The sequence below is a fragment of the Coptis chinensis genome, chromosome 4, assembly GCF_015680905.1.
Source record: "Coptis chinensis isolate HL-2020 chromosome 4, ASM1568090v1, whole genome shotgun sequence".
NCBI lineage: Eukaryota > Viridiplantae > Streptophyta > Magnoliopsida > Ranunculales > Ranunculaceae > Coptis > Coptis chinensis.
This window is the reverse complement of record NC_141459.1, coordinates 32,106,980-32,179,068: the sequence shown is the minus strand read 5'-3', so window position 1 is coordinate 32,179,068 and position 72,089 is coordinate 32,106,980. Positions and strand designations below refer to the sequence as shown.

Genomic DNA, 72,089 nt, shown 5'->3' with positions numbered 1-72,089 from the left:
AAAGAGACTATACAGAAGCTATTCTTCTTCTCTTGAAGAATCCATAAAAAATGAACCATCGCCTTACCTATATCCGAAGACTTGGCCGAGCCTAGCAGGTTGTATGCTTTCCACTGAGATACTGCTAGCTAGTTCCTTCGTAGCGAACTCTGGTTAGCGCAGTGAGACTTGGGGTTTTTAACCCCCTCAAGAAGCGTCTCTATCATCATCACATCGATTGTCTTTCTGTCTGGGGACTATTTCGTCTGAACATAAGCTTTCAGAGGAATCCCCATAACTCCACTCACCATCTCCTTGGTGAGCTCCAGCGAGCGGCCATCCTTAACAACCATAATGCGGTCATCCTCCCCTCTATGCATACAGGTATAAAACGAGAGAGTAAGATAGGGAGAATAAACCGCATCTTCCAACAAAACCAAGGGTTCCCATCTTTTTCTTCTGATTTTAGCCCTAAAGTGCACTTCAAACAGATCGGAATAGAAGGTCTTGAAAATTTTGCTCAGGCACGATTTTAAGAACTCAAGCCATTTAGAGTAGGGATTTAAAAAATTGGGGTTTTGAGTTGGAATGGGGGTTGAAAATGGGGAAGGTTGTGAAAAAATTGTATGGTGGTGTGTTGGGGTGAGGTCGCGACTGCGAGTGGAGTAGGGGTGGGCGTGAGTCTTGTGGTGGCTAGGGTTTGGAAATTGTGAGGAAGAAGAAATGAAGGTGGGCAATCGCGGGGGTTTAAGGGTTTGATGGCACATGCCTCTTTTAAGAATTTGAAATTTTTGGCCGAAGCCCAAATAAAATCAGGAAATTCCGATCTTGTCTTCAGTGCCTTGCCAACTTCAAGTTCTGATCCGTGCTTCGTTACTCATCCGATCTTAACTCGTGAGGTACTAAAACGACTAGCATAAAAAATGCAACGTAACGGTACAGGGAAACTCACATCCAACGATGGATGAAAAACAGATGATGGAAAGAATTGTATAGGAACTGTAGGGAAATATGTACAGATAACATAAAGAAAATTTTAATTATTATTATTTTTTTTTTAATAAGTTTGACTGGAATTTTAAAAAGGTGGGTCGTTTGAAGTCAGATCTCCAAGACTTTGAAGTTTTTGAAAACTCGAGTCAGTCCCAACCAGATGGCTAGATTACTCTCCTCAGCTATGCTCAATGAGCAGGTGGCTGGCACATGAAAACCGTAAAAACTGAATTGTTATGAGGTTGAAGACTGGGGCAAGTTGATGTTTGACAATTCAAGCACCAGCCTTCTCTCTTAGCTCGTCTCTTACATGCGTATGAACTCTTACCTAAACCAGGAATGATTTTTGGTATATATGTCAATATCTTAAGCTGCAGTTCTCTAGGAAGTGCTTGCACATGATCATTGAAACTGATCCATCTAGTCTTGCTAGGTGGAGGGTTTTTGTTTGCTACAGAAGACATTTTTGAAAAGTTTTTCAGAAACGAGAGAGATTTAAAAGGGGAAAATATTTAAACGAGAGGGGAAAGATTTTTAAGAAAGGAAATTTTTGAAATTTGTGGAAATTTTTTAGTCTTTTAACATCAGATTCTCAAGACAGAATAGAGAGGTGGAGGCAAAAAGATAGAATTAAACAGAGAATAGTATCACTTTGGGTTACTCTATTTGTTTAATTCTTGTTTGGAGACGCCTCATTTTTTTTTAGTTGGTTTTCTTATTCAAAATATATTCCTATCAATATAGACGTTTCGCCAAGAAGATAAAATTATACGTTAATCCAGTATCATTTTGGTTACTCCGGACGTATAACTTTCACTTTTATATCTTCTGGTTTTGAAAACTATGGAGAGATGTTTTAAGAGACTCATACTCAAAAGCAATGATTCTATATGTTACTTACTTTAAAACAAATCATAACAGATAATCTTAGGCAACTTTCGTGTTGGCTCTGTGGCGAACCCAATCTTAGACAGACAGAGCTTCAGCTACGCGAGTTGGGGGATTTATTGCACAAGACATGGAATATCCTGACTCGGGCTAATAGCTCGGTGATATAGGTAACCCTGAATAAGAAAAGTTAATCTCAAACTGCCCCTAGATTACGTTGTTCTAGGGGTTGGTCTATGTAAAATCCATTGCCCGTTTTGAAAAATCACTTAACTATTGATATATCAAGAATCTATCATTAATAGCGCAAGGAAAACAAACATTTTTATTAAAGAAAGAAAGAACAATTTGTTTTTGGCTTTTTGGTTTTTATGTTCCTAAATTACTATGATAGAAAAATATAAACTATAAAACTACTAAGAAAAATCACTATGACAAAAGTGATCCTCCCAATAAAAGGTGCTTGAAATTAAGTGATATATTCTAATTGCGAACAATCCCATAGTTTAGCCTCCCTAGATCTTCCACATCTTGTTTTGCAAGTAGGCAAATCTAGTGAAAAGAACTAGCTCTATTTCTAGATAATATAGTCTCTCCTCTCCTACTCTCTAGTTAGCCCTAGCTAAAGCCATTCTAACCAAAGAGAAAGACGAAGCTCGAAACAATTAGATATCACCCATAGAAGGAAAAGGTTTTCGAAATCAAGGGCTCCAGCTGCTAACCATCCCATGATATGGCATGCCTATATGGAAGACGAGGCATGCTAAACAACCATGAGAGGCAACCGTAAGACACATTCACTCAATCCCCATCACCCTGTGCTTTGTTCCATATCTCTTCTTTATAGAGGAAAGACTACTCAGTGTCAAAGGTGAGATTGAAAGAAAAATGCTTATGTAAAGACAGAAAACGTAAAAATAGAAAGCAGGTAAATGAAAATAAAGACAGGAATAGAAAAGTTATTCTAAAAAGAAGTGTAAAATAAAGAAAAGAAAAATTGTATACTTGCTCCATAGGGGTACACTACTCAAACGACGAGTAAAAGTGCTAACGTGTAATACGTAAGATATACTGTGGACTTAAGGCTCTAGCACTTACAACCACACCCTCCAAGTGGAGAGGTCCGGTTACCTTATTGATGTATCCCCTTAAAGCAAAAGATGGAATGGAATGGGAAAGGAATACATCAGAACAAGTGGAGTCAATCCTCATAAATGGGATGATTAAGAAAGAGTTTTTAGCACTCCAGTTTCGTTCACATCACTTGTTGCTTCAAAGGCTGTGTTTGTTGGTTTAGGATTAGGAATAGCTTGACCTGGGAACACACCTTTCTGGGTTTTATCTTAGGCTAACAAGTTCAGAGATTGTTGCATGGATGCTAGGATTTGGGTTTGTTGTTGCATGACAGATAGCATTATTTCGGTAGCCTTATCTATTTGGACACTAGTTGATGGTGTAACAGGGACTAGGTCTCTTTGGTTGTTGACAAGTGGGTTTTGATAGTTCTAGTTAAACTGGAATAGAACCAATGCTCTGTTCTGATTGTTATATGTACCTTGTCCTTGTTTGAATGTATTTGTTGGTTTGTTGAAACCTAGTGGTGTTTGGTTTTGTGGAATGTTGGTCTATGCGAAGTTTGGATGTTGTATCCATGGTGCATTTGGTACATTGAAAGCACATACTTCTTCTGGCTGAAGTGATGATAGGTTTGTGATCAAGGGACATGTGGCATCTATATGATTTAAGCTTAGACAGAAATTGCATGGTAAGATATTTACGTTAATGACAGGATGAAGAGTTTGGTCTTTTGGTTTGGTTGTGAGGGCATCTATCTTTCTTGTGAGGGTTTATATTAGGGTTGTGATTTCTGGATCTGATTTCACCTCAAAAATACCACTAGCTTTTGATGTACTGGGTTGGGCTGTTCTGGAATTGTTTATGTCGCCCTAATGGGTACTCTTTTCAACTTGGTTTTCAAGAAAGGTTAAAACTTCCGTTGCACCTCTATCCAAAAAATTACCATTACTTATGATGTCGAGGGTTACTTTATGTTATGGGAGAAGGCCTTTGAAGAAACATCAGACAAGAGTGGATTTTTCTAGTTTATGGTGAGGACATAAATGGAGTAGGTCAGAGAATCTATCCCATGCTTTAGAAAATGTCTCACTTGGACTTTATCTGAAGAACTGTATCTTGCTTCTTATCTCTTCTGTTTTCTTCGGCGGAAAGTACTTTTTCGATCATGAAGGAGAACACAACCTTTTCCCATGTATCGAAAGAGTCAGCCTTCTGTGAGAGAAGCCAAGCGTGACTCTTGCCAGCTAGAGTGAAATGAAACATTCGTAGCTTAACTTGATCATTAGTGACGCCCGGATGAAGAAAGGTATTATACTTTATGTATCCAGTGTAGATGCTCGTACGGTAACTCGTGTTCTAACCCATGGAAGATGGGTAGAAGATTGAACACGTTCGTTGGAATCCTAAAATCGCTCGTAAGCGGTTTGAGTCGTATACAAGATGGAGGCCCATCTTGCAACAATGTGTAAAAGTTGGAGAGAGGCTCTTCAACTTGTACTACTTCGTCAACCATCTTAAGAGATGGAGGACTAGAAACAGAAGATTGTCTAGGTTGACGAACTCTCCTACGTGAGTAAGTTTTATTCTTGCTAATACTAGAAGTGCCTGAACGCAGTATCATACACTTTTAGCAAGACCCCAAAACTATCATAACATGCGCAAACGGTGCAATGTATGCTCAAGAAATCAAAATTCGTTTTTGCAAGTATGGATTTTTGAAAACTTTGCTTTTGGTTTATATTTTACTATTCCCTGTTTAGAGGAATAGTTGGGCACGAGACTAAGATAGCTCTACTACACGTCTCAGAAAAGTAGGTAGTCTATAACACCTCGTGTTTTATTTCGTTTATTTTCCTAATAATAATAATAATGTATAATAGAAAAAAATAAAAATAGGATAAGTGTTAGTGGAAATAGGAGACGTGGGTTTATGGGATAAACCTTCTTCCCTATTTCGGGGTTTTGTTTTTTTAAACGGAAAGAAAACAGAATAGAGTTTTCTCACGAGAGTTTCTGGGGGAAAAACACAGCGAGAGTTTTAGACAGAAAAACGGGGATTTTTCTGAAAGAAGAAAAGGAAGTTTTTCTTGTAGCTGGCTGATAATCGGAGAGCGCTGCAGGTGAGTGGATATTTCACGTTTTATTTTTGTTTACCATCGATTTTGTGATACGAGATACTGTTCACATGATGTTTTTTTTTGCCAATACGATATACTGTATAGTGTAAACCCCTTTAATATTGTCGATCGATTTATCACGAATGTCGCAAGATAAAGATATGTAAAAACTCTGTTAATGGTGCCATCTCTATTAGATACCATTACCATTGTTAAGTACTACAGTAAATCCATTCTGACAAGTTGAGAGTTTAAACTATCGAAGTCTGGACAACGGTGGTTGATGGCGTCGCCATCAGCACCAAAGCCCCAAACCGTACTTCCTGTTTTGTGTTTGAAGTATATTCTTTTTTTGATTTGTGGTGATGTTGGAACTGTGAGTGTTCTAATTGGTGTGAGATGGGTGATGGTGGACTGGAGATTGGGTGTTGTGAGAGCTTTGAAGGTTGGTCATGGCTGTTAATGGCGGCGAGAATCGCCCGACCATGAACGAAAATCCTATTGCATTGTTTGAACTATTTTGGTTATTATTGGTTGGTTATTGATTGGTTATGGGTGGTTGGAGGTAGTTAGGTGTGTGTGAGTATTGAAAATGGCGCTTTGAAGCTTTAAAAAAGGTTAATGAATGCGTCGACCTCGATTTTGTCGATTATAACAAAATCGCGTTTTGAGGGTATCGGTGGATTAGGTTTTTAGTGAGGATCAAAACCGCTGGGTTTTTTTCTGTCATGGTGGCCGGTGGTGGCCGTTGTGGTGGTCGGTGGTGGCTGGAGAAGGAAGGAGTGAAGGAGATGAACAGTAGCCAAAAACGATTTTGGGCTTGGGCCAAAATCGTGGGCTTATATCTTTCTTTTTTTGTTTTTTTAAATTTGACTTTTAAGTTAGACTTTGGGCCTTTGACTTTGGGCTTTTGGGTTAGAGGAGTTTGGGGTTGGTTGACTGCTGTTGACCCTTGGCAGGTTGACTTTGACTTTGACCAGAGTTGACTTTGACCAGAGTTGACTTTTGACTATGGTTGACTTTGACCAGTTGACCCAATTTGACCTTTTAACTCGGATTATGATTTGGGTTATTAAGATAGGTCTAGGGCTATTAGCATACTTGACTTTAGGCTAAGACCTCTATATATATGTGTGTTTGGGTATTAACTACTATGTGATTTTGCAGTATTTTATGATACGCAATGCTATGACACTTAGACATCCATAAAACTAATAACGCGTAAACCAAAATTAATTTAATCAAGATACTCATTCGTTCTCTGAAATGATATATAAAATAAATTTCAATAATGTGTAAACAAAATGTACCGCACCCTTTTAGAACTCTCTACGCCTCAAGTTTTGGAAATTGAGTTTTATGACTGTTGATGTCATATGTTAGGTGGGCATTTATTGAATGTGCCATAAATGGCCCGTTAGCGTTATATAGGGGTATTCATTGAATGTGTCATGAATGACCAGATTGTTTGGACTGCCCTAGAGAGGAACTAAGGTATTCGCCTTGCGGGTTAGTTGTATTCTTTGATTATGCGAGTGTTTGGGTTACTTTTGAATACATAGGATATCTACATATGTTATATGCAAGTTCTAACTTTCTTTTGCAGGAGGGTAGGACTTAATAACATTTTGTCTTGAGGGGCCGGTCCTACCCTTATACAGCAATGGATATCGGTACGTTTTAATTCCGGTATTTAGATATTAAAACGAGGTATTAGAATGAGTTAAGATAATATAAGTTTTGCTTGGGAAGAACTATGCCGGTTGAGATGACGGAACTACCTGTCTTCCAAGCTGAGAATGATTAGGTTATGATAGATATAAAGTGATGGTTTGGATAATCAAAGTATGATAATGTGTATATGTGGTTAGTCTACTCATACCAGCAAATTCCATTTTGCTGACCCATGTTTGTTTTGTTTTGGCAACGTGGGTGTGTTCTTGGGAACATAGGTGGAAGGCAGTGGAACCGCGGCGTGTGATTTGGATTCTTGCCTGGAGCCGTCCGGGAGTTTATTCTATTAGGTCTGTTTTTTTGGAAGTATGTAATAACGTAGTTTCCTTTTCATGTGGAATGAGAATACGATGTTGAGGACCTGTTATTCTTAGAATGTTATATTGATGGTTTTTGGATGGAAGATAGACTTTCATAAAGTAATAAAGAGATTTTTGGAGATTTTTGTTGTTAAGTTGATCCTGTTGTGATGTGGGTTTTAGGTTTTGACATGTGTTGTATCCACCCCGTCATAGCCTGGGTTTTTAGACAATTGCATATAGTGATGTTTGAGATATTTATATTTCAAATATTCATTATTTTAATTGTTTAGAAAATCGGGCTGTGACATAGTCACTTCACCAAGTGGTGTGCTATCAAGAATCTCATTCACGATGAATCTGGGGGAGGAGAGTGAGGAAGGTAGTTGGTCCACCGGAATCTGGTAACTGATTACTCTAAATCCCCGTGGCTATATTTTTGTCCTTTTCCGGAGGAGCGTGACTATTTTTGGCTCAAGTTGATTGATTTTAATTAATTTTTTTGGTCTAGGGCTTTCAAGAATCAAACAACGTCTAATTTACCTATATTGGGTAATGACTTTCCAATGGTTGTTATGGCTCGGGTTCAGCCTTATGTGCGAATATAAATTGCAGTGCGAAAAGTAAATTTCAAACAATCACGTAAGCATGCTTGAATACACAAGTATCCTCTTACTTGGGCTTCGAGGAGGGTTAGAATTTACCTCTCAAGCCGTGCTTACATGTTGCTTGAGGAGAATACGACGTCAGTTGGCGCTTGATCTGAGAATCAGGCCCAACCTTTCGAGCTTTACCCTGTTTAAAGTTATAATAAATGCCCAATTAAAACAAGCCCACAAGTTGGATTTTTGACAATATACACAACTTTGCCTTCAAGGGCTCAAACTTAAAACTAAACTAAGATTATACTAATATAATTAACTAGTTTTAGATTAATCACCTAGATTAACTAGAGTCAAATAGATTTAGAGTGTTGATTACCAAGTTGATCCATAGTGTGTGAGTTATGATCCACAATTTGCCTCACACACTTGAACTTCCCAAGGTAATTAAAACTCTAATCCCTTGGTAAGTATAAAACTTAAACCAAGTTTAACTCATGTTCATCATAAGAAATCAATCAAAACCCTTTTTTTTTTTTTTTTTTTTTTTTTTTTTTCCGTTTAACTTTTTATCACTAACTATTACAAACAAGTTATACTGTTTTCTCGTACTCTATTACAAAATCCAGGCTCAGAGTACAAGTACACACTTCAAAACAACCGATACTAGAAAAAATCAGGTACTGATATGCTGACGTGGTTGGACGGTCGCCCGTCCGGTGCCAACAACGTTCGTCGATTTTTTGTCTATGTCTTCAGCTCCTCTCCAAGTTGTTTGTTCCACAGCCTGATTTGCAAGAAAGTGGATCAATACTGTAAAACAATAACAAAAAATAACAAAAAATTGAAAAAAAAAATATAAATGGAGAGATGATAATGATGCTCCCTTTTTAGATTCTCAACCAATCACTTTCACTCCTTTAATCCATGACGGCGGCGCCATTCGAAGCTTTAATATTGTAGTGAGTATACTTCAAAAGAGTTTAGATTAAGAGTTGAGGTTCATCCTAAATTGTTTAGAGTTTGAGTGAGGGAGATATGAAGAAGAAAGGTAGACTCTTGTAGGATTAGAATGGTTCTCAGCTATGAAAACTTGAAAGCTTTGATTGTTATATTGAAATGAATTGAAAACATGAAAGGGAAGATTGATTAAAACATTGAAATGAAAGCAAGAAAACAAGATTGAAGATTGAAACAAAGACAAGTAAATAACAAGTTGATTGAAATATATAACAAGGAAATAACAAGTTGATTGAAAGGAAATAAAACAACAAGAAAAATAAAAACATAAATTGAAAAACAAGACAAGAAATTAAACAAACCAAATGGTTTAGATCCTAAGCCAATGGATGGGTTCTTTCTCCCTTGCTTTTTGCTTATAGATTTGCCCTTCTCCATTACAAACTAAACACCTCACCCTTTCACTTTTGCTTTTGCTTTTTGGTTTCTTCATGACCAAGGTAGGTTTAGGGAGAAAGTCTTCATAATTTGAGATAAGGGCCTCCATCTTTGGTCTTCTAATTTGAGGACTTTGACCGATTGACTTTGACTTTTTCAGCACTTTTCCACAGCAGTTACTAGTCTTCATATTAAGCGTGATTAAGGCTTCTTTTGGTGCTAAGATGTAGCTTTTATGATAAGTGGTCTGAAATACTCCTTAACCTGAAAAAGATAGTAAAAGCTATGAGTTGTCTTTTCATTAAGCATAAGAGGGATTGTAATGCAACAATATACGGGTAATAAAACGCACATTTGGGAGCTGATCGATATAGATTAAGGTTTGGTTATGAATTTGAATATGAATTTGACATTGAATATGAATTTGTCGTTGAATATGAATTTGACGTTTGAATATGAATTTCACGTTGAATTTGAATTTTACGTTTGAATATGAATTTGACGTTGGATATGAATTTCACGTTGAATTTGAATTTCACGTTTGAATATGAATTTCACATTCAATATGAATTTCATGTTCAATATGAATTTCACGTTCAATTTGAATTTCACGTTTGAATATGAATTTGATGTTGAATATTAATTTTGGTTTTATTATTAAGTGTTTTGATGTTGAATTTGAATTTCACGTTTGAATATGAATTTGACGTTTGAATATGAATTTGATGTTGAATATGAAATAAGTACGTTGAATTTGAATTTCACTGAGAATTTGAATTTCACGTTGAATTTGAATTTCACGTTTGAATATGGATTTGACGTTGAATTTTAATTTCACGTTTGAATATGAATTTGACATTCAATTTGAATTTGCACTCTAAACGATCTTGTCAGACCGCTCAGAATCACTCTAAACAACCTCTTCAAACCGCTTCACTTTAAACCTAAATGTGGGGATCGTTATGGCCAGTTTCGTCTGTGAACGATATGTGGGGATCGTTTTCGATGCTGATGTGTGACCTGGGTGGGTCGTTTAAACCAAAATCAAAGCAAATTTACTATTTGATTGAGTTCATTTCATATCCAAACCAAATTCATATACGCACATAACTTCAACTTCATATTCATATACCTTTCATATACATACAACCATATTCAAATTTAAACTCAAATTCACATTCAAAATTATATTCATATACATCAAACCATATTCCAACTCAAACTCAAATTCACGTTCAAATTCATATTCAAATTCAACTTCAAATTCAAACGCACATTTTCATATTCAAATTGATATACATCACTTCAAATTTGAAATTCATATAAAATAACTTCAAACATATAAATTCCAACTTCAAACCCTAATCCAACCAACCCTAATCCAACTTCAGACATGATCACGACGGTAATGCCCACCAATAAACTTGCACCGGGTCAAGTTTTCCTCTTCGTGGAATGATCTCCTTGCTTCCTCGGGAATCGCAGGCCCACCCAATTGCAGACCTTTCTCAAGCATGAGATTAATTAGTTTCATCGAGAACGTTGCTCTGTAAAAAGCAATGCAAACCTAATTTAGCATTGACAGTTTTAAAAGAGTGGAACTACAATTATAAAAGCACAAAACTCACCATTCGAGTTCTTAGGGAACTAGGAAGTGTCTGCAGGGAGAAATGAATAGGAAGATAAGGATTTATCATTCGAATGTGAGTATTTATTTCAGACCATTCCATGTAGCCAAACTCACACTCCAATGGATAACTTGCCGATTTTGGTGATGGATCATGTGATTCTCTTATGTGGTCCAATATGTCAAAGCAAGATTCCATTGGAACTCGTACCCGTCGTCCGTTGGTAGTTCTCGTTGTGACATTTGGTTGTGGAGGATTGGTGAGTATGAGCTGCAGGTGACCCAATTGATGGACCACCCTACAAACAGCATAAAGCTCTACGACACTAAAAAAGCATATAAAGCCCTCAAAATAAACAATATCATCCACCAGGCGTAAAGCTCTAACATTGTTGTAGGGTCACCATTCAACCTGTCATATGAGAAAATAAATCAGTAATCACATACTTCAACCATCAATTAATCAATAAAATATTAAACAAACCCATATACTTACCATTAAACAAGTTGTCTCATCAAGAAATTTTTGAAAACACTGCAATGCATGTTTTATGTTAACATAGTGCGGAGCGGCAATTAAGTGCCTACGACATCGAGGCTGGGTCAACTCATACTCCAGGTTTGGAATTGGCCTGAAGCACGGGAAGTACTCGTAGATCCAAGCCTAGATTTATATACACACACAATTAAAATACTAATAAGATAAGGGGAAGATAAAGGGTAACTTATAAATGAAAATACTAAATATTTATCTGTAGGAGAGTGAAATAGCTTGAAATGTCTTTCACTTTGGCACCTGTGGTATCCCTAAGACCACGGTACAAGTATGCAAGTATTGCTGCACCCCACACATAGTCTTTGATCTCGCTAAACTTTAACTGCAACCTCAAGTAACAAACAGGCACTGCAATCCCAGACTTGTCGGGAAGAGAGTACATCCAAAAAAGAATAACAAATAACCTCTGACAACACGTTGTACCTCTATCAAAGTCGACGCCTTCTTCACACCCCATTTTAGTTTAATCACACTATCATGCACCTTTCCAGCCATATGATGCTTCAGGAATTGTAACCTTACTTTTGATATGAAGTGGCAGGCTTCCAACTCCTCCTTAATTGCTCCCAATGATATATTAAGAACGCGGTTAAGAATGTTCTGAGTATGTTCCAACTTCATATCAATGTTCCCTTGCACGGCTCTTCCTTTTATCGAGACTCCTAGGAGTTGGGAGACATCATCCAAAGTGATAGTCATCTCTCCAAATGGCATATGAAATGTGTTGGTTTATAGATGCCACCTCTCCACAAATGCATAGACCAACACTGAATCATGATGCTCGTATACTCCCATCACAAGATCATACAAACCCATCTTTCTAAGCTCGTTTTCAAATCTTGGAGAGTTTTTAAATTTTGACTCCAGATTCCATTGAGTTAACTTGGTTAGGTACTGACCACACTTCAAAACTCCGCGCTCCTAAAACAACAAAGAGTCAATGAGGAGAAGATTTAATTTCATTAAAAAAAAAAGTACTAATTAATATTAATATTACTTGCCCCTCCCAAACATCGCGAGCCACGTGCACAACATAGTTATACAAAAATTGGTCCTTGTCACGTCCTTGCACTCTAGTCGGGCCACCACCATATGTGCCTATTTGGTACTCCTTGTCTTTCTTTGATTTTCTCACAATATTTTGAACATGACATACCACCGGTGCCTCCATTATTTCCTCCACTGCTTCCTCCTCTTCCTCATTGTCATCCTCTTCCAAATCGTCGTCAACCTCCTCGTCCCCCTCCTCATCGGTGTCACCAGACTCTTCATCATCCTCATCTTCCCCTTCCTCTTCCCCTTCCTCATCACCATCACCATCACCATCATCCTCTTCACTATCACCACCATCTAAATTCTCAGGAAGAACCATATCAACATAAACACCCTCATCCTCATCCTCATCTATATCCTCATCTAAATCTAAATCTAAATCTAAATCTACGTCCTCATATATAATAGATGCCCTTATTTCATTCTCCCTTTTTCTTTTATTTTTTTCTACTACCTCTAAATCACCTACACCTACTACATTACTCGGATCGGTGGCTTGTCGATCCCCTCTACGGGCGGATGCCGAGGTTCCCCTTCCTCTTTTTTTCTCAGGCGGGTCACCACAACCTGAACTACTATTGCCGCCACTAAGCAATTTCTTAGTACCTATGTAGATGGTTTTCGCTACACTCTTCACATTCTTTGATCGAGGAGCCATTATTACTACAAAAAATAGTAATAAACAAGTATTAGTAACCACAAGTTTCAATCTAATAATATGAAATACAAGCTTCATCGACAAAATGAAAATGAAACATAATCAATTAGAGAGAGTTGTACAATCTAATTTAAAAACCAAAACTATAATGCATCAATAATCTCATTTCGCCAAAAAATTGTTACAATAATTAATACAGTGAAAATTATCCAATACAATAAATTTACGACAACAAGAAATCTAGCAACTACTAATCAACTGAATAGATAAAAACGTACAAAGATGGCTATCTAGAAAAGTAAATTGCAATTCCCAGAATACAACTATCAATGTATCTCTCTAGAAAAGTGAACAAGGTAATTGTAAATCTTAAAAAATAGTTGTTGTCTTCGGAAAATGACAACAATTCCTTCTTTGTAGGAATCCAACAGTTATTTTATGAGTTTTCTCATGATATGTATATTCTACCACTAATTCAATTACTAAACAGCTCAAAACCAAAAATAGGATTATTGATCGTCTTTGGCATAAGGAGCTGACTATATAACACAAGGAAACCTCATTTTTCATTCGCAAATTAGTCATGACAATGCAATACAACCACCAACGAAAATCAGGTCATGACAATGCACACACTAAACCAAATTCACAATAGATAGTGTAATCATAACAATCCCATTTCAATATAGATAACATGCATGGATATCAAGTACGTCAGTGTAACTTTATAGTTGTTTTCAATACCTTCATACTAAATCAAAACAAACAAATTTAACACCTAATACTTAGATAGACTTCAAAATTTATAGACAACATTGACAGTAAATAACCCATATGCAATTAGTTTTCAGTTAAACTAGCAATGTTATACACCCACTTCCTAAAACTAAATTTGCATCACCAAAATAACTAAATTAGTAATACCATACACCCACTTCCTAAACCGAAATTTGCATCACCAAAATAACTATTAAAGATGGGGTAAAATTTAAAGAAAAAAGCACAAGACAAAATTACCTGATAAATGGATGAGCACAAAACAAATCAACTAGAGCCCAAATCAAACAGAATAACTGCTAGCAAAAAAATATCCAAAATTCAAAAGACTGAACCCAAAATTAATTGCAATAACTATTAAAACCCCAATGAACTGAACTAAACTGAAAATGGCCTGCAATGGCATATAAGTCTACTGGGAGTTTATTCAAGTACTCAATTGGCCATTTTTAGTACACTGATAGGCCACTGCATGCCATTTTCAGTTCGGACATATTTTTCAATAGCTTAAACAAATCAAATACTAATACAATCAATCATATACAATTTCCTCCCATCCAAACACCAATTCAAATTGTAATAAACTCCCAGTCCAAGTCCAGATTTCAACACTCTCCAAACAATAATAACTTTATCAATGAATGAGTATGATTTACTCTAATATCTAATACATTTACATAATCAAAACAACAAAAACTAGAGCAATGCAGAAAATACAACAAAAATGTCAACATTGCAGAAACCGAATTTTTTTTACTTGCCTGAAGCCTGAAGATAGCAATGCAGCTTGAACTCTATTTGAGAAGTAGAGAATTTGGTTTGAGAAGGTCGGAAGTAGTATCTATTTCAGAAGTTGATAAAATGAAAATATTATAAGATTTTTGGTTTAAGAAGTTTGAGAATTTGGTTTGAGAAGGTCGAAACTTGTTTTCGTTTTAACTGGGTTTGAGGGAATTTGGTTTGGTTTGAGAAGTTTTAACTCATTTTAACGAAGGGTTTTTTTTCTCTATTTTCTTTTATTTCGTTATTTTGTTTTGTTTTAATTTCGGCCCTGAACTCTTGAAATGATCTCGCGAGTTTGAGTGGATGAGATTTGGAGTGGGCTGGGAGTGGGCGTATCCCTCCACTATATCTATCTATCTATATATATGTATTAATTATCAAAAACCGCATCCATAATTCAATTACTTATAAATGAAAATTGAATAACGAAATCATATTTTTATTGAATGAACAAATATGACGGTTAATCCTTCTCCTTTTAGTCATTTATTTTAGGTAGAAAGGATGATAAAATCTTAAAAAAATACGGAAACTTATCTTAAAACAGATTATACATGTCACAAGTTGATGACCCAACCTATTAGACCCGAGAAAAAATTGGGTCTACTAACGGGTTACTCGGGTTAACATATGTGAACCTAACCCAACTCATTTATTTGACGGGTTTGGCGGGTCAACCCCTAAATGATCCAAAAGCCTTTTTTTCTAACCCGAACGGGCAAACCTGCTAATTTTGTGTCGGTTTAGCAGGTCGTGCAAAACTGCCACCCTACTTCAAAGAGTCTGGACTCTATATATACTAGAATTTAAGTCGTGGCTACACCACTATCTCAACTTAAAAATGTCCATAACCATTGTTGAAGAACAATTGGTTACACAAAGACCTCATTACTTTTGCAACTCATGCGCCATGTTGGCGAGTCATTGTTGACTTACTATTTCAATTTAGAATTAATCAATACTATTTTCCAGTAGGTGTTTGCAATCATGTATATATAGAGAGAAGGTGGTTGTTCAGCTCCTACATTTTGGACAAACTAAAATTCATGTTGTTATATATGCAATGAAAATATGAAAATATATTAATTTTACGTTGTCGACAATGCTGCACAGGTTTTTTCTTTGAATGTGCAACTCTTTCTCCCAAGTGGAAACCTTTGTTAGCAATTCGGGATACGATAAAAATACGATACGGGAATAATTCAATAATTGTTCGGTGACTAAAAAAATGGTACGGTCAAAAATTCGTAATACGGTAATTATGCGATGTTTAATTATTACGCATTTTAAATGTTTGGTTGCAAAAATTCGAAAGTAAAAAATTCGTGATATTATGTTAGTAAATAATATTAATAATAGTTGTCACTCTCTATAACATGGGTTTTTCATATGGGTTTTTCATGTCACATTCCCCAATCCCCAAATCCCCAAGGGTGTAAAACGAATATGGGCCTGGTAAATGGGTAGACAAGATCACTAAATTAACCCACATTTGGATTTCATACAAAAAACCCACGAAAACATTTACTTCGTTGGAAATCACGTGCTACTGAGTTGTTGGAAATGGCGATGTCGAGAAGAGCAGCATGTGTTGTTGGATTCTTGGGTCGCCAACGTAATAAGCTGGTAACAACTTTTCCTTCTCTTTTCCATTACAACACTAGTTCTACTACTTCCTCTTTCTCCTATGTTGTACGAGACAGATGTAAGTCAGGAACACTTGGACTTGATGAGGCTTTGGGTCTGTTCGATAAGTTGATTCAGATGAAACACTCGCCTTCCATTTTACCTTTTAACTTTTGTCAAGATGAAACACTTTTCTGTCTCTTTATCTATCTCCAAAAGGATGGATGCCGCTGGTATTCAACCTGATATTTTAACACTTTCTACACTAATCAATTGTTACTCCAATATGGGTCGGGCTGATTTCGGTTTTGCTATTCTCGCTAGTATTCTGAAACGCGGATTTGAACCTAATGCTGTTACTTTCACCACCCTACTCAAAGGGCTGTGTAAAGGGGGTAAAGTTGCCGACGCTATAGATCTTTTTACCCAAATGCTGAATAACGGATATCCATGCAATGAAGTCAGTTATGGGACAGTAATGAATGGGATTTGTAAGTCTGTGAATTCTACTGCTGCTCTTCAATTCATGAGGGCAATGGAAAAGAAACAGTTTCCTCCTACTGTTCAATATACAATATGCTTATCGACACCCTTTGTAAGGAGAATTTGGTGAATGAGGCATGGAATCTATTTCAGGAAATTACCTCCACAAACCTTACACCTGATGTTATCACCTACACCTCTTTGATTCGAGGGCTATGCGGATCTGGTCGATGGAAAGAGTCCATGCATTTATTGGACAAAATGTTGGCGCAGAATGTCACACCGAATGTCATAACCTTTAGCATTTTGGTGGATGCACTTTGTAAAGAAGGCAGGACAAACGACGCTTATGATTTGTTGCAACTGATGTCTCAGAGAGGTTTAAAACCTAATGTTGTCACATTTACCTCTTTAATCAGGCACCTATGCTTTTCAAACCAGTGGGTAGATGCCAAGAGAGTATTCGGTCAGATGTTAACTGAGAATGTCTCACCGGATGTTATAACTTTTAGCATCTTGATGGATGCTCTTTGCAAACAAGGTAGGACAGACGAAGCTTTTGAGGTATTTCAAGTAATGTCTCAAAGAGGAATAAATCCTAATGTTTTCATGTACAATGCTTTAATTGATGGCTTATACACTTCAGGGAAGGGGAAAGTTGCAATAAGATTGTTCAATGAAATGACAAGTAGGGGAATCTTACCAGATGGACACACATATGGTATTATAATAGATGCAGTTTGCAAAGACGGGATGGTCGATGAAGCATTTGAACTATTCCAGACAATGATTGAAAGAGGTGACGAGGCTGACACAGTCACATACAGTAGTTTGATAGATGGATATTGTTTGCAAGGGCGGATGAAGGATGCAAAAAGTGTTTTCGATTTGATGGTCGCTAGAGGTCATGGTCCTAACGTAGTTAGCTATAACATTTTGATCAATGGCTATTGCAAGGCTAAGAGGATGGACAAGGCAGTTCAAGTTTTCAAGGAGATGCAACTTAAGGGATTCAAACCCAACACTATAACCTATAGTACCCTGATAGATGGATTTTGCAAGAGTGGAGAAGTTTCGATTGCAAAAGAGTTTCTGAAAGACATGATAGCTTGTGGGGAAAAACCAAACCAGATCACATATAGTTCATTAATGGATGGCCTCTTCAGAAATGGTTGTTCTGCTGAAGCAATGGAACTGTTCCGTGTGATGGAAAATAATGGAATGAAAGCTGATTTTCTGGTTTACAACATCATCATTGATGGCATGTGCAAAGATGGTAAATAAGTGAGGCCAAGGAAATCTTTCGTACCCTCTCAGCCAGGGATTTGCAGCTTATTAACACTAGGACATATAACGTAATGATTAGTGGATGTTTTAGAGAAGGGAATTCGAAAGAAGCTCAAGATTTGGTTTATGAGATGCAAGAGAATGGTTTTGTTGTAGATGATTTCACATTCAATATCATGGTCCAAGGATTGCTAGAACAAAAAAGGGATACCCACAAGGCAATGCAACTTCTCAATACCATGCTTGACAAGGGTTTCTCACCAGATGCAAAAACTACTTCTCTTCTAGTGGACTTGTTTGCGGAAGGTGGACCAAATTGTAAAGAAATGCTAATGCTTCTCAAGCACCTACCAAAAGGTTAATGTTAAAGGTAATGTGCTCAATTTGATTGTGTCAACTAGTTATTTCTTGAAATAGTGTGGTTATGGTTAACTTCTAGATTACATGCACACGCCATATTTTGAAAAAAATCTGTGTTGGATACGTATCCACGTGTCCGTGTCGGACACACATCGCATGTAATTTATCTCAAATTTTGATATTTTGCCGTGTCCGACAATTCTTATCCGTGTCTGATACGGAGTGTCAATGTAACGTAGGTTAACTTGTATTACTTCTTTACTGTCATTTTTCATCTTATCATATCTGCTAAAAGTTCTTTGATTTTGTTGATGAACTATGCAAGTTGCTTGACTTTGACTACCATCATAAAAGGACAGTCCTCCCAGATTTCCTGGTGTGATTTGTTGGACTTCTCGGAACTATTATATACCTCATACTGTGCATTCATTTTGTACAATTTTTTATTATTCTTATGTTTTCTAATACATGCTTGTCTTGTTTATAGTGTGATGGTAATGAATTTAGTTAAGGGGGATGGTTATATGGATTCCACCTTATAGTGACTTGAAAATGTATTTGGTCACTAAATATGTATGAAAGTTCATTTGGTAGAGCCTATCATGAGAAACAATGCTAGGTTCCTTGTCCCTTTTGTGGCGCTTCGAGGGAGATGTCCCCAGTGGCGGAGCCAGGGGGGGCCCAGGGTACGCCCTGGCTCACCCTCAATTTCTTCCAAAAAAATGACTATTATATATATGAAAATGATTTTGTTACTAAACTCTCACTGTAATTGACCAAAAATAAAAACCCCTTTCCCCTAACTAACATAAGAAAGCTCTCCATTTCTAATTTTATGTATTTTGAGAAATAGCACTTTTGGCAAGTGTTTTTTCTTGTTTAGAAAAACAAAAAAGATTAAAGAGAAAAAAATAGTAATAACATTCTCAAATCTCAGTCCCAATAATTCATATGTATGTTTATTGGTATGTTTTCTAAACCTTAATTCTCCAATCTCTTATTTTTTTAGTTTTTTTATAATAAATTTTATTAGTTATAATACAATTTTGTAATGTGAATGAATTCAATCCATCGACATTTGAGTCCATTACAATTTTAATTTGTTGCATAAAATTGTACTAAATTTACTTTTGAATCTACTTAAAGCATTGATTGGAATTTCGAGATTAAATGAAAACGAAAACGAAAACAATTAAAATAAATACTAAAGTGACCACAAAAAAATGTAATTGGTGTCTAAACATGTACGGTTTAAAACATGGTGGGATCATAAACCATGTTGGTATAACAAGCTAGTTTGAAAATCCAAATTTTGCTTACCCACTATAGATTTTTGAAAGCGTAAACATGAGAATTATATTCCCAATCCAGAATTTGTAAACGCTTTGTAAGTCTCAGAAACACCATTTTTTGTTATTAATATTAATTACCCTTTAGCCAAAAAAAAAAGTCTAAACATTGTATAATATTTTTTATTGTGCCTATGTGTTTATTTTTTTTCCCAATGCCTTTTGGACTATTTTCCTTACAGTTCTAAATAATTCATTGTTTTTTTCATTTGTGGAATTTTAAAGTGGTTTCCATAAGCATATATTTGTAGGCACTTTCTTCTTAAGTTCCTAATTTTCTAAAGCTAAATATCCGTGTAATTTTTTTTTTCTCCTAAATCGATCTATTAAGCAATCTAGTCTTTTGTAATTCCAAAATTTACATATCTTTTGTGATGGGATTCGAATTGTGTTTTTTTCTTTTTTACTTTTAAAAAATATGCAAGGGAAAAAAAAATTCGACAAATTGGGTGTTATCTTATCTTAGTTTTTATATAGTGACTAGTTGTGGCTCACCCTCACCCAATTTCCTGGCTCCGCCACTGGATGTCCCTATGTCTAGTCATTTGGTGTGAAATTACATACATTCTTATTGTATCAGTTCTTTCCTATTGACATACGACTATGTGAGCTTACTGCTTAGATACATGACAGGGAGGTGTCCTGTATCCCCATGCTAAGCATTTCATTCAGTGCAAAATCACATATGTTCTCATTTTAACTGTTCTTCCCTATTGGCATGCAACTATGTGAGCTTTGGTACTTAAGAGTGTACATCTCTGTAAAATATCTTCAAAATCAAAGTTTTAGGGAGCATCATACTACTGCTGTGAAATACTTAAATGTAAATGTGGTTACCCTGATATCTGACACTGCATTTTTAGTATATTACAAATGTTACTGATGTAGGATTATAAACACATTTGACTAGCTAATTATTCCATTACCCTTGTCTAAAATCTGGGATGCATTCTGGCAGATAGTCCTTCTTATTGAACGTACAACATCCCGTACAATCAAGTTGATACTTCCATTGCTTGAACCTTCTCTAGACATGGAAGTTATATCGAGCAATTATGATCAAAGAAAACAGAAACAAGATTCTCTTCTTTTGCTAAAATCAGGTCACCTTTGCACTTATGACGATTCTGTGATTGAAAAGTATCTGATGCAAAACCAATCTAGATTGGCCCCTTCATTGCCAAAGCAGGTAATTGTGAAGTTGCCATTTGCTCATTCTAGCATCACGATTGTAAAATTTGTCACAGATGGTTCAAAATTTATAAGTGGTATGGATGAGGTAGTCCTCAAGATTGACTGTTTAAGTTGTTGTTCTTTTGTTGTTTAAATTATTAAAACTCTTGGTTATTTGCTTCGATTTCATTTTGATCGTGTAGGATTATATGACTTGCTGGTGAAAAATTTCCCAACACTTCTGCCAAGTAAATCAAGAGCAAAAGATGGAAATCAATTGAATTTGGCACGCTTCAGTGGATCTGCAAAGATAACAAACTTCTACATAACTGGGCACAGTGATGGAACTATAACTTTTTGGGACCTATCATCCCCTCCATAACTTCCGATTTCGTCTATACAACAACAGGTAGATTTTTTTAACAAATTTTGGCATGTTTTACAATATAGGAATGCATACCATGTAGATAAATAATCTTTTGATCTTAGCTACATTGACACAAATAGGTGTGTCCGTATCTGACACGGAGACAAAATGTATGACACGGCGAAATATCAAAACTTGAAGTATATCACATACAATGTATCTGATGTGTCCGACACAGACACGTAGATACATATCCCACACGGATTATTTTCAAATAATGGCGTGTTCATGTAAGAAAGCTTTTGATTGACTTTATAAAAAGTACAATTAAGTAAGTAAAAGTATAAACCGAAGTAGATAGCAATCAATGTCATATTTATTCATATAAAATTGAAGAGGTATGATAAAAGGGTAGAACTTGAGCTTGATTTTGTTCCACGTTTGTTAGGAGTTTAAGTGGTAAACACTCTTTTTCTATCCTTTGGGTTTGGTTTTAAGTTGGACGTTAACGTCTTATTTTATCAAGTGAAAACTCAATTTAGTGGTAGAGATAGGAGTATAAATTGCAATGCTACTTAAGATTGTAGAAAATATTCATTTTGTGCTAGAGCTCTTTCCAACTTAGTGCTTTTTAGAATATATGATATAGGTTATGTTAGAGCAGGCTATTGTGTTTGGCCCAAAAGCCCCGTTTACTCTGTCGCACAAGTGTGTTTTCCACGTGTTAATGACATATGGGGGGGAGGGGTTGAGATTTTTTTTATAATCCCACATGGGATGTGTGGAGCCTTGCAATATAGTATAAATATTCCTGGGCTTCTCCACTTATCACCTATGTTACATAGACATGCCGTGTCGGATACCTATCTATGTGTTTGTGTCAGACACGACAAGGGCACATATTGTATGTGATATACCGCAATTTTTGATATTTCGTAGTGTCTTATATGGACACACGTATCCATGTCAATGTAACTTAGCTTATCATCAATTGGATTGGATGCTCATTAATGTTTATACTTTATACAGGACTCTTGTACGCGTTATACTTTTGGAGATGACTTGAAGGCTGGGTTTTTTTTTTTCCGGATATGATCTCCATAGTGAGGAGAACTCATGAGAATTCGGGTTCAAGTTTAAGATTTTTAGCATTTATCTAAAGGTTCAAAATTTTCACTTTTACAACATACTTATACAAATCTTAATGAATTGATATTTTGTGAGAATGATCGTCATATTGAAGAAAACATTGTTGTATTTCCAATTACTCCTGTGTGTTCTCTCTCTCCTTGTGCTTTGTGTGATAGTCCCACATTGGATAGTAAAGACCAACTTGTTTGTGCAACATTAAGTGTGTATTACCTTGTTTTTGCGGTCTAATGAAATCAAAACAGCTGATAGAAATGATTTTTTCCTTATCTTTACCTACACATTTCCTACTTTCATGTACGAAGTGCATCATACTCTGACCACTTTGAAGAGTGATGTAAAATCTCCTTTGAATTTCTTAGGAACCGTACCATTAAAGTTCTAAAAGTATTGAAAGATTTACTTCTAATACAAACATCAATTTTATCTTTTCGTTATCTTGAATGCAATTCAGTGTTTGAGCTCAACATTCTTCTGAACCAAAAGGGCACAGGGTAATGAGTATCCTGACAGTTAAAAGCTCTACTTTGCCACTTTAGTCTAGGCAATACGAGTGTGATTGACTTATACCCTTGGAATTGAGTGCTATGCTACACTCGTCGGGAAGGCGCAATTAATTATGTGGCAGGCAAAGAGGAACTTGATGAGTTCAACAAGCACTGTGAAGGTTCACTCTGTTACTTGATATTGTGTGGACGCTCGTATGATTCTAATGGTGTATCTGTGGTGGTGGGGTGTTGGGGAGACACCACATATATGCGTTCGTCACATATATTTATAACATGGTTGCATTATCCTTTTTTCTCTCTTTCCTACATTTATAGCACGCAAGGGTGGGAGAGTCGTTGTCATGTGAATCCCTTTGTTGGAGTTGGCTTTCGTCAGTTCCTTTTTTTTTTTTTTTTGGGTGTTCATCCAGTAATAAGTCTGCCGCGTGTATTCTTCTTTGTATTTCTGTTTCTTTGGTCTGTTAATTCGTTAGTATATCAACGTAAAACTATAAATTATTGTAGTAACAGACCTTGGCATACAGATGTTGAGATGTATTGATTTAGTCATGGGCTCATGGCACTTCATTTTAAAATCTAGATTTTTGTTCATCTATTTTTGACTATGATCTTTCAATCATCTTTGATTTTTGTTAGGCAAGTCAAAGCTGAATTTTGAAAGAAGGATCACATCAACGTCATTAAAAGCCCTTGAGGACAAGGAAGAGCTTTCTCTGGAGAGCTGATGCAGGATGTGAACTGTGAATTCTAGGACTCAGTGAGGACGACATACTCACATGTATATGTTGGTACCCTTTTCTTTCAATACCTTCATAACTTCTGTTATTTTCCAAGGGATCATCTTAGAATTGGTATGCAACAAAGACACCTATCTACTGTACCATGTTTTCCCCCTCTATTGTAACAGTGATTCAACTTATTAAATATATAATGGAACACATATATTATAGGAAATAGTGGATTGTTCGTGTCACTTCTCTCTAGAATACTGACTACTGAGGGACGTGAATATTGTACATGCTAAACAAGGCACTAGGCAGCGATTCATGTTATGCATAGGTTTGAATAGAGTAGTGGTCCTCTGTAGAGCATGATATGCAAAAGTTTCATTATATTTTACTGTAGTCTCTGAACAACTGCAAAACATTTTAGAAACTTAGAATTTCCACGGTGACTCAAAACTTATTTTGTTCTAGGAATTACATCAGGGACATCAGGGACACAGGGAAATGTCTCCTTCAAACACTTTAGTTGGCATAATTCCTACGTACTTGGATGTGCGAATTTTTATTCACCGACCTGTGTGGATGAATGCCAACTCTGAAGCCATAGTTGATACGTGAATCATTAGAATGTCACAATCCATCTTCGACAGCAATGGACAGTTTGGCGCATCTGCATTCTGTCTGTCAGATATATCCTTGAAAACTTGGCTCTTCTGAATAAATTTCCAGTTCCGAATTACTGAGCTAGAACCCATTGTTGGACCAATAATCAGATGCGCTTCAGCATGTTTTAAATGCTACTAGAGTCGGATACTCGGATCACATGTTAAACTGCTAGCGTAACTAGTACCAATACTGGAGGCCAAGGTATTAATGCAAAATCACTCGAATACTGAAAGTAGATATAGACCACCACCAATTACAAACAACTAGTATACCAGCATACTACCAGCCTCAACTTGAAATTTAATAACAGTCCGAATTGAATTGTAAGGGTTCCAATGGTTGAAATTAAGTAATAGGCTGACTGACACTTTTCATCTTTTTTAGCAATGTTGACATGTTCTTGACTAGTAGGCCCGGTTGATTCAAAATTATATTACCGTTTCATAGACTAGAAAATGTAACTGAAATTTCCAACCTACTATAGGGTTATAGTAGAAAATAACAGTATGGCTGTTTGTTTCTTCTTTTCAATTTTCCAAAGCACAACACACATTATTACTGCAGAATTTTGGAATCAATGTCAGACAAAGAAAACACATACTATAACTTTTCAATCAAAGACTGAAGCAGAAATTGAACTTAACTACGGAATAAGTGATGTTTGATGCACCTGAAACATTAGTAATGTGTGTATGTTTTCTGCATGACTCCCCTAATGCCAACTACAAAGTGTGTCAAACAGTCCTGACAAGCTTCGTAGATGGCATCCAGGGAGCCAGGCAGACATTGGATTCTATTGACTCCCCCGTGTAGTTTGAGCTCCAAAACCTATAGTGTCCACAAGTTATATCACAGCAGCTCATAAAATGCAGCAAGCATTCATGCATGGATCTGTTAGCTCTCCTCTCAAAATCATGTTGAGGAAGTTGAGACACCATTAATTAGCATTCGTGCATGGATCACTCCATCACTCATGTTGATTTATAAAGATGAGTATAAAAGAGTCTTTATGTAGGAGTTGAAGGAGAAGCAGGACAAAAGAAAATCCATGTAGAGGTAAGAGACAGGTGTTGATAAGTCGGCAACAAAGGCCTCAATATATTCTAACGGTTAGTTCCACAGATACAACCAAAAGCAGCCTGGGTTTTGCAGGTATTCATTTTCGGATTTTTCTCTCATTGGAAACGGCGACCAGTGAGTTTCTATTTTACTTGCAAATGCATCTTCAGTTCTGGTTTAGAGTAGGCTCAAAAGGCTTTGGCCAAAGTTACTACATAAGACAAATTAAGTAGGTAGCTAATGAGCTAATCCCATGAGAAAGGACCACATAATGGGTGGATCGGAATAATGGAATTTCTCAGAGTTGTTCTAGCGTCCATCACGGTTTGACAAAAATCCCCCAACGTTCGCTTAATGACATGGGATTAAAGACTTGTTCTACAGTAACAATGATCTTACATCATAAAGATCGTCATATTGAAAAATTAATATTAGTTGAAAATTTCCAATCTCAGTAAAATGCATGCCAATTGCCAAGCAACAATTTTCCGAGAATTCCATTTTCAGTCCAGGCCTTCCATTTTTCTTACGGCGAGATTACAAACTTAGAATGGAACATCGAGCTTCCGAAGATCACAACTCTAATCCATATAATTTTTCCAGGGTAAGCAACAATATTTGCACACACTTTTATGTCATATATTTTAGATACCATAATACCCCATTTCTTTTTCCAGCAGAATGGACACTAGAGACTAGACACACAACAGTAAGTAAAAATAAGCATCCCAAACAACAAATGCTTTCACACAGATGAGTGTCAGAGCGTGTAAGCTTACCTCCCAAATTGTTCTCAGTGTGATGTGCAGCTGGTTACTGTTGTTAGTTACAGGAGTGCAGGAGCTAGAGACAATTAGTAATAGCATACTGCATACCTCATCAGTACCTTAGGCCATGACGAATATCAAGTTTGGTTGGTTTCATAATTTGGCCCAGCTAAGATTTAGCGGCCCCTTCTATCATGGGCTGGGCTGGAGGAAGTCCAGGTACAATTGTATGTGAGTATGCCATGAAGCCTTTGAAGGTGTTACCAACTACCAAGTATATCTTTATATATACTAGCCTCTTTGTACGTGTCTCCGCCTAACAATCTCTCATTTTATTATATTTTTCATTAATTTATGGACATGAAACTACCACTTTATCCTGCAAAAAGACAAAATAAAAAAATAAAACAAAAAATGGCATGAGTTGTAATATTCGTGTTTAGAAAGGGGTAAAATTGGGAAAAAAAATTAATGACGTGATGAAATTCACTGTTGAAGCCCTCGTTTTCTTTAAAGAAATTAGATACTAGCCTCTTTGTACGTGTCTCCGCCACGTTAACAATTCTTGATTTTATTTTATTTTTCATTAATTTATGGACTGTTGAAGCCCTCGTTTTCTTTATAGGAGTTAGATAAAAAGACAAAATAAAAAAAAATAAAACAAAAAATGGCATGAGCTGTAATATTCGTGTTTGGCAAGGGGTAAAATCGGAAAAAAAAAATTAATGGCGTGATGAATTTACTGTTGAAGCCCTCGTTTTCTTTATAGGAGTTAAATAATAGCAGTCCCTTTTCAAGCATTCTAAAGGTGTCCACGTCGACAGGGAGATTACGAGAAATCAGGAGAGAAAAATCAAATTTTATCGCAGACCTCAAAAAATTACACCCTTCAACCCAAAAAAAAACCAATACGGTCGCCAAAAAAAAACCTTTCTTCCCCATCCAAAAGAGAGAAGACAAATGGAGAAGTTGAAAGGAGGTTTGTTTCTCAACTGTTGACGCTTATAGATGGATTGAAATCCCAAGCACATGTTATTGTTATGGGTTTGACGTACATTGATGATTTATTTTTATTTAAACGTGAATTTATAGTTAAAGGGAATAATCAGTAGCTCTATTTGATTCTGCAGCATCGTTAGTGCTTTTGGAGCTGAGGATCATCACTGTTGAGAGATGTGCATCCAAAATCCACATCTCTCATTCTTCCAAACAGGTCTTCTCTGAAGACGATTTTTTCTTCTTTCATTTGCAGCAGTAATCCATCTATAATCTATTATCTTAAATTATTATATAGTTGCCAATAATCTTACGGGTTTGGCTGGGAATGAACTTTTTAGAGAAGTTTTGATCAGTCTTGATGGTAAGGCAGTTGGTGTTATTTATCCTTTTATTATGATCTATACTGGAGGGGTTAATGCTTAATTTGATCTTCCTTCTTACGACATTGATGGAATGGAACATAAGTTTGGATTTGGTGTTACAAATGCTTTGGATGTGTGGTACATTGACGCGAATTTGCATATATGGTTGGACAGTAAGAGCGTGGAAACTAAGGGAAATTTGATCGAATACAAGAGTCCAATTCCTGCGGTGTCTTTGGTTTCAAACTTTAGTGGTCTAGATGGGACTTTCCTGACTAAGGCAAGTAGGTCTATCTATTCAAGTGGATGGGTGGAGTCGTATCATGGAAAGGTTTATGCGGATGGTACACATTCCTTCCAAGAATTCAGTTTCACAAACTTTATGCGGATGGGGGAAAATGGAAGTTTGCAAATTGTGAGTCAAACAATTAACTCTAACTAGAGCATTGATTCCAAACTCTCATCTCATATCTACAAGGCCAGATTATTCCAAAACCTCCCCTTTTATTTGTACAATGAGAATGTGGACCAAGGAAATGGCAGTTACACTTCAATCGCGAATGTCTCCCTGGGCACTCAAGAATGTGCATAATGGACAAGGTTCTATAGTGGTAAAGGGAAACTTGGTGACCAGTGGGCTGGGAAGTACTCAACAAGTATACAACTATGATGGTACTGGAGGTTGCTTCTTTAGGAATGTAAGTAGTTCAAACTACACCATTCTATATGATAAATCAAGAAACCATTGCAGTGGGAGAAAATGACATAGTTTAGGCTATCTGTTTGGAAGAAGGTGACCTTTCCTTGCCATCTGATTTGTCATACAATGAACGTGGTTTATGTCATTTTAGACGGGTTTAATCAAGAAGTTCACCTAATCCTGGATATAAAGGGATATTTTTGGAAAAGCTATGATCCATTGTCGCACCCAACAGGGAAGTAAGTAAGTCTCTTTGGTTTTTATAGGAGTATGCTGGATATCTCACCATCTTTTTGTAATTTGCTTCAATAATATTGCTAATTCAACTATTGCCAATATTCTACAATATTCGACAATTTGTTTTCATTAGGCTGATGATTATAATTAATCTGCAATGTGAACTAATCAGGGATCTGGGACATTGATACACACTTTTAGTTGTCACCGTGTTATATATCTAAGAAGGAGGAGCAACACGAGAATCAGGTATGACTTTTTCTTTGTAATTAACAATTTTCAAACTTTGAACTGCTACATATAGTATTGTATTGTTTATCTTATGTTCTAGACCCTCTGTGGGAGTGAGTTGGATTCATGAGGAGGTGAAAATATTAACACCCTATCTTCTTTATATATATATAATAGAAGTCCCTTTCCGAGCGCTGTGAGGGTGTCCACGTCGACAGGGGGATTACAAGAAAGGGGGAGAAAAAAAACTGCGAAACTAAATAGTCCCACAAAATTTAACCCCACCGAAACTATCTTTTGGGTTTACACCCTCTCTTCCCTTTCATCTCTGAACCCTTATGTTCGTCCGAGATATCTCCGCCAATTCTTATTAATATCTCTCTCTTCATATTAGCAAAACCCACAAAACCTCAAAACACTAACCGCTAACTCCAATTACCCACCCCCATTCGATGATAGTGATGGATTTTTTTTTTTTTCACATAGCCAGCATAATCTTCATAGACTCTCCTAAGCATAGAAGGTTCAAAGAGAGGTGATATAGAATTAATGGACCAAGCCTACCAATTTTTGAGCAAGGTGAACAGATTGAACGGGTATGCTCCATCTCTTCCCTCTGTTGATCTTCTCCGAAACCGAATATCCAATTTGAAAAGACGATGACGCCCCTTTCTGCTTTTTAACTCGATCAATCTCCCACTTTTTTAAGAACTCAATCGAACCATTGTTGAATTGAATAAGACACGGAGATGAAAGTTTCTTTCTTTGGCATTGATTTTGGGGCTTAAAGGTATGATTACTTTTCGTACGCTTTTATCCTCATACTAAAATCTGAGTCACATTAAATTGTCGTCATTGGTTCTCTTATTGCATAAGCTCTTTAGACCATTTCAATATGTAAAGGCAACCAGTATCCATCACTCCTTTTTAACATAAACTGAAGAAAGCATCGTCCATTGAAACATTTGTAATATTACCCTTGCTTAATTTCATTAGAAACAAGAGCCACATTTTTTTTGAATTATTTGTGGACTTTCAGTGCTTTGTTAGGCGGTGGAAGTCATTGGCAAAATATTCCATGTTCTCTCTTTCATCGAGAGAGAAAAAAGATGCAAATGTCATACAAGGTATGCTTTGGTGAATTTAATACATCATTGGATTCCATCCAAAGCTACATAAGAGATGCAAGGACTGGACAGGGACTCCCCACCTTTGTGTGGTGAAAGCGTCAATACCATTGATCAAGGTAAGCTCTTTTTTGGTTTAAATATACTTATCTCATTGTATGCCTACTTCACTATTTTGATGAACACCATTTATTGTTCATTTTGTTGACAAAAGGATTCAGATTGTATGTTCTAACAATAAATGTAATGAGTATATATGACTTAAGATTGACATAGGTACACAAGCTACGAATATTCTGTTGGTTTTAAACTTTAAATATTTGGTTTGATCATGCTCTGATATTTGGGTTTGTATATTGTTTTGGTAGGTTAATGAATTTTCTTTAGCAATTAAAAAAGAAGAACAAGCTTGCGAGATCTCAACGTATGGAGGAAAGGTAAAAGCACCAAAAGTCCTAGCGGATATCGTCGAACCCGTTGCTGCGGCTGTATATGTAGACACCAAAACTTGATTTAAAGTTTATATGGGAGGTAAAAAGTTACTCTGAGTTTTTGAAGATGTTGTTTTTGTTTTTTGTTAGTTATAAAGTTATGTAATGTTTATGGTATGTCTTTAGTCCACTGTTGGAGCCTATCGTTGTGCTTGAAAATCTACAACAACCACTCACAATACTTTATGAGCTTTGTCAGAAACAGGGCAAAAATGTTGATATTAAACATTGGAGGAATGGGGAAAATAATATTACCAATATTTTGGTGGATGGGAAGCTTTTGGCTTCAGCGTGTTCAGAGCAGAAAGAGACATCGAAGCTTAGTGCAGCAAAAGCAGCTTTGGAAAAAATGTTAATTTCCAAGTCTAGCTAATTTTGGCTGACGACAGTTGTGAATTGCTAAATGTAGTGGAATCTTATGGGATCTTATACAAGGAGGATCATATTGTAATGTTTCCTATCAAGTTTGTTTATTATGTAGACAGATTCAAGGTCTTAAGATTCTGAGTCATTCTACTTATTATGTAAATTCGATTTTGAAAATTAACGATATTGGACCATCATAGATAATAAATACAAACATTTTTCATGATCTATTTCATTAATTAAAAAGATAATGGCCTTCATCCTCCTATTCCACTCACAGGTATTTGCATTTTATTTATTTTACTCTGCAGTATGACATACTTCACACATTGCAGTTAAGTTTTCAGAGTTCCTGAAAGCTCTCTTCTGGGGCTTGCAGGATCAAGTGGGAAGAGCGGAACTTGACAAATCTTGCAGCTTCTAAGCTAACAGGCAACTTTCTAAAATGGCTACCCCATCTGCTACAATTTGGGGCTCACAATAGTTACACCAAACTTTCCAAAATTTTCAGTACTGGGAAAAGACGCCCACATGAGAGACAAATAAACTAAGATTTTGGAAACAAAGATACTCACACTTAAGTCTCATTTGAAACACGCATGACAAACATTGATATATGACACCGTTCATAGAATAAGAATGAAGAATGTATAGTTAATGCATCCAGGGTTTGTGGAGATAGCGCATGCTATGCTCACCTATTCTCCTGACTCATTATTATTCTTTATAGGTATTGTTATTTTTAGTCATTAGGCAAGGAAGTAGAGTAAATGCGAGATCAAGAACACTAGTATTGAAGGAAAGATTAAATGAGCAGAACTGAAATCAACAAATATAGATAGCATAATAAAGCTGTTAATGGCAGAGTCTATAACGTGTAAATTGAGCTTTCTGAGTATTTAAGATATTTATGTCCACTCAAAATTTGACATGGCTGATCATCTAGAAGTATTCTTGCCATTAAGGTTGTGCCATGGTCTGCCGTTATAGTACTTGGACCACAACATGACGCCTCCATACTTGCTTGACCCTTTGATAGCCGGAAGCACTTCAGAAGTGAGATCGTTGACAGGAACGAATCCACTGCTAGTTGCCTGAGTAGCAGCAGGTAGTCCTCAGAATATTTGAGCACCAGGGATGGATGTGGTCCATTGCTTCCATGCATCTTCAAGATTGGTAATACTTCCTATGGCATACTGACAAGGGGGATTGTTGAAAAATTGCACCCAAACATAATCTAAAAGGCCTGTTGTCAAGGCACCCCCAACCCAAGCATCAGGAAATGGATATTGTGGTGCAGCAGTCAAATACACCTACTTACCTTTCTTGCTATATCTGGAGAGGTACCTAGCAAGGTCATCCCAATATAGGTTTGAACATCCTTCAATGTTAAAATCTATTCCATCCAAAATAGCATCTCCAATTGGGCGGGATGAGGATTGCCCACCCAAGAAGTTGTTCCATAGGTATGTGGCAACTTGCTTAGCATCATCAGAGGACGCAAGAGAGTAGCTCCCAGAAGCACCTCCTATAGAAAGAATCACTTTAATACCGTTGCTTTGACAAGTTTTAATGTCAAGCACCTGTCAGAATTTTTTTTTTAATAGGGAAGAGTTCTAATTTAGTTTCCTAATCTATACACAATTTGAAGAGTCCTAATTAGTTCCTTCTACAAGTCTTCTTTCAGTGAGAGACTCCTCAAATAAGGAGACTCCTTTATATATTAATATAAAAGAATTAGGAGAAAAAAGTTGCGACCAATTCTTGAACTTTTAAGTGTTATTTATACAAGTCTTCTTTCAATATCTCCCCATTATATAGAAAGCACCATCTCGAGTTCTCTTAGCAACTTCACATTAACAATGAACGACATTATTTCTTTCACACCAACATGATTCTAAGTTCTTACTAGGTAACTATGTTTGCAAGAAAGCGATGGTCACCAACAACGATGCACCTTCACATACTTGAAAGTGCATTTAATCAAAAGAGTTTATATTATACTAAGGAAGAAATCAAACTTTTGACAACTCAGCTGTCAGTACATGGTCAAATTTCGGAAGATAACATAAAGAATTGGTTCAAAAACCGTCGAATCAAATTCAGAAAAGATCAACACGGTTCAAATCATAATGACAATACCTCTATTCAAGACATAGAACGATCTACTATTGAATATCCCATAAGTATAAGTCTTTTCTTTTAAAAAATATTTGTTTAATTATTGCTACATCCACTAAACATCAACTTGATGGTTTTTTTTCCTTCACAGCCTTTTCCTAATGAACTTGGTAAGACATTCTTCATTGTTCATTGTTACTTGGCTTTGATTTGTACTTAACATGTTTTATTCTTATATAGTGGATGGACCGCAGTCAAATAATGAAAAAGCCAAAAATAGCCGATATAAAAGAAGACGTATATTGAGTAATAGAGAAATCCAACCAGTTGAAACTCATGGTTATGTTAATTGTGATGGTGAAACAAGTGATGACAACCATTATGCCCGAAAAAATCACCTATATCAACCAGACGGTGTTGGAGAAAGTGACGATGACTACGATTCTCAAATCAGTGGGAATGATTCAGAAGTAGAAGATGAAAACGATACCAATGACCATATGGAAGTTGAAGTTTCCAATGAGAAACCAAGTGAAGTTTTGCATGGAAGTTAGTATTATATTAGTTATAGTTTTTAATATTATTTTATTTTTTATATTATTAGTTATAGTTTTTAATATTCATTTTAATTTAGGGCGTTGTTTCCAACCGTTGGATTTTGGAGAACCAACATCGGTGTGTCCTTACTGTGATGCCATTGTTTGGTATGAAGAAAGGAATGTCCGAACGAAAAATCCTAAAAATCCAAAGTTTTCTATATGTTGCGGTGGAGGAAAGTTCAAATACCTTTTTGAAAGATACACCTGATTTTTAAATGAGCTTATGGATCGCAATTCGCTCCGTGATCCAAAAAGTTAATGAGAAATATCATAGTATATAACAGCATGTTTGCTTTCACATCAACAGGAGGTGATGTTCAAGAATCAATAAACAATGGTCATGGTCCATACGTCTACAAGATAAAAGGCCAAAACCACCACAAAATTGGCACCTTGCTTCCACCTGAAAGTTTACGCCCTAAGTTTTCCCAACTTTACATATATGATACTGATAATGAAGTTGTGAACATAATGAACTCTCTTAGTAAGAAAATTTTGAAAAACGGATCTGAAGAAGAGTTGGATCCAAATATTGTGAAGGGACTGATAGATGTGTTGAACAATACAAACAAACTTACTGAGACTTATAGAATAGCAAAGGACAGGTTTAAAGAGTTTGAAGTAGGTGATTTCAGTATAAAGCTTATTAGTACAAGATAAAAGGATGGGAGACTTTATAACATGCCGACATCATCTGAAGTTGTTGCACTTATTGTTGAGGAAGAGAGTGAATTTAGCAATTTTCGTGATATTGTGGTGGACAAAAAAGGATATGGCCTGAAAAGAATAAATGAATTGCACCCAAGTTTCATGGCCATGCAATATCCTCTTTTGTTTCCTCATGCTGAAGACGGGTACATGATTGATATCCCTTATCGGAATAATGTCAAAGTTGGGAAAAGGACAAACATGAGCATGAGGGAGTTCTACGCTTTTAGATTGCAAATGAGACTAAAAGAAGGAAAAACAATTGTTCTTGGTGGACGCTTGAAACAACAACTTATTGTTGATTCTTACTGTGCTGTAGAACAGATTAGAGTTGATTGGGTTAGAAATAACCAGCAGACTATTCGTGCTGAGCTTTATCAAGGATTAGTTGATGCAATACTTTCTGGAGATTTAAAACCAGGTTTTGTTGGAAGGCGAATAGTTCTACCATCTTCTTTCACTGGAGACATTATATGCTGCAAAACTATCAAGACACTATTGCGATTTGTCGATAGGTTTGGATCTCCCCGATCTATTCATAACTTTTACTTGCAATCCTAAATGGCCTGAAGTTCAAAAATGTATTGACAAGATTGCTCCTGGATATACACACGCCGATTTCCCGAAATTGTCGCTAGAGTTTTTGAAATCAAAATTTTGCATGAACTTATGACGGATTTGCAAAAAACGTAAAAGGTTTGGAAAAGCTTGAGCGGGTAAGTAATTTACTAATTTAGTTGTTTTATAACTTATTCTTTCGTAATTTTAATGTAATTCATATAATACTATCAATGTCACAAGACAACACTATAACCCCCACACAAGTTTGTGACAACCGACAAGAAAAAAAAGAAAAATAATCAAAACAAAAAGCTAACGCGACCGCCGTGATCCGTCGGGAGGTTCTACTTCTCCTTGCACCCACCCTCCGTCCGGTCGTGGCGGTCTCTCGATGATGGTATGGAGCTATATAGTTAGGGGCAATCCCAGGTAACAGTTGTTCTTTGGAAGCCATAAGCATTTGGAGGCAAAAGCCGGACCACACGGGGCCAAAATACAGCTGTGGAGGGGGTAGCCTTGGTCCACCAGGGTGAAAACCAAACATATAATACTGGTGCCACATTAAAAGGTGCTCGAATCTGAGCAAATTGTTCCTGGAACAAACTAAAAACTAAACAGTTATTAAAATTTTGACGTTTCATTCAAGAAGGTTGAAATGTTTTGTGTTGTTCATAAGCATGAGACACGGTTATTAATTCCTAACAACATATACAACATTTCTCCAAGTTGACATTTTTCAAGTATACTTTGTTGTTGTCATGCCAATAAAAGCTACCAATAAAAATCAAGACATGAAAATCAGTAAGAATAGTAAATTAAGAAGCAAAGAGTAACATGCCGGAAGGTACAATAATCAAATCATCAATATCATTTCTTTTTTAATATAAATTTCAGTTACAGGTGATGCAAACTTCTTCAAAGAACATAAATCTCCTCTTGAGAAACAAGACCAACTAAAAATTGAATAGTGATCATGATTAATATGAAGTTTAGTAGAACATGATGCAGTAGTATTTGGCAAAAGAAACTTACTTTCATCTAATCAACAACAAAAGAACATTATAAAGGTGAATCAGTATGTTGAAACTCCCCAACATTATTATTATTATTTTATTATTTTTATTAATATTTGTAGGGGGCTCATTGCTAACAGTTTCATTCAAGATCCAAGAAACCTAGCTAACTTAGCTGACATACATTGTACTTCATATAGCAAAGTTTAAGATATTATGACAGAAATCATGAAAGCGCAGTTCCAATGTTATTTCAAGATTTTCAATATCACTACTCAAACCAAATTAACTGAAAATTTCAATAGTAAAGGCTTTAATATCATTTGGATGTTTTAACCCTGTGTTAAAAAGTCTATACAATTCACGATTACTAAGTTTGGGCAGATGAGGACTGTCGCACCAGAAATTTATGCTTTCCTGCATGTTTCATGGCTATTTAGGTCTGAGAAGAATCTAGAGCACCCTACCACGGACAAGGACACAGGGATGCTCTAGAATGAACTTAAATACTGGGAGCATAAACATTAACATGTCCATGGATGAGCTAAAGCCTGTAAAAGATCCCATTTGGGGCCATTGCTTCCAAGTGGGACTCCATTAGGCATTAATCGAACATGTGGTACCTACACTAGACTGACAGTCTAAAACCAAAGCCAGTTTCTCAGAGCTACCTAATGGGAACCCATGATCAGGCTAGCTTAGAAATTTTGTTTAAAATTCAAAATACATATAGTCTTTGTAAAATACACCACCTGCAGCCTTGCCTTCCTCTCTTCTTTGCGTTGAGTCACAGCCACGTATAGAGGTTTAAATCCAATCACCCTCCCATTCATTTCACTGAGCTGAAAAAACATATGCCAACATATACGGAATTATATGATTATGTCTCTACTACTTTTATCATAAAAAACGAGCCTAATTCTCATCAGTAATAGTTTCCTTCCATTTTATCCCTTTCTAAACTCAGTTTGAACAGTCAATCAAAGAGTGGTGAAGTGGTCCACTTCTTAGTTTATTTCCATTGCTTCTGTTAGTTTGCAACTTCTTTACATAGCATCTGTAAACAATTTGTTGGAAAGTTTTTATATTTACTATTAAGTTTTAGTAAATATTATATTATTAAAGTATGAAAATCTGATACTAACTTCCAATTAATTGCAGCTCTCTACACAATAGAGTTCCAAAAGAGAGGCTTGCCCCATGCTCATATCTTGTTGTTTTTGGAGAACTTCGAAGAAAGCTTTCCACCCCTTCGCAAAGTCAACAGAGTTATATCTCGAATTGCCCCACCCTCGGCCGATAAAGTTCGTATAATGCGGTTGTGGAATTCATGATTCACGGTCCATGTGGCCAGTCTAAACCAGATTCTCCTTGCATGGTAAAAACTGATGATGGGAATCAAAAATGTTCTAGGCACTATCCGAAACCATTCTGTAGCAAGATAACAATTGACGAAAATGACTTCACAGTCTATATGAGGAGAGACAATGGTCAAACTACAAAAAAAGACGGAATAACTCTTGATAACAAATGGGTCATTCCACACAATGTGGACTTGATTGTGAAGTTCCAAGCCCACATAAATGTTGAACACTGTAACAAAGCAAGGTCAATCAAGTATCTATTCAAGTATATTAACAAGGGAAAGGATAGAGCATCTGCAATGATTGTTGAGAATGTAGTGACAAACAATAACAGTAAGAAACAAATTGTCAGGGATGTAGATGAAGTATTAAACTTCTTAGATTGTCTATTTCTTTCTTCTTCTGAAGGAGTTTGGAGGCTTCTAAATTTTGATATACAGTACAAAAATCCGAGTGTCGAGCGTTTGCCATTCCATCTTGAAGGTCAGAATATTGTATACTATAGCGAGAAAGATGATCCAAAAGTAGTAGTGCGTCGTGAAAAAGTGTCCAGAACAAAGTTTACAGAATGGTTCAAGGCAAATGAATAGTATGAATTAGCCAGGACATTTACGTATGTTGATTTCCCAACTAAATTTGTTTGGAAAAAAAGTATAATAAGTGGACTTTACGAAAACGAGGAAAATCAGTTGGACGAGTTTACTACGCACATCCTACATCAGGGGAAAGGTTCTACTTAAGAATGTTGCTTAATGTTGTTAAAGGACCTAGGAGTTATGAAGATATTCGTACAGTTAATGGAACCCCACATCCAACTTTTAAAGCAAATAAGTGTCGTAATCTTTCAACTACTTCAATTGTTCATCTACTACTAACAAATGACTTTTGTGATATAGTAAGTAACATATTAAGCAAGATCCCTCCTCGACTATTATTATATTCCAATAAAAGTCTAACATTATTATTAAAGTTATATGTCATTTGACAACAAAATATATATTATGTCGTACTTAATGATATCTCCTGTTCTCATAAAATACTTAGTCCTCAAAAATCTTGAGCAAGCATCATCTTTGGACAGAAAATACCCCCCCCCCTGCCCCTTAGTTTTGGAACATGGATCCAATTTCACTGCTACTTTATTTGTCAATAGCGCAGACTAAATACCTTAGAATCATTTCACATTTCTTTATCAAATACAAGCAGCTGAATATTGCCATCAGGCATCAACCTCACCTAATATGATCATGTTGAACTAATGTAGGCAGTAGGCGCCATAAGAACTTAAAGCTTACATACTGAAAAGAGCTTAGCTAAACAGAGAGCAAGAGCCCTAAATGATTTGGAACTTTAGTGATTTCCTTAATCACATTGACCAACATTAAGGATGTCATCATCTATTTACCATAGATTTGGAGTTGGGCCATTCAAAAAGCGTGATGGACATTAGGTGTTAGTGTAACCTCAACTCAGTGTCTGTTTTATCTAAGAGAGTGTAACCATTAACCAAGGATCTGGGGTTGGATTCCACTCTCCTAATCAACCGTTGGTTAACTAACTTAAGAAAAGCTTTTACAAATAACAAATAACTATGAAGATTTGATCAACAAAAGGTGATCCTGAAGCCTGCTATACTTTATCAATTTTAAACAAATCTCGTTTCTAACTATAATAATGCCACACATAACTTGAATCTTTCTGATTCAGTCATGTTTATTGGTGTATTATTATTTAAATCATTCAGCTCAAAGTATCATAAACTCTTTGAACCTGACTTCAAAAGACGTATCCATATCCTGAAATAAATTTTGGCAGGTTAGATCTCAGGTCAGGGCCTATCATATTAATGCCATTTCAAGATCTCTCAAATGAATACAATAGTCAAAACATAAATTATAAAGAACTATAGAATTAGAACAAATAGAAAATATATAGGAAAAAGTGTGAGTCACCGTACCTCTCAGAATTCAGTAAGCATAGTATAACCGTAGATGCATTTTGAGAAAAGAGAAAGAAGTTAATCCCGCTTTGTCTTTGAGGCTATAAGTGGATAAGTTTGGCCTGCAGAGACTTGAAATGGTTGGCTGATCTCAGAAGTTTGGGGAGGCTCCTCCTAAAGTTAGCAAAAGAAAACACTGCATCAAATTGTAATATGCATATGGTGGATCTTCCAAGAAGAGAATTTGATCTTCACTTTGTAATAGTATGTCCACGAGCATGTGTGTTTCTTTTTGTTTCTAAAGTTGCTCGAGTCATATGCAGTGCATACAATAAATTCATTCATCATACTTTATAAATAAAAGAACAGATTTAGCAAGCACAACTCTCCCTTGAAAAAAAAAGTGCATTACCTTCTCACCCTATAGCTCTTTTCCTTATTTTGTCAACCATGTAAATGAGATGAGCACTCTTAACTCTATCATGCACCAAAGATACCCCCAAATACATTTCGGGAAAGCACCCAGTTTTCATGCGAAGTATTACTTGCTTTCTACTGCCTGAGATGTGCCATTCCTGAAGAGTCTGCTTTAAGTCCTATTAATGGCCTGGCTAGAAATATTTTGATATCTTAACTTGAACTTGGTCCTGTTACATTTATCCTTAAAATATTAACTGGATAATATACACTAAATAGAAGCATGGCCTTAATTTATTTGCTTTAGTGGCCAAGATCTGATCATTGACACTGTATCACTAAACATAAGGATAATGTAATGTTGACAATAATTAAAATGTGATTATCAAGTTTTTCAGTTTATATTATGTAATCCTTCATTTTTGGATTACAGGCATACGGTTTGCTAGAGGACGACAGTGAATGGAATGATGCTATGAAGCAAGCGAGCGAGTGGGCAAATCCAACTTCTTTAAGAGAACTTTTTGTCACTTTAATCTTGATGTGTGAGGTTACATCTCCATAAATACTTTTTGAAAATCATCAGAAAAGCCTTGGTGAAGATATTTTGTTTTGTTACAGAAAAACCAACCACAACCAAAGTCTCTAGCTAAGTGATGACCAAATAAAGAATGATACTCTTTGCGAGATTGAGAATATCATGGTTCGAATTGAAGAATTTTGTAACTCATAATAAATCTAGGATGAGTAAGAAGTATTACATTTTAACCACTATAAAGAAGTTAAAGCAATGTGTTCGCACAATAGTAATAGGTATAAGTGTATGACAGAATAAAACTATTTACACTTACAGCATGAACAGTCTCTGATTATCTTCAGTACTTGAACCTTCATAATACGTTGAATGATGCAAGTACCCGCATTGAGAATCCTCTTTTACTGGAAAAGGTTAATAGGGTACCATATGCACCCCATGAATTCCTTTAAGGGATTTACCACTACTCTGCTTAGTTTGAGCACTCATAAACACTTCCGTTGCTGGATCACAGTAGATTAACCTACAGTAAAACAAAAATAACAAACGAGAAACAAACAGAAGAATGCAACATAATGAAACTCTCTAACAGCTAAGTTACATCTCAATGATTCCCCACACTACAACTTTCCAAGCAAAGAGTCCCATCTAAATAAAAAGCTCCCAAATGGGTGTCTTCCCACTCTTCCTAAACCTTCGACAAAAGGAAGACCATGTCGCATTGATCAAACCCTCCAAAGATACGGATCTGACCACATGATTTGCAATCTGCTACCCTCATAAGAGTGAAGAAGAACCCAAGGCACTACAAATTCGTTCACCTAGTAGGGGCCTACTCAGACTACCCCAGAATGAAGGACAAAACAATACCAGACCTGCCAAGAGTATCTACAATGACAGTATGATTGACACACCCCCTAGCTAAATTAAAAGCGGGAAAATATTGAAAATGAGTGTCCTTATCCTAAAAAGGATAGAATTGCTAGGATCTTATTGAGTATTGCATGCTACTCAGACTATTACTACTACTATTGCTACGACAACAACAACAACAACAACCAACAGCAACAATAACAATAAAAATACCAATAGTAATAATAATAAGAATAATACTAACATTAACAATTCAAAGTAATTTCAAAGAATTACTGAGCCAACTTTAACTTACAACAGTTGCTGTGGCTATCATTGTGTAGTCAGCCCATCTCAGATACTTCCTCAGATCTCCTCTGGAAGAGTGATATAAACTTGAGGCAACACCAACTCCAATTAGTGAATTAGCTTATAGTTTAGTATTCCAGTTTTTCCTGCAATTTATTTATATGTGTGTTTTTTATGTAAAAATTAGTATCCAGGTAGAAAATCCTTGGGATTACCCATTTCTTTTAATTTGTTCCAAAGAACTGAAGAAGGTACATGAAAATAAAGAGTCTGGAGTAAAACTACAGGATGTGACTCAAAGGGTAGTCAGCTTTACAGTCAAATATTTGAATGCAAAATGCGACTCTGCTTATAACTACAACTCTGTCATGGTTCAAGTTCAACTGGAATGTTAACAAAATAGTGTGCAGTGACCCATAAAATCAGATTCCAACTCCAGCATTGAAGCTTCAAAGGACTCTAATATGCATTCATTCTATACAATAATGTTAAGCATCTTATCAAAAACTTTTCCAATGTCTATCTTTAAGCACCAAATTGCAATCACCAGAAATAATCAATGAGCTTTATCTTTATACAAGTAAGGCAGTTAGGTAGCATACAAGTTCGCCACATACAAAAATGGGGAACAAAATGATTATAGACCAAAGTATAACATATACTTTCTGATAACTCTTTCACATGCCCTGGTGCTCACTGAAGGATATTGATTCCGATGACTCAGGTCAGAACCTAAACGAAGAGAAAATCTAGGCTAACATTTGCTTGCGTACATTATGTAGTTAAGTGAAAATTGGACTTTACTAGGCTCCAAGAGCTACTAATCACAACTCCTAAAATTCTAAAAGAACCATAGACACTCCTTACTTAACCTAAATATAAATTTGCATATAAAAAAAAATCAGAAGCTCAGAACGGCAGATGGAATCTTTTCACTTTCAGTATTCCGAAAGGAAAGCCTCATTATCAGTGCACATCATCGATAAAAATACTAAGATGACAAGTTAATCCACCTCAATGTAAAAGAAGCACATCTCTGCTATACTTTCTAATGGAGGAACACAAAAAATACACACACAACAAAGAATTTTTTTTCGCACTATAATCGGGCAATCTATGGTGGACATAGAAAATTGGCCTATTTCATGTCCTGAGGCAAAACGGGGACTCCACTAGATCGCAAGGTGGAAGTTACTCACTAGCGCAGATGATGAGTCGGACTTACTTCACTATTGAATTCAAAGTCTTTAAGCTGAATCACATTCAGGTTGAGTGGGTTAAGCTAAAACGCTTACAGGGGGCGTACGTTCTGTCTTGATGAAAATTCCAGTATTCCCCAATTAGCTTCAGACTTTCCTATACGAAGCCAACCTGCCACCTGGATCTACTTCCAGACAACTACCACAAAGGTGATCCTTACACCCAGTGACCCAGTATCGAGTCGTACACTATAGTTGCCTGTTCCAATGGAATCATCTTTCAACAAAAGTAACGCTGTTGTGACCCCCGCAAGTTGGAATTACCAGTAACTCTGGACATAATTTGATATATGTGTTCTTTTGGGACGAGCTAGAAATAAAATATTAGTTTCCTCATTTTAATTTTTTCACTGGTGCTCCCCCTTTGTACAGTTTATTTCAAAGATACTACTTTCCTCATTTTTTTTTTTTTTGTTTGTTGGTGCTCCTAATAAATTCTGTGGAGGCCATGAAATTTAGAAAACTGGCATTTGCAGGGGGTAGGGGGAACACATACATATTGTTCTGGAATTAGCAGATACTCTGCTACCCAATTTATAGTGTCCATGAACTAATTGCTACAACTTACTGATAAATTTACATATTTCTACTATACATACAAGACGAGAAACCATATGGTGCAACCCTTTTTATTTCAGTAAAAAAAAAGGTACAAGCACCTTATCTTAAATAGTCAACTCCGTGCCTACTCCTTCCAAAGAGACAATAAATTAACGAGCCTGCGACAAAACATGCCTTAATCTCAGCCCCTTTTTCCGTTTCTTCAGGCATGTTCGAGCATGAAGCAGGAAGTGCCTCAAAATAGAACAATTTTTTTGAAGAGTACGAATTATAAATATATACACAGATGGACGGACAACTGGACAAGAGCTGGATGCATAAAAGAAAACATAAAACCTAGCAACCCTATGAGATCCTTCAAAGGCAAATTAGACAGATACAAGCTGCTGAAAATGTTGCAAGTAATGAAGCCAAAGTAAATTTCATCAAAGAAAAAAAAAAACAAATACTTAAAACTAGAAAGTGGAAACAACGGTTTCACACTTTCACAACTTCAAAATGGACTAAAAAGATTCAACTCTAATGTCCAAGCATACATTAGTACATTTCCCCCTTTTTTTGTCTTTCATTTCTTTTTTTGTCTTTGTTTTGGAGAAATGTTGGCAACGTATTAGATATTCTATTGACCAAGACTTCGATTGCTTAAAGTGTAACTATCAGTACTAATTTTATCAAAGTGACATAAGCGTGAAGGCGGTGAGCTCTTGCCGATTATTGATCCACCTTTTTCCACATGCAGATGGAGCTAACACTTCCTTGAGTTAAGACCACCGAATAGAGCACGCAACAATGCAAAATGACACTACCATTTGGTTGGTTGAAGCGGGATACTCAATCCGAACCGATTCATGTCGAACCCGATTCGGACTTCAGATGGGGATACTTCATACTTTGATAAAGCTCCATCAATAAGTAGAGTGATCTATTAGAATTAACAATCGCTGAATGGGATGCGCATGAACTAACTCAAAGCTTGAGAGAAAGTAGAGGACTCCCCTTGGGCGTGCCCAAGTAGAGCGTTCTTACCGCTTTTTAGTCCTCCAATTCCTATCAGTTAATATACTATAATAACTATGTAGCAAATAGTCTATCAAGACTACAGAGAGTCTTAACCAGTATGACATTCGCCAAGTGGTTGAAATTTATCCCTTGAACTGTCGATGTTTCTATTTGATACATTCTGTATTTGGCACCATATACTTGAACAATAGAAGAGGTTAGGCAAAGGGAAACTAGCTCAGTTTTGCTCACCGCAAGGTTCCCAGGACAACAAAGCGGTATTTAATATTGTATAATAAAAACCTTTGCCTACAGAGTTGGTCTATTCCCAGAAAATAATCTAGCTTAACTGGATTCCAAACACCATAAGGACTTCTTCTACCAAAAAGAATCCTATTAATAATTAACTTCCTAAACAAACCTATCTATATAATCACAAAACAAAACACTAATTATGGATATATACAAAATAAGAATCCTATTAATACTAAACTTCTAATGACATAAGAAAACCTAATCAATTAACCTAAATAAACCTATATATATAAAAAACCAACGATCCTCCTAACACAAAACAAAAACACAAAACTTTTTGGTTTTTCTTTTATTCTGATTTACATTAGTTTTACATATATAACTGAGTTCTTTTTCTTTTTTTCATTGCATACAATAGAAGATATTCAATCAAGGCTTCAGAAAGAGTTAACAAAAATGGATAAGGTAAACTATTTCTTTTCCAGTATCTTATTTAATAATTTTGTTGATTTCTCCTTTATGATTCAACTGATGATAAAAAAATTAATATTAAAGTTTAAACACATGAGATATTAGCGTAAGCCTGTAATGGTTTGTTTTTTATTATTATTTTAATTCAAAATTATATTGAAATATATTGATCTTAAGACCTGTATTAGTGTAACAACCACTCACTATTAACTGTTCCTAGAACCCCTCTTACCCCTCCTCTTTATAATTCTTCTCAATATTGTGAAATCAGTGGGACTGTGAGAGAGACAAGTTTCAAGTTAAAGCTATTGAGTCAATCAATCCAACACCACAATTATTTTATCTTAAAGAACTTCAACATAAAATCTTCCATTATATAATTTTCTATACTCAGCAACATATTACCCCTAAAAGTTTATCTGAAAACATAACAAAAGAATAACCTGTTCAGCAATCCCAGTGTAAGTAAGTGAAAGATCCTTTTGAACCAGAATGACTTTCTCATCCAAAATGTCTATGTCCCGAAGTTTGTGTGCATGCTTTTCCAATTTGAATAGTAGTTCTGCCTCGATCGTTTTCAGATGCCTTAGCCTTCATGCTCTCAACCTACATTAAGTTAAAATGTCTTACAAAGATGATTCATGTATTGAACTTCTTATGTTGCTTTGTCTCTTTAGCTATAGAACCTACCTCTTCTTTTAGTCAAATCTCAGCCAACACCAACTTTTGAGCCCGATTAAGTTAATTGGGGATATCCATGAAATGCAGTTATACAGGTGTGCGGCATTGCAATATACACTCAATAGAATTGTCGCGCAGAGTCTGCAAGTAGAAAATGAGAAGTTTCTAACTTACACACTGAGAGTTTAGAGTAATATATGATCTTAGTTTGCACATTCACTGCTGCAAAAATTTAATAAATTGTTAAAGTTAAAGAAGTGTTTCAGTGAAGTTAAAACCTGTGAAAAATATATGTAAAAGAACCAAAAATTATTGGTTAGTCATTCATCCCTACCAAGTGCACTTGCAAACAAATGTAGTCCTTAGTCCGAAAGGTACTGTTAAAGGTTATGTTAAAAGGGGATAGGTTGTCCTTTATGAACTTAAATGAAAGAGCTTATAGGCTTTAGGGAAATGAAATCTTACTCAGACATAACCAATGAAATTAACATACTGTTTAATTTATGATGTCTAAAGTGATTGGTCCCAACTATTTACAGACTTATACAGTAATATCCCGGTCGATCAATAACGAAGATAATGATAATTAAAACATGAAAACTAAAAAATGCCCAAATCAATGTATCCAGAAATCTCAAATAAGTTTATTTTCTGTGTGGAACTTTTCTGAAGATGGTGTTGGGAACTTCGATATGATGAAATTATATGAAATATAAGAGCAGGCCTAAGGAGAACATATCAACTTTCAAATCATCCATATGTTTTAAAATTAGTTTCAAGGGGGAAAGGTGTGTGTGTATAGGGTACGGTATAGTATATATATGTATGTAGAGTATAAGAAAATACATGTTTTTATATCAAAATTATGTAATGCTGGAACCAAGTTTAGTGGTATATATATACCTGCTTAGAGTCTCCCAAAATATCAGTTATAACTCCATATCCATCTTCCATGACATTCCTCCTTCCTCTCCTACTGGCCACAAAAAAAAATCTTTTTCTTCCATCTCAAACTCAGGAAAAGTTCCGTAGGGAAGTAGCACCTATTCACTATAGCCCACTTTGACACACATTTAGTATCCTCCCACAAAGCCTGCAAAACAGTAAAAGATCCATCAATAAAACAAAACCTAAAATAATGCATGTTCTAAAATTACCAAATTACTACAAGCCCTGACAATGGTGAGACTGCATATTTCTGGATAATATAAACTAATATAATTTTTAAAATGTAGCTCATGGAGTATGAAACCAAACACAATATTTCACTCAAGACAGCGTTGAAGGAAATTCTAATCAAGGAAAAATTTCAAGGAGAACCAGTTTACATATCAAAGATTGAAAACAACCAATACACTGTATATGTCATAATAGATTTGCCGATAATGAGAGAAATCTTCAAAAATCCAAATTATCCTATAAGCCAATCATTTCCGGGGACGTATCAAGCGAAGAAAGTGGACTCAGAAAATGCGGCTGCAGGAAACGCTATCCGCTTTCTACAACAGATATACAAATTTGAAGTTTTAGATGTCAACCACAAAGAAGTCATTACTAAACGTGAAGAGCTACACGAAGCAAAGACTAGAGAAAAACAACTTCATCAATATATTGAAAACTTGAGAAACGAAAATGCCTATTTGAAGTCAATAAATGAAGCATTGCTTATAGGAGGACCAAATTGGGAAATGAACTACCTAACCATCCCAAATAATTGATCAGAATTATATTGGATGAGGATTAGCGTAGTGTTAGATCCATCAGATCAATTAGCTGATAGTTTAATGTTTATCGATTATGCCAATTCTTTTATTTATATATCCTCTAATAAGCATTATAAGTTATTATTTGACAATGTTTATCAATTATGCCAATTCTTTTGTTTATATATCTAATGTATTATTTAATGTATTGTTTTTGAGGAATTGAGGAAAACTGATTATTGCAGTATAGGAATTTTAACATAGTGATATCGAGTGATTTGAATTCCTATATATTAATCGGTAATTCGAATTAGGTTTCAAATTCAAATTACCAATCCTTAAATAAAGCCAAAAAAAAAAAAAATGGAACCATCTGATATTACGGCCAAATTGGCTATAAAAATTTCTATCAACTCAACACTCCACCCTCCTAACATGAATTTAAATTAGTAAAAGATTAAGTGAAGGCAAGCAAACGAAGAGTAAGGAGGAAATATAGTACCATGAGATTTGTTAGGAAGAAAGGAAGCAGCATCCCCATCGTTTAAAATGCATTTGGCTCTGAATAGTTGTTCGTCCAGCTTTGGGAGAATTATAAAAGAAAAAGAATTATTATTTGTCAGCCACGCATGCAACATGAGAGATGGGATGACAGAGAGAGTGGTACATTTTGGCCCTGGGGAATAGAAAAACAGAGCTTTTGGATGTTAGAGGGCACGCTGACAGAGCGATTGTTCTTCGACTGTGGATTTGGAGATGAACCTGGAGGCTGACTCTTGCAACTCCTTTACCAGCTCCCCCAATCTCCTTGCTTAAGTGAAAGTCTCCGATCATTTCATTTGGGGTGCTATGTAACTTAATTTGAATGTAAGTTGCAATAGAAATCCCTACTTAAAATATATCTTTGGGCCTAGGCCCAATAGTACAATATACGTAGAAGTTTTAAAAAACAAAAAATATATTTTAATATATAGATACAAAACTAAATTAGAATCCTATGCAAATCCAATCCCGTAGTAATTGAGCCTCCTATGAAATCATGCATGCCTTATCTCCTACACGTAGAATTTTTGAGCTTCTTACAAAATCATGCCTTATCTCCTATATATGTACAAAAAACAACAATTGCACTACACATATCGAAAAACCAGATAGCCAACTTTCTTTCTCTTCTCCATTATTTACAATTCTTTTCTAAGTTCATTTCATATTGATTATTATTTTTTTTTTGTTATATTAAAGAGTATTGGATAAATAATTTATAAATTTTATTATGTATATTGCAGATAATGGCGTGTGAAAATTACAGTTTGTGTAAAAAAAAATTGCTAAAGGAAATTCTAGAAATAGGACTTAACGTTCAACAAGATCCGGTCTACAACACAGAAATAGAAAATGGACGATTCAAAAGCACTGTAACATTAAAGGTACCAAAAGACTTATTCCTTAACAATGAAGACATCGTAGTTAAAGAAATTGATGGAAGCACTACATATTATGTTGCAAGAGCAGAGGATTCAGCAGCTTTTCACGCAATACAGTTTATAAAGGATGAACGTGATATAGAAATTGAAGACTTCAATTTCAAAGAACTTATGAAGAAAAGAAAAGAGGTTGAAGAGAAACAAAATCAACTCGACGTCCTCAGAAATATTATGCTAGATTGTTTGGTTGATGATAAACACAACAAAGATAAAATATATTGTCTCGAAGAAAAAATTAAAGAAATGAAGGACAGGGAGAAAAACCAAAGCAATGACAAAAGCAACAAAGAGGAAAAGAACGGTTTCATAATAAAGAAAAGAAAACAATGAGAATTAGTACTTGAATATCAAAATTTTATTATGTTGATCAAATAGTTTTTTTTTTTTTTTTTTTTTTCCTATTGAATGCTTATTTTAAATTTTATATATGCATTAATTTCAATTATTAATGTTGTCTGAACTTTTGAAAGAAGAATGGATGGCATTGCCTAATATATAGTAAATCGTTCTAGTTATTCTATATTCTCTATAGAACTGTGTTTCTCCGGTCCTGCCATGTTCTTAAATAAAATTAACTCTTCAACAGGATCAACGTCATATGTGTTGTCATCAAGTTCAACTGATGAGGTATGCAATTGAGAAACAACAACAACTACAATTATCAGGCTGAAAACGAAACACTCCAACATAACTGCCAGGTGGGGCTGCGTCAACACCCAAGCTCATTACCTTCCAATCAAATATGATATATTGAACTAGCTAGCTATAGCTAATGTATTTGAATATGGTAATGCAGTAGTGGTTAATCTGGAAACATATAGACAATTCTTTGTTCAACTGACAAAAGAAAACATGCAATCGTAAATACTTGCAACAAAAGTTTCTAAAGTCATATATATTTTCAACAAAAAAAAAAAAACTGCTCCTGACACATATACAATTCAAAAACATACCATACCTTTGTGAAAAAAAACACATAAAAGAAACAACATGGCGGGAGCCCACTCTCTTATGTGGAAATTAGCAACAAGCTAGACCCACCTTCACAATGCATCGACAATGCCATCAACAATGCATATGGAATCATTGTGTGACAATGCGGTGGCTAGAAGTAACTTGGACTGGAATGCTTTAAAAAATTTGTACGTAATACGTTACTTGGCCAATGCTGTGGTTAGAAGTAACTTGGACTGGAATGCTTTCGAAAACGTGTACATAATACGATACTTGGCTTAATATGGAAGATGCTCTAAACACCCAAGAAAAATAAGTGAAAATATGGAATGGAAAAAACTGCAGGTATACAAACCGCTAGGAATCTCACACACAATAGAAGTCCTACATACATAAATTAATGGTAACATGCCTACTAGGCAAAGGACTACATTGCACTGTTGGAATATTTATATATAAATATTTTCAATTGAACTACAAGGAAACCCCACTAGAGTACAAATGAATGCCAATTTTTTATAATGCCGTCATACACTCGACTTTGGTTTTCACTTCCCTAGAACAACCCGCTATATCTCCCTTCTTGGTAATAAAATGATTCTTCCAATTTTCAATATATTTAACACATTCAGCTGCCACTTGACAGTATGATATAATCAGAAGTGCTAGGTTTAAAATATTAATTCTAACATAATCAAAAGTACTGGGTTTAAAATATTAATTCTAAGAAAGTGTGTACAGACCAATTGTGAATAGTGCCAAAAGTTGGAAACCATAGCGCACAATGTTTTATTTGTGCGTTGTTACAACTCATTTTTCTGTTTTGTATAACATAACGAAATTGAAAGTAAGCAGATACCAAATCAATATATAATAAAACATTTAAAACCATTTGAAAGCTCATACACAAGTGAAAAGCAAATGCAAGAAAAAAATCCCAGTAGCTATGTAAACAATAATTAAGCTAAGGGGTTCATAATGTTATGTGCTTGAAAAAACCTCATCATTGCCAAATTCAGAGCATAAGCATAGAGTTGAGAGATCGGCACGCAAATATCTAGGGTTTGATCAGCTATATATGCTCTTAGGCCCAATGCTTGCAAGATTGTACTCGAGTACCAATATAGAAAGGAAAATAGTAATGATGCTCCCAAGTGCAAAATTATGCCCTGTTGGCAAATGACACCGAGTAATATATGCGTACTTCTTTGCTCCATAGGCAAACATAGAGATAGACGTAAATTATATCGAACCACCAAAAACTGTGTTTAGAATGCACAAGGAGGTAACACTTGCCTAGAATGCATCAGATTATTCCCGCTCTTCTTTATAAATTCACCATTCCTTATAAAACCTCAAGCCAAGTTCATCAACACAGTGAGGCTAGTGATTTCAGCATGGTGATAAGGTAAGTGCCATGGCACAAAATATTCATGTTGGTTTCTGTACAAGCATCTTCTATTTTATCCTAGAAAAGAACAATGAAACATGCATAGAAAGAGGAAATGAAAACTTCAATTCACTTGAAAAGTGAAATATGAAAATCAATTATTATCTCTTCTACAACGCATTATCCCATAAGATTAATACATAATCAGAAATAGCAACAGAGATGTAGTGATAGCATTTCTTCTGTGTAGCTGCTGTTCGTTGCTCTTACTTTCTGCCATTATAAAATTTTATAAATTTACACCATTTACATTAAAAAACTGAAAAATAACATCATGTCCAATCAACAACAAGTTCTATGTACAACAAAAGAGTTGTGGGATAATGCAACCCAGAATAACATTTCTCCTCATATCCTACAGTTTTCGACCACCTTCAATTTACACCTCTACTCTGTCCATAATCACTTATTTCCCAATTGATTTACATAACCTACAAAATATAGCTAATAATGGATGTAAACTTGAAAAGATTAACATTTTTTTGTAAACAGCAAGAAACCATTACTAAATGCTCAATCATAATTTATTCATAGTGTAGCCCAATATCATTATCTAATAACTAGATTGAAGCAATATTACGTGACAGCTATATCAACTTAACGTTACTTCAACATCTATTTCTTCAACATGAGAGATATACTAATTAATGATATTCATAGGAATCACATAAAAAAATTAGTGAAAGCCAATATAATATTCATATCTCATAACTTTACATATAACATGCGGATAACAATTACACAACCGAACTTGAGAAGATAAAGAACCATCTACATAAAAAATTAAGTAAAAACAAATATAATATGCATATCTCATAGCTCTACATAAAACATGTGGATAACAATTACACAACCGAACTGGAGAAGACAAAGAACCACCCACATAAAAAAATTAAGTAAAAACCAATATAATATTTATACCTCATAGCTCCACAACTCCACATAGTTAGTATAATTTTCATAATAATTTAATATAACGGCACCCGTTCATAGAACGGGTTCAAAAACTAGTTATCATTTTATAGGCCACAATCTTAACACCTGAGGCCAAAATTGAGGAGTGTAATCCTAGACATACAGGCAGGGCCGACTCTGAGGGTAGGCAACATAGGCAGTCGCCCTAGGCCTCCCACATAATAGCTAAATAAAAAGGCCCCCACTCATTGACAAGTAACTATACTAGGCCCAATTTGCCATTAGTGTATGAAAAAAATACTGCTGGAAGGAGTTGAACATGGGATATACTTGTGAAAAATTAAAAATCATCACCCTTAGACTACCATCATTTTGATATTATTAGAGCCTTAAACGTTTTATTATTATTATCAACAAATTTGCAAATGATTTTTCACTTGTTTCTTTGGGTTTTACAAGGGCTCAATCTAGGAGCTCGCCTAGGGCCCCAACAAACTCAGAGCCGGCCCTGCATACAGCACCATTTGTTATCACATCACTTTCTAGCCCATTTGGATTTGCATACCATGAACAATCGGTAATCTCTCTACTGTGTATGGTTCACTCCTTCAGTCCTTTGGAGCTCTCCCTAGTCCCTACACAAATTAGACTTGTTGCCGCTTCTACTTTAAAGTATTTGTTTTATCAGTTTTATCACTTTTATGTGTATGCTTATTGCTTAGCATGTGATCTGCATATATATGATGGAAGACTGGATAGGCTTCGTATCTCCCTGTGACCACTAAACGACAAGTTCCTTTAATTAAAAGAATGAAAAAAATTAATTACGATATTCAACCCGAGCCCATTAAAGTGAGATTTCCCTTTTCAGTCCCCCAATTTAGGTAATGACTTGACCATTTTACCCACAATGAGATATGCGTGCCAAATTTACCTCTTTAATAAAAAAATTCCCTTTCATCATTTTTTTTTTGTTAATTTTTTGATAAAACTCCATAATCCAAATCCATCATCAATCAAACTCCAGTACCCGATCCCATAACTCAATTACTCCCCTGGTATATTCTCTCTCTCTCTCTCTCTCTCTCTGTATATATATATATATATATTATAATACTTGACTAACATGTTCTATTGTATTCTTGTTTACAGGAAATTTTGTAGACGTTTCTTTTTTTGAGTTATATTTAAATAGAAAAGAAGTATGCATTCTAGGCATCGTAGTCCAGGTGGTGGTGGTGGAGGATTTAGTAGGTCTAATAATAATAATAATTCAATGGGAATGGGAGGAGGAGGTCTAGTTACGGGTCGAATATCACCAGAAATGTATAATTCGGGGTATAATAGAAACTTTAATAATAATAATAATAATAATAATAATAATAATAATCGTTCTTTTAATGGACGGATGGTGTCGAATAATAATAATAATAATAATAGACCTTATCAGCCTGCGCTGCCACCTCAGCAGCAGGTGAGGAGAAGTAGTGGGGATATATTAATGGAAGCGGGTCGGCTTGCGGCTGAGTATTTAGTTTCTCAAGGTGTTTTACCACCTAATGTGCTTACTGAGAAATGGGGAAATGGGAATATGTTAGGGGGTGATGGTAGAGGTTCTGTTCTTAATCGTCTTGGAAATGGGGGGTCTGATTTTGGAGGAGGAGGAGGTTCAGGGGGGCGTCGTATGAGAGGGAGGAGAAAGACGGGGTTTAGTTCTACTAGGGGTTTTGATTCTGAGTGGGGTAGAGATGTTAGAAATAATAATGATCAGATGTCTCCCAATATGGAGTATGGGGATGATTCTGTTTCTGGGCAATGGCATCATGAGGAGCGCCAGGGTGATTTTGATGGTACCAGTGGAGTTTCGAAGCCTGGAAGTAATGATTTACCACTAACGAGTGATGTTGTGGGTAACTTGGAAATGGAGGTGGATAAATCTGAAGTTCCTGATGATGCGGGTTCCAAAGGAAGTACTTCGACCACTGGGAAAGAAGTTCCGTGTGAGACTGATCACAGATTTTCTAATGCTTCTGATGACGTCAACATCTCGAATACAGAAACTGGTGAAACGAAGGATGCCGTGATCAATGATGGTTTGGAGAAACAAACTGCTTCGGAGGATTTTTCCGTGGATCATTTATCAAAGGAGGATGACACAAGCAAAAATAGTAATGATTTGTTACAACTAGGCAGCTCTGCGAAGGTGTCCACCAAAGCTGGCTCTTCATTGGCAGTTAAGGATTCAAATGTCGAACCTGTTACAATGGCTGGCGAGTTTCAAGCATGTGATATTTCTACTACCAAAGGACCGAAAGTTTCAACAGGAGAAGATCCCACTGAAGAAACCAAACATTTATCAGAAACAAAACGTTTTGATTCTGATGATTCCAAAGCTCCATTAGTCCAGACTATGGAAGATGTTGGAGTCTTGGGTTCTGCATTGGAAACGGAGAGGGGTGACGGCGTGATGTCTCGATCTTTGCTGGATAGATCTGTTATGTATGGTCAAGAATCAGGACAAAATCTTTTTGAGCTTGGAAGCAGCAATTCTGTGGTTAAGGACAGAGGTGAAAAAAGAGTTTTAGAGGATGAGGACATCAGAGAGGGATCAAAGAAAGCTAGAGAATGGTCTTCCACCGAGGTTTCCCGCCCCAATGATTATTTGCAGCTTCACAATTTCGGTGCAAATCCATCAGATTTACACAGGAGTTCCACACCTGATTTGGAAGTGGTTGAGTTTGTTGATCAAGAGAGATTGTTTGATGTTGCATTGCTTCCAAGAGGTGCACCAGAATCAGGAACTGAGCCTAAAGAAGAGAAGCAATTGTTTCCAAGTTCGTTTAAAATCTGTGACCTTAACCTCATGGAATCATCTGATATGACTGAGACTCATGATGGTCGTCCTCTTTTCGGTCTTTCCTCTACCATGGAAGCCAAGAAGGGACTACAAGTGGATGTTGATTTGTCAATGAGTAATGGCTGTCAAAGATCTGACAATTATGATGGAGGTGCAGCTGATGCCAAGAAGCCTATAATTGTTGAAGTGGAAGATGATTCTCCAAAAGAACACGAGGTTTTTGATCATTCAGAGAGAAAGTGAGTATCTCCCATCATTTTCTTTTCCACGTCTCTAGTCAGCTCAACTTCTGATATTCTATGATAGCATATAGGAACATCGTGTACTTCTAAACTTTGTGTGATTCGGTTCATGGGTTTTTCCTTTAAAGCTTTCCAAGTGCAGTAATTAATATCCATTGATTACGATTTAGTTGCAAAGTTCAGAGCCACCTCTTAATTAAATGCAAAACTGTTAATTATACAGGACCGATATTGCACATTCGAGCTTGGACGGTTTTCCAAACCACATGGACGACACTGGTGATCTTCCCGATGCCCAGGATGGTTATGGCCTTATGATCTCTGAATTACTTGGAAATGATATCTCAAATTGTTCATCAGTGCCAGCAGATATGACTAGTATGCATAATGAAATGGGTCTTCATAATGCCGTGGTATAGTCAAGAAACTTATCCAAGTTAGCCAGCCATTCTTTTCTTGTAATCCATGCACAACTAGTTGATACACATTAATACAGATATACTTCTATACTAATTTACGGTTTTGTTATTTCCCACTTTCTCTTTCAGGAAATCCTTGATGACGACGATCCTATATACTTATCTCTCGGAGAAATACCAATAAGTATGCCAGATATTTAGTTAAACGGTATTTTTGTTTTCTTTTTGTTTTTGGTTTTGCTTGTTTCATGGAACTGCATTGGGTATTCTGATATACTCTTGACTCTTGAGTGAAAATGGTTTCTAAATTTCTAATAAAACATGGTATCATAGCATCATTTGTTCTCTTGGTTTCAAACGTCTTGTCCCTTTTCTCTTTCCATACACGAGATAGATATAAAATCCTTAGGGATGGGTGGGTTTTAGTGGCATCTTTAATGTCTTAGACTTGCTTCAAAGGAGTATTAGATTTGATGTAGGAGAGGGGATCAGTGTCTGTCTATTATGACAAGGTGAGAAGCCTGGCTGGAAGAGATACCTTTGCGCCTTCAGATTTATAGGTTGTATTTTGTATTCAAGAACCACGTTCTTTTTGAATTTGAGATCTTTTAAAATGAGATACTCTTGCTTAGTACCTTTCTTTCGGACATCGTTGTTTAGTGGGAGCTGACCCTCCTCACAGAACATACAGCTAGACTTCATGGCATCCTATTAATGAGATGGACCAGGATAGGTGAATGTGTCCCACTGATAAGAACGCAATATTTTTCTGTTGTTTGGTTTGTAGAATCCTGTGTTTTGGGAATCGGAATCCTAGGAGGCCTACTCCTATTCCAAATCTCCATAGTGCATGTATCCGTTGTTCCAAAGTTCCTTCCAAAATAGCGTTCTTTATATGGTGTGCACCCTTAGAGTGTATTATAACCGTTGATAACTTTAGATGAGGAATAAAGAATTTTTTGTGCCTCCACCTTTGTAGCCAAGTGTTGCACAAGGTTTCGCTCCACCAAGTTTCAAATGATGCTATGTAACTGGCCAGGTAGTGATGTAGAAACTGCTTTTCTGTTTCAGCCAACTGAACAGTGATGTACAATTCGTTGGTGTACTCTCAAAGTGAATGAAAATTCTCTTAAGTGTTTGGTACTGTAGAAACGGAAACCCTCATAGTTGTAAGCGTCTCATGTCACTTAAATCAGAACAAAAGGAAAGAAAAATGAAAGAGACACTAATATCCACCTGAGCTTAGATATCTTAGAAGCTTAGAATCATAATAGGATTTTGAAACCTAAAATCTAGGATTTTGGTTAGTAAATTATAAACTCATAATTGTAACAAGAGTAATGTTGGAAATATAAGCTAGAAGCGTAGAAGTTTCTAGATATTGGAGACTGATATGAAGTTTGTGTTTTCCATGTCTGACTCATTCGAGGTAGTTTGGGCTCTTTTCTTAGAAAAAAATATAGGCATATAAAATCGAATTATGCTTTTTCACCTTTAGATATAGATATATGTATGCACATGGTACTAACATCACCCATTTAACTGAAAATTGAACTATAATTCAAGTTTCAACATTTGGCATTTATTTTCTTTGTGCTTGTCTACAACAGACAAAATACTCTTCTCTTGTAAGATGTATACGTTGAGTTTGTGTATATCTATTTCCTCAAAGCAGTATCAGAACTAATATATTCTCAAGTGGTTATCGCTTTGGATTTAGAGTTCGGTATGTTTTCAGTCAAAGATCTTGCTTTACTTTATTCTTTCATAATAACATTTTTGGCATAAAATATTTTAATGGTTGCAGAGGCTGATTTTCTTTGAAAAGAATAGAAAATGTGTTCTGTTTGGTTGTTTTAAGAGAATTTTCTCTCTTGACATGATTGCTGCTAATATGTTTGTTTGTCAAGAGACATTCTCTTGATTGTGTGGTGAAATATAGAATTTTATCACGTTTGTGTGCAGCATGAAACTGGACGATTGAAATCTCTTTTACAGGAATTTTAAGGGTTACTATGTAAAAGCTAAAATATAAGGTTCCAATACTTGTTTTTGTTTGTTATGCTTTGATGGTGTGGTGTTCTTCCTTTGGGGGGGGGGGGGGGTATTAAAGGTTTAGGGTAGGTTGGTTTTGAGGTCTTGTTTACTTACTCAAGTACTAATGTAATCCCTTATATTAAGGAAATAGCTACCATGGAAAAAAAAATGTTTCAGGAAATAACTAATCTTCCAATTGTTGGGTTTTTAGATAAGGCTTTTATTCATGAGATTGAGAGCACCTGGAAATCATGCAATAAGATGTCGAAGATTTCATCTCCCGAATTTTCTTGGACCACTTGCAAAAACCATTTTTCATGTGGATTCACACGAGGAGATCATTTGTCTGTAGATAATTCAGAACTTCGTCGTCACAGTTAAGACCATGATCACGAACTTGAGTTTGTTCTGTATCTGAATCAGGGTAGTTTTGATTTTTTATAATTAAAATGAAATCCGATCACAAGAAATTCGTAAGTAATTTAGATTGTGTAATTAGATGGCTAATTTAAAATACTTGTGATGTGTGTAATATTTGGACTCTAGAGAAATATGTAATTTGGATTTAAGATAATTTTGGGTTTATGTATCTGATGTCTAGTAAAATAAAAGGTCTAGAGTAGTGTGTATTGAGTTAGTATGGTCATAGGAAAATGTATTCTTCATATATCTGTGAAGAGTGGTGTTGTAGAGAGTTTTTTTTATTTCAACTAATTTTAATAGTGCAGTAAAGGAGCCGTTGGTGCTGTAGGTTTTTGATATTGTGGTTTTGATGCTCATTGTGGAAACATTCTAGGTTCTCCTCCTAGATGTTATATTGCTTTACTATGTATACAGATATTACTTTTACATGTTTTATAAACTATATAAGTGGGTATACTTTTATCCCTATACCATATTTCTCCACCGTCCTGTTACACAAAAAAGTCATTTAACTAGTTTATAAATGTTTTCTTCGTATTGGAATTTTCAGGCATTATTAAACCAATCGTTTTCTAATCTGTCTGTTCTATGGTGTATATTTAGGTTTTTTGGGAGTCTGGGAGCAGCCTACTCAGCCGTTTGGGAAGCCGTTTTAAAAGGTAGATCGCAGAGGAGTTTTCTTGTTATTCTTTTCAGTTGTGCTTGTTCCGATGATAAGCTACCTCTAACTGCATCTTGTTTCTCCATCTTTCAGTTTCCAGCGCCTGCCTGGTGGTGCTATTGATGGTTGTAGCTTATATAAGATTGTAGGTTTATGGGGTTTTTTCTTTTTAAAACCTCCTAAAAAGATGATTCATGAATCTTTTTCTGTAAGTTTATTTCTTCTTATGGATGTGTTTTTAGAGAATAGAGCCAGTTTCCTTAGTCTGCCTGTTTCCATGAAATAATCCGGAGCTTATATAGCATGAGGCAAGCCGACAGTCAAAGATCACCAACTGATATGGAATTTCTGGCTCCTTAACGCTCCGTCTACCAACATGACACTAGTTCTGTGTGACAAAATATGCTGGTCAAACACAGGAGTTCGTGGATAGTAACCAACAGTGCCGCAGCCTCCAGCAGTATTCTTGGTTCTGCAGCAGTCGTGCTTGTGGAGGCTTTATAACCACAATTTGGTAGGAATTGACCAAGTATTATTATCTCTACACTATATAATAGCCGGATCTTTAGGAGGAAAATTTCTCAACCGAACTGTGTATTTGTAATCTCTCTATTTTATGATTTTAGAACTACCTCCTTTAATTATCCTAATCAGTTTCCTCTTTTTTAAACAATTTACCAAAAATTCTCTCACTTTATTGAAATTAGAATTATTTATTTAAAATAATTTAGAAAATGTATTATTATTTTTTTTTAGATTATAACTAAATTCAAAAATCATACTTATCGAAGCATAATAGGTTTAAAGATTTGAAAAACATCGATCGTGAACGGGTTCGCGATAATTGAATGAATGTTCGTGACTTGATGTAAGCACCTAAATATTATCGAAAAAAAAAATGTAAGCACCTAAATGTGTCTTTGTAGTAAGACAAGATTCTTGTTTTATAATAGCTTGAAAGTTAGATCTTAGTTCGAACCTGTTCTCATAATATGAGACGTGTTGGGGAACTGCTCCCAACATATGCCACCGTTACTTGGGGCATCTCCAATGGAGGTGTAAAGCGTATAATGTGTGAAATATACACCCCCAATTTGAAAAATACCCATCCAATAAAGGGTGTAAACCGTATACAATAGCTATTAATTGATATAAGTTGGTAGAAGCACTCTAATATGAGAGATAATTTTTTTTTTTTTTCTTATGTGGTTTTCTACAATGTTTTCTATTATGCCATGTGGACTCTTTAGAGAGTTTGATTCAATTTCCAGTGTCAACTTATTTATGATTAATATAGTTCTACTACATGGTTTTCTATTTTAGTACAACTTGCCCAACTTAAATACAATTCAAATTAGTCTCCACAAATTTCGCAAATATAATTATGTTTAACTAGCAATTATTTTCTCAAAAATAGAAAAGAAATTACCACACAAATTCCGCACGTATAAAGAATATATAAATTATTTCCTAAAAAATAGGAAATATGATCTTATTACCACTCAAATTATGTACGTATAACTTTTTCTTCAATGTTGGAATTAAAGATCAACATAAACCATTTAACAAAAGGTACTATTTTATTACAACTCTCCCAACTTAAGTGCAATTCAAATTAGTATGTACAATTATTTTCTAAAACGTAATTATTTTTAACTAGCTATTATTTCCTCAAAAATAGTTAAACACCCGGCAATTAGGGTCTCCCCCCTAAACACACAGTCAACTTGGATTAACTGTTAAATTTCAAGTCAAGCAACTGAAAATTACACAAATGCCCTCATTATTTTCAAAAAACAAATGTTCAATTTTAATTGGGTGGGGGCAATTGTGTCATTTTCAGCCATTTGACTTAAAAGTTAACAGTCAAACCAAGTTGACCATGTGGTTGGGGGGGGGGGGGGATCCTAACTAGCAAAGAGGATGTCGTCATAAAATTGTAGGCATTGACACCACCAAAATAAATGTGCATAATGGGACTTGAAATGAAACACACTCATTAAATTCAAAGTTGTAAAAGAATGACCATTGGATTGAATTAAGCAAGACTTGACACCAAAACATTTCCATCCGCCCCTATGAATAGATTTTGATCTTTCATGTTGGAATTAAAGAAAAGAATATCATTATTGTTGTGGCAAAGTAACCTCATTGCCAGTTAAGTAACCTTTTAATCGAAACTAAAAATTAAGCAAACGAAGTTGTGTTGCCTAACGTATAATTGAGTCCCGTTTTGTGTTTTCATTATATAATTTCTCTAATTGACTCAGAGAAATTGTGTGTTTGTCAAAAAATCATGAAAAAAGTCTAGAAACTATGTTATATACGTGTCTAGGTTCCATCTTAACATAGAATCCATTTGACATAATATCACAAAAACCCTTGATTGGAAATGGGGCTTTTGCTTAGACTTCAAAGGGGCTTGGGAATAAGACATATGGGATAGACTGATGATAGGCACATTGGAGCATAGAACACACTTGGTCCAAATAAATACCTATTTTGAAATAGTGACAGGTGGCTAGAATACCGCTAGGGATGAGATCGACTAACTATAATTTGGAAAAAGACCATAATTTATTCAAAATCTATAAGAAGGAAATAAAGAAGAAGATAAATTGAGTAGGGAAAATACACAAGGAGACTTTTAATTGTTGAGATGGCCAAATTTTTTCGAATTAAACTATCAAGTTTAATATTAGGGGTATTTAGCTTTTGGGCCACATTATAAATGGGTAATATGCAGTTGGTCACCAATTGTTCGTTTATTAGCTATTGGGCCAAAATTAACGGTTGACTGCGTTGACTTTGCGTTGACCATGACTGAACTATTAGTCTGAAAAACTGATTTTTTGTAATGCCTAAAACACCCCTCGCACGTGTCTATGATGTGAAATTTGAAATCAAACAAAAAAACGGTAAAATTAAGATGGGGTTGATCCAATGGCCCCAATCAATATAGCCGTTAGAACTTAGAAGTCGCTTCTTCCACTCCCTATATATTTCACCATGGGAGCCTACCTACCTTCAAACATACACTTCAAAAAAATACACTTAAAATCCTTTCAAACATATACTTAAAAAATGGGTGGAAGTGAAATGGTGGTTCTCTCTCCTCCAAAGGTAAGTTTCTCACCTTGTGACTGCTCGACCTTTCTCTTTAATGGCGATTCAGTTGGACCAAACGCCAAAATAAACAATTTTAATTAGGACTAATCCCTAATGTGGTAGATTATTGTTGGCACTAATCCCTAATATGTGTTTTTCAGTGTCCGCCAATTTTGCAAGGAAGAAGGGCATTATGCCTCAACATGTACTTACATAGGTGTTCACCGCCCTAAAGCTTGGTGTTGTGGGTTTATCGTGTGATTTTACAAGATAAATGAGGCTGGTACCCTAGAAACCAAGTTGCTTAAGTGCTCATTCGAGGCTTGCAGTATTGTGCAAGAGATCTCTACTCCAACAAAGAGGTGCTTCCAAGTTGCCAATTATGCAAAGAAGAATTTCCTCTCTGCAAGAGTCTGTCACTTGTGCCCACAATGTCATTTACCTACTAGTACTTGTGAGGGAGTGAGTGAGGGGGGTGAGTGTGTACTCGAGTGCAACATGAATAAACATGCTTTTCTAACAAAAAATAAAGCTAGTTAAACTGTATTGATAATGTTCATTTGAACTTCCATAATTTAGTCCGCATAGGTGAACTTCCATAATTTAGTGCGCAAAAAGTGAATTTCCATAACTTTCATAATTGATCATTCTCAAAAAAAGTGAACTTCCATAAAGTATACAAAATAACAAAAAATATGTGATGCCCATAAACAGCCACGAAAGCAACATTGCCAACTTCAACAGAGTATCTTAAACAAATAGAGTGTTTCAACTAACCAACATGTTGGCCTGCACTACTAAGGTTGGGATTGAGTAAGAGACTCACTTAACACAATGCAAGGTGTAGATTGTCCTCGGTGTCGAGGGTGGTTGTGAATCTTCACCCAACCACCACCAAAGCCTCTACCACCTCCTCTGCCTGTAGCACTTCTTGTTCCATATCTCCTAACATTTGTAGCCCCACTCTACCGGTTCTTCCACCTCTCCTTGCTTGGGGACTTGCAGATTCTCAACGCTCGGTTCAGGTTAAACCGGGGACATCAATCAGCGGCTGCAAATTCACATGTTGGCAGCATCTCTCCTACCACCAGCTCTACCAATTCTTCCACCTCTCCTTGCTTCAGGGGACTTGCAGATTCTCAGCCTGGCCGGTTCGGGGACATCAATCATTGGCTGCAAAATTCACATGTTGGCTGCACCTCTCCTACCACCGGCTCTACCCGGCTCTATCGGCTCTTCTACCTCTCCTTGCTCTAGGGGACATCATTTTGCAGTTCTCGAACTTCACGGGGACATCAATCACTAGCTGCACATTCACATTATTATCCCCACCTCTTCTTCTACCACCACCTCTTCTTCTACCACCTCTAGTTCTTGTAGGGCTATCATGACCACCTTCTGCCACCACCTCTTCTGCCCGTTCACTTTCATTGTTCTCCGCATTCCCAACTTCAGGTTCAATGCCTTCAGCTTCATTGGCTTCATCTGCTTTTCTTGATTTCTTTGATGGTTGATCTTTCCCTAGTGGACATGTCCTCTTATTGTGCCCTGGTTCAAGACATTTCTTACACTTTCTCTTACTTGTTGCCTTCTCTTCATCATCACCTCTTATCCTCTGTTTTTTAGGTCTACCTGGATGTCTCTCGAGTGGTGGAGGTTGTACAACATCTTCTGGTTTAACCTGTCATATAACAATACATAAGAATCCCAATGGAGAATTGGAAATATGATTGATAAGACAAATCCAAAAGTACCTTGCCCCAATCCTCTTCATTGTCAAATGGAAATATATAACCACCATAAGTTGCTCTGAATGCATTCACATGATAAAATGGACTGCAATACCTGTTAACATTTGAATATCTTACTAAATAGCAACTAAATAGCATTTGAATGGTCTTACTAAATAGCAACTAAAAATATACCTTGCCCAACTTTCTTTTTTTGGCCTGAATGGTCTGATCACAGCTATAGCATGCACACATGGAATCCCAGTCATTTGCCAAACTATACAAGCACACTCTTGTTTAACCAAATCCACAACAAATTTTTTTTTTTTTTTTTATGTTGATGGCACGAGATGCGGTTTGTGAGACTCCACGAAACCTTATACCTAGTGTGCTTCTTCTCAAGTCTTTCAATCACATCTCTAACAGCTGGTATCAACTCATTATCTGCCATCTCACATGCAAGCTCTCTTCTCTGATGCAACAAGCCCATAACAGCCAAGCTGTATTTGTCCACAAATTGAAGTAAAGGGTCTCATTCCCCTATTTTTAGGATCCAACTGTTAAATGACTCAATTGAAATTATTTGTTATAACATCACATTTTGATGTCAAATCAAAGTGTGATCTAGCCCAACAGTTTAAGGATTCTCTTTCTAACCACTTCTTTGCATCTGGCTCCTCCTCCTCCAACTGATCCATAAATGTTACATGCTCAGGTACTTTGTATGCCTTTGCTGCACCCCAACTTAGACTTTGCAAGTAATCACCCTTGAATTATGACTTGAAATTCTTATACATATGTCTAAAACAAAATCTGTGAACAATAAAGGAAACAACCTATTCTTATACATGCAATTTGTAATAGGATAACAACTATAATATGAATGTAAGTTTGGTTGTACACTGCTGATTTGCAAAAGGAAAGTTGAAATCAACAAAGATCTATAAGCCCTTTACTCCTATCGATATGAATGTAAGTTTCTCTGGGTGTTTGTTCAAATGAGGTTTCAAATTCTTCAAGAAATCATTCCATGTACACTTATCTTCACCTCTGCATATATATATACCAAGAGGAAATAGCCCATTCATAGCATCTAATCCAATGGCACTCAATACACAACCCCCATACTTACCTTTCAGAAAGCATCCATCTAGACCAATTACTGGTCTACATCCCTGAACAAATCCATCAAGTGATGCCTTATAGGCCAGGAAAAAACCAATAAACTCACCATCTTGATCCCTATACCACTTTGCCAATGATCCTTCATTCCTCTTAAGTATTTGTGTTTTCAGTTATGCTATCTTGTGGTAACTAGCTTCATAGTTACCATTGATCCTCTCAAGTACTCTAACTTTAGCCTTCCAAGCAGTATAATAAGAAATGCCAACCCCAAACTGATCCAACACTTCCAAAATTAGGTCTTTGGGTTTCATCTGTGGATGAGATCTTAGAAACCCTTCCAACTTATCAGCTACCCATCCACATGTTGCTTGTGCATTCTTATTTTTTCCATCAGCCTCACAACTGTGAGTCTCCACATAGTTCCTCAACTTGAAAGTGTGTTTGTCACTCATCACAGTGCAATACACCCTCCATCCACATTCTGGGTCCTTACACTTCAAGTGGATTCTGGTCTTGTTATTTCTAACTTGAACATAACTAAACTTCTGATATATTGCAAGGTTCTTCATAAACTCTCTACACTCTTTAAATGTTCTCCATTCCATTTTAGGCAGCAGTTGCAATCTCACTTCTGTGGTTCCATTTCCTTCTATTCTCTCCTGTTCTTCATCTGCATACAAATTCTTTGGTAACTTCACAAAAGCATTGATGTCATCATCCTCATCATTATTATCCCCATCCAAATCAGGTTGCTCATCCACCAAATCAGGTTCTTCACCTTCACTGTCCCTGTCTATAGGGTTAGGCACAAAATCAACATCTTCCTCATCAGAAGAAGCTTCACTAACATAAGCAGTACTTAGCTTAATACTAGGACCATACTCATCTCCCACTTGTATAAACATATCAACCTCATCATCCTCACTGACTCCACCCTCACAATCTTCCACTTCATTATCAACCAAGTCCTCAAATGCCACACCACTATCAATCACAAACATCCCAAATTCTAGAACATCTTCTGCGGTGAGTTGAGGTTCCACCCTACCTTCACTTCAAAATAGAGTTTTTGGCTTTCATTGGTGCTTTGTAGGTGTAGGATGAAGTCTTGGTGACTTTCTTAGCTGAGTAATGGTCTGATTTGGAGCTTTTGGTGTTGTTGGAGTTGTGGAAGGAACATGGTTAAGCCTAGGTGATTTTCTGACTTGGACACAACCACCCTTTGTTTTTGTTTTGGTGTTGTTGGACTTTGTTGGGACTTTAAGGTTAAGCCTAGGTGATTTTCTCACTTCATGGTTGATTTGGTTTGTTGCTTTTGGTGTTGATAGGATTTTGGGTTGTTTGTTGGATGTTGGGGGCTTCAAGGGCTTCAGGGCTTATTGACACTGGCTGGGCTTGACTTGGTTGTAGGCTATCTTCAAAACTTGATGGGGTTACAAACAAATGATACCTCTTATCCTTTTCAGGTTTAATCAAATCCCACATTTTCAACATATCCTTATCATTATTGAAGTAAGTCAGATGTCCCCTAGCAATGAATTTGACACATGACACTGGTTTGTCATCCCCAAAGTGCTTATGTATCTCCTTGAGCAAATCAAGATAACACATCTCTTCACCATTTACCTCATAGTCACACCTCTCCACACCTCTATACATAGAGTAATTAACCTTCCCAGGTGCAAAAGGCATCCAAAAACCATCATAGTGCAACACAAACACCCTATCACCTCTCAGAGTTCCCATAACAGATACAACCACACTATTGGAACATAAAATGAAAATAAACTATATAAATCAACAATGGAATAAACTTCATAACATTTATAAACTTCATAACATTTATAATCCATAATAAACTACATTACAATCCATAATAAAACATAGGGCTAAAACACAAACATAAAGACCCTAAACATAAAGACCCTAAACATAACAAGCAAAAGCATGACAGCCATTAAAGACCCTAAACATAACAAGCAAAAGCATGACAGCCATTATACCAAACATAACACCATCACATTGAAACAAGAATAACATTACTTCCTCTTATTCTTCAGTGCAGTCTGCATAGCTTTATACTCCTGGGGACACATCAAACCCTGCACAACCACTCTAGGTTGTGCTTGACTTCCCCCTCCAGCAGTTTGTGCTTGACTTGAACTTCCCTCACCCTTAACCTTAGCCTGAGCCTCATCCTCACCCTCAGTCTCAGCAGCATTTGGATTACTTATTGCATCAAGCCAATCCAAATACTCCAAGTCATGCTCAGATAGATCCTGATCATCATCAGAATCAAATGGAGGTAGTCCTACAGCAACCCTGTCTGCTTCTTTCTTGTCCCTATATTCAAATATGTGATCATGGACTTCTTCATGAGTTACATCATCACCATGCTCATCAACATAAGCTCTAGCAGCCCTAACCTCATCCTCTGCCCAATTGTTATACCCAAATCTACAAACAGACATTAAATGGTCTGGATACTCCTCACCTCTCCTTTGTTTTGGACCCTTGCCCTTTCCCTTTATACCCTTGCCCTTACTTTTTCCCATTTGATAGGTCTGTTAGACAACAATCAACAAGTGAACATTGTGTTACATTTTTTAAACATTGCCCAAAAGGTGCTACATTTTTTAAAAAGTAAAATAATGTGGCAACAAACTACTATATACCTCTAATTTATCAATATAAAATATATTAAAAAAATATAACTATAGTATTCCAGATTACTTAAAAAGCCCTAATTTTTTGTATTAAAAATTAGGGTTTGGGACCATTACTGTATTTAAGAATTAGGGCTTGGGACCACAACATAATAAACAATTAGGGTTTAGGTCAATTTTTTAATTGATAATTAGGGTTTGGTCCAAAAAAAACACCCACGTACTTCTTTAAACAAACAAACATTCAAACCATGCAAAATAGTATAAACAATTGAACAAACGTAACTAAACTGAAAAAGGTTTAGTTTTTAGGGGTTTTTACTTACAAACTAACTTCCTCAAGCTTGAATGCACAGATAAGATCTACAAGTCCAGTCTATCTTCTCCAAAGCTACCACATTTATTCCTAGCGTTTGAAAATGTGTTAAGTTGGTTTTTAGTGTTTGAAAACAGGTTGTCTGAAATAGGTTTGCTACCCTCGCACACAAAACAAAGTTGTCCTCAAAAGAATGATGTAAGTGAAAGAAGTGAGTGTTTGTCTGAAAGAAGTGAGTGTTTTTGGGCGGTTAATTAGTGTTTTTCCCGCTAATAGTGAGAGATTAGGATGCGTGTCACAAATAAACGGTTAGGATAAAACGTTATGGTGGCTGTTGATTTGAAAATAACTTTGATCTTAGCCGTTTATTTCAATCACGTGCAATACACGTGGAAGGGTAAATGTGCCATTTTAGAAAATATGGATGGATCACCGTTAATTTTGGCCCAATAGCTAATAAACGAACAATTGGTGACCAACTGCATATTACCCATTTATAATGTGGCCCAAAAGCTAAATACCCCTTAATATTAAGGGGACTGGGGGAGATAAAAAAAACTTGAATATTTTGTACTTATAACTTATAACTTATAAGTTTTACTACTATAAATGTTTGCTACAATTTGTACCTACATAGATTAATTGTGATGTATTAGTTGGGGGGTGTTCACGTGTGGTGTCAGGAGTAGCTACCAAATGCGTAGTAAAAACCTTTTGTATATTGAAGGGTTTAACATTTTGTGCTTGAATTAGATCGTAATTTTTTTTAATGTAAAATCTATCAAAATGAAGCATTTCCTATTAGGGAACTCTCGATCTATAGGGGAAATTTAAATCTTATTAGCCTTAGGAATAAGGTGGGGAAAAAAAAAAAAACCATTCAAGTAATAAAAAATTATAGGGAAAAATTAGAGTAAGAGAGGCATATATATGTGGTATATATCCATTCATATTGAATTACGGATACATCAATGATAGAATCATTTTTTATTGGACTAAATACAAATATAGGTCCTCTAATATGAAATGCAATAAAATAGAAAAGAAATCAAACAAGGGAGATAGATGAGGACGGATTTTGCTAAGCATATTTTATTCGATACGGGTAGGAGAAGAACCCGACTCGGTAGTCATGCAAATTGGTTGATGGTTTTGAAGAATTGGAAACTGAAGAAGAGTCAACCGAGGATTGTGGTAGTCGTTCACGAAAAGCCAAACTTTTAAGCATTTTTAATGATAACTAAGTTATAAAGTTAGTTGTTGAATTTGACTCCTTATGGACATTACCTTACGTATCAATTCCCAAACCAATCTTTTGCAACACCTTATCACTCAATGCATCAAAATATTGTCATGCAACCATTTGGTAAGTTTACAGTTACTTCAAAACAAAAAACAAAGTTAATATATAGTGTCTAACCACCACATCAAAACATAAATAGTACTACCTACTACGACATACATAATTTTGATGTCTAGAAATTATAGATTAATTTTATGAACAACATGACCAAAAGCACAACCGAACAAGTAGAAGACGAGTCAATAAACACAAGTGAATAACTAACATGTTGGGATCCTATTTTCTGAATAATAAGAAATAATAAATGGCTTCAGATGCATAAGTGGACAACATGCAATGACTGACTAAGTGTAGTCAGAGCACGCAAAGAACAAAATCTACCTACAATTCCAGAAAAGTATTACAAGAGATCAGTTATTACGTGTTCAATTTCAGAGAACTTCACAAAAGAGTCCTCAAGAATTGACCAATCAAAGCAGTAAAGATTCTCCATCATCCATGCCTCTTAGGCAGCACACTGTTACCCATTTGGAGTCCCTAACTAAGAGCAATTTGTGCAGGAGTCTTCAACAATTTCTCTGGCACAATACTTAATCTTAGATGCTTATGCACAATACTCTTTAAGAGGGGCATAATATTAAAGTTAGAAGCTTAAGTTCCTTAAAATATATAACTCACGGATAGGTGTACTCCGTTCAATTGGCAAAAGGCACGCAACTGAGACTGTTGCCAAGCTGGGTGGCATTCCACCTGATTGACAACAACAAGGACATTTGAAACTTCAGAAAGGTCTCCCAACTTTTTTGACAAAAAAATTCTAATACCAATATCACGAGACTTGCCAAAATCATAAAGACCCTCCACTGCTTTCCAAGGTACTAGGAAATTTAGGTTGGAAATTCATGTGAATCTATTATAGTTTTCACACATGGGCAATTGTATGTGGCGGTTTTAAGAATAACATCTAGACAGGGATTGAGATATATATCTAAATTATCTGGACAATGTAGTTGAATCATTAAAATGTGAGAATAAGACCTCATTAATGATTTGACCTTATTTTGGATGTAGAAACTGGAGCATGTATACTGATTACTCAAAGTAACATATATGCAAATATACAATATAATGATATACACTAATACAGTGATACACAATTATACATGACCAAGTACAATAAAGATTGGAGAACAAAATTTTCTTTCTCTAATATAATAGGCCCACACAGGAACAGAAATAACTTATCTTGCCTATTAGCTTAAAAATCTCAACAAAAAAAGAATGGGCTTCTCATAACATCCCATAGCATCAATGTTACTTAAACAATTCAACAACCGAACCATTACCTATATCACATTATTGTGAACTAAAATATTGGACAGGTTAAAGAGGTGCTGAGGTGGGATGGTCAACGAAGTAGTATATTTCCAAGGAAACAATAAATAATGCAACAATATACTGTACATTACTACATATTTAATAAATTACCAATTCTCTAGAACGGATTTACTCATTGCACTAAAAAATATATTTAAAAACAAATATATCAAATAAATACCTACAATAACACTGTTAAGAACAAAGAAGAATTGCTGAATGAGACGAATGACACTGATGAAGAACATAAAAGGAATTTAAAAATCCAAAAAGAATATAATAACTTCAAATTAATCCAAAGAGAAATGAAGTAATAACTTCATTCTCAGTTTCAAGTTTCAACTAAAAAATTGGACACAAGTTTCACGAAAAAAGGTCGAAATAGGAGACACCAGGACGCATGCTCTAACTCAAGAGACACATACTCTTCACTCTAATAACAACTAAGTTTGGACCAATTACAATAGCCAAGCCCAAAGCCCATTAAAATACCAGCTATTAAAGTCGGTTTATATGTAAGTCGAATCCGGTATGACTCTCAATAGTCTCAATTCAAACATATGAAACAAGTTGGCAGTACTAAAAAACTGCAATTGGAACAATATATACATGCAATGTTTTTAGGGTTTGGAGGGATGACATATCTGGTTGCAAACTATCTTTCCAAGCAATGCAAGTCACAGGAATAAACATAATGGTTTTGAAAGTTTTTTTTTGTAAACTCTACTTCAACTTGGAAACTTCAAATGATGCTAATAAAATTAGTAGTGGGTCACTGCCTCATTGGTTGGGTTAGTTGCTTATACTCTTAGGAGTCTTACGCGAAAGTGCCATACACATTTTGTGCTTGAATTAGACCATAAATTTTTTAAATATAAAAACTATCATAATAAAGTATTTCTTTTACATCACGAAAGATACCTAAAAGATCCCTGGAGTATGCCCGGGTTCAAAATCTAATCTATATACTAAAGTAGAGACCTCATAGGGAGATTTTTCTCTCCTATGTGGCACTCTATTATGAGAGATATCATTTTCTCTCTCTTAGGTGGCTCTCTAATATGGAAGGGTTTCAATTTGTCATGCCACGTGACTCTCTAACACAAAATAGTTTCAGTATGAAGTATACTGTAAGGGGGATTTCCCGTCATTGGATGGATGACACATGTATGGGAAATAATCCAGGACTATAGATGTCCAGAATGAGATGAGGACCATCGGATCAGTTATGCGAATAAGTGATCTCGTGTTTAGCACGAGTGTTTAGTAGGCATGTGTCAGGCACGTGACTGTCGTCGCCTCTAAGCATAACAATTATCCAAGTCGTTAGAAACTGAAATGGACAATTCCTAAACATAAGGAAACTATAGAGGGCGATCTTTGATGATAAGGAAGGAATCGTGATGGCATATCTTTAAGAGTTACGTTTTAGATATAATCTTCCAATGTACGATGGGACATTATGATCAACAAGGAAACCTACCTCTAATAAGATATGGTATAGATTCATACTTCAATAAGGAGAAGATTTCTAATAGGAAGGTAGAGTCCAAAGATGGAAGGGAACTCACAAGCGGTGAGGACAGCCTTAACCCTAGGACTCTCAAAGCTCTTCCTATATAAACCATAGGGATTCACTCTTAAGAACGATGCAAAAATAGGGTTTGATTCTCCTAAATAAACAAAAAGATATGTAGGCAGCCGCCAGGCGGTTCAACCCTGAACTCAAAATCATCTCATCCCTTATCTACCAAGTAACAACTTCTAGATCACAAGGCATAGAGGAAGATCAGGGGATACTCAGAAAATCCCTTACATTTTGTGGCACCGTCTATGGGGACGAAAGCAGGTAAACATTCGTTCAAACGACTGATTTAGTTTAAAAACTCTTACCATTGTGATGGTAGGAACAAAGAAAACAAAGGGTGGCGCTACCACACGCAGCGTCGCTGTCAAAGCAGAAGAGCACGAGATGCCTGAAGGGGCAGAGAATGTTGGCCACCATGATGCGAATAATCCCCTCCAAGGACCAGTGACTAGCATCGACGGACCAGTTGCTCCCGATGCAGGCCCTAGGAATAATGATCAAGAGGAACGTTAA

At 35.9% G+C, this 72,089-nt stretch overlaps 2 protein-coding genes and 1 pseudogene across 5 annotated transcripts; 2 read left to right on the top strand and 1 right to left on the bottom strand.

Moving 5' to 3' along the window:
* Positions 1 to 16,066: 16,066 nt before the first annotated feature.
* LOC147503224 (uncharacterized) lies at positions 16,067 to 25,218 on the top strand. The gene is given in 7 exon segments (XM_086607991.1): positions 16,067 to 16,730; positions 16,733 to 17,929; positions 17,932 to 18,307; positions 20,605 to 20,835; positions 21,023 to 21,228; positions 22,216 to 22,348; positions 23,481 to 25,218. Coding segments are annotated over 3 exon segments (1,947 nt in total). The 5' UTR covers positions 16,067 to 16,348; the 3' UTR covers positions 18,300 to 18,307; positions 20,605 to 20,835; positions 21,023 to 21,228; positions 22,216 to 22,348; positions 23,481 to 25,218.
* A 6,294-nt stretch (positions 25,219 to 31,512) lies between these two features.
* On the bottom strand, positions 31,513 to 32,447 carry LOC147503223 (hevamine-A-like; annotated as a pseudogene).
* Positions 32,448 to 52,617: 20,170 nt separating this feature from the next.
* Positions 52,618 to 58,898, top strand: LOC147503222 (uncharacterized protein At4g26450). 4 transcript variants are annotated; one of them, XR_015221929.1, is made up of 7 exons: positions 52,618 to 52,782; positions 52,877 to 54,820; positions 55,047 to 55,236; positions 55,372 to 55,426; positions 58,306 to 58,361; positions 58,457 to 58,508; positions 58,606 to 58,898. XR_015221929.1 is itself a non-coding variant. In XM_086607990.1 (6 exons), exons 2-5 carry the CDS (start codon positions 52,929 to 52,931, stop codon positions 58,356 to 58,358), a joined length of 2,190 nt encoding a protein of 729 aa, XP_086464116.1. In that variant the 5' UTR covers positions 52,618 to 52,782; positions 52,877 to 52,928; the 3' UTR covers positions 58,359 to 58,361; positions 58,457 to 58,898. The 4 variants fall into 4 exon arrangements, 1 of the variants encoding a protein (XP_086464116.1); XR_015221931.1 differs by having other exon boundaries at positions 55,372 to 55,450; XR_015221930.1 differs by having other exon boundaries at positions 55,372 to 55,450; positions 58,457 to 58,898.
* Positions 58,899 to 72,089: the final 13,191 nt, after the last annotated feature.

Coding starts and splice junctions, on each gene's coding strand:
- LOC147503222 (XM_086607990.1), top strand. CDS start 52,929: ATGCATTCTAGGCATCGTAGTCCAGGTGGTGGTGGTGGAGGATTTAGT. Junction 54,821..55,046: donor TTTGATCATTCAGAGAGAAA/GTGAGTATCTCC, acceptor TTAATTATACAG/GACCGATATTGCACATTCGA. Junction 55,237..55,371: donor TGGGTCTTCATAATGCCGTG/GTATAGTCAAGA, acceptor TTTCTCTTTCAG/GAAATCCTTGATGACGACGA.